At 41.1% G+C, this 72089-nt stretch overlaps 3 protein-coding genes across 3 annotated transcripts in view; 2 read left to right on the top strand and 1 right to left on the bottom strand.

Annotated features, from left to right (window-relative positions):
* CITED2 (Cbp/p300 interacting transactivator with Glu/Asp rich carboxy-terminal domain 2) overlaps window positions 1-579 on the top strand; it is a 2283-nt gene extending 1704 nt beyond the window's left edge. Inside the window, exon 2 of the mRNA XM_042819447.1 lies at window positions 1-579. This exon is cut by the window's left edge and continues 966 nt beyond it. The gene's annotated coding sequence lies outside the window, so the exon portion shown is untranslated.
* A 21692-nt stretch (window positions 580-22271) lies between these two features.
* TXLNB (taxilin beta) lies at window positions 22272-48459 on the top strand. The gene is made up of 9 exons (XM_042815098.1): window positions 22272-22689; window positions 24490-24581; window positions 29202-29372; window positions 35742-35936; window positions 37522-37641; window positions 41878-41952; window positions 46113-46205; window positions 46415-46510; window positions 47663-48459. The coding sequence occupies exons 1-9, from the start codon at window positions 22272-22274 to the stop codon at window positions 48431-48433; spliced, it is 2031 nt and encodes a 676-aa protein (XP_042671032.1). The 3' UTR covers window positions 48434-48459.
* Window positions 48460-66289: 17830 nt separating this feature from the next.
* HECA (hdc homolog, cell cycle regulator) overlaps window positions 66290-72089 on the bottom strand; it is a 15768-nt gene continuing 9968 nt past the window's right edge. Inside the window, exons 3-4 of the mRNA XM_042815755.1 lie at window positions 70557-70711; window positions 66290-67674 (exon numbers count right to left, since the gene is read on the bottom strand). Coding sequence (XP_042671689.1) covers window positions 67510-67674; window positions 70557-70711 — 320 coding nt within the window. The 3' untranslated portion in view covers window positions 66290-67509. The remainder of the gene's footprint in view (window positions 67675-70556; window positions 70712-72089) is intronic.

The following is a 72089-nucleotide window of genomic DNA, read 5'->3' as shown; positions in this document are numbered from 1 at the left end:
CATCCTTCCCCCGTCCCCCCGGGGATCATTCTCATCGAACTGTGCCTTTGGGCGCTGTTTGCCCCCTTCCTCTCTCCCGGTTTCCTCGCAGGAACGTGCCCATCACTCCCACCGTGCTGAACAGATAGATGTTAATCTCGGCAAACTGCTTGATCTTGGGGATTTTGGAAACGATGGTTTCTAGTGACTCGAGCTGCATTTAAATTCTGAGGGAACAGGGAAAAAGGCATTCGTTGGTTGCATGAACTTTGAAGGGCAGATACTACTGCACAAATGCTGCCATCTTGCTTAATTTTTAACTATGCATCGCAGTGCAGGCTAATGAATACATTATTTTATTTTATTTTTCGGATATGCTAAACTGGAAGCTTAGCAGATGTGGGCCAAACCTTTCCAGATCAGAACAAGTGATACTATTACTTAGAGTCTGCTGCCCATTCCCCCTCCCCCATGTGTACAGACAATAATATGGTGTGGATGGAATGCTGACTAGTGGCAAACATTTCACAGGTCTTCTTTCCATCTCTCTTTTTTTTTTTTTTTTTTTTTTTTAATTTTTATTTTAGTTCTAATTATTTTCTATCTTCAGCATTTTGACACTGTGCTAATATAGTTTATTCCGTACATGAAAAGATACTACTGTGTTGAAAGCTTTTCAGGAAATTTTGACAGTATTTTTGTACAAAACATTTTTTTGAGAAAATATTGTTAATTTATTCTATTTTAATTTGCCAATGTCAATAAAAAGTTAAGAAATGCTTTAGTTTTTCTAGAAGTCATTTACCAGTATTTTTCTTTGAAACTCCCCCCACTGTCCCCAGTAAGTAGAGCATCTCTCTGTAGTATCATGTCGGTGTTCGAAAAGACATTCCAGGATTTAAGGTACACTGCACCCCTATATATGTCATGGTGAACTCGGTAGGTGAGCAGGATTTAAACATACTTACAGCATACAGCCTCATACGTAGCATTGTAATATGCCTGTCAGTGTGGTTTTATGAAATACAAAGTTGCCGAGATGCGACTTTTTTGTGACTTGCCAACATACTTGCTTTAAATGTAGTTGTCCAGAGTTATGATGCATAAAGTATTTATTATATTTATCTATTAAACTTGTAATTTTATAAATCCGCTTTCATTTATATAGTAGACTTTTTTTTTTTTCCTTTTTGCATATTTATTATCTCATCTGAAAGAACTACTTCGAAAGATTGTTTGACAGGTAATAACTTCTTGTAACTTGGGGAAGGAGGGTGGTGGGCTGCCTCCTCTCCCAGAGAGGGCCAACAGAGGGGAGCGAAGCCCAGATCTGCATCACGTCAGCACTGACCTCGTTCCATTCCTAGAGACTTAGGAAGAAGCTAGTGTATATTCCTAAAATATTCCTGCACGGGATATCTCTCACCCCTTTCTCCCATAGAATTGCTACCGCCCAAGCCCACTGAGTCAAATCCAAAGTATCCATAAATAATGGATTTAAATATTTGTGAGGGGGAAAAAAGGCCACTTTTTGACATCTTGCTCCCTCATTGCCAACTGTTGCAGACTTCTGCCCTCACTCCACCTTTGGCAAAGCTGACATGTAAGTTAATTGTAAGTTATTGCTTCAGAGAGGACTGTAGGACCAGGCCTTGGTAATACACATATTCCCATTAACTTCCCAAATTCAATACAGGTATGATGCCGCCATGCTTTCTCCTCGCTTAACTTTTTCAACATTTGTTCTGAGTTTATTAGAAAGAAGAGCAACGTGGCGGAGGTAGTTGAAGTCTAAACTTGGGCACATAAACAGGAGAGGATATCACAGCACCAAGGGAGTGCAAATGCAGAGTTATTAATCCAGTGGTGAAAACAAACTGATTACAATTGATAAAAACTGTCCCAGCTGGGATGTAAAGTGCTATTTGGTTTTCTTTGCCCTACATGGACAAGAAGGAGTTAATATGTTTTATGATGGCAAGGAGGAAAATAAATGAATAAATACATAAAAGCTATAATATTAACAAAAGTAAATATAAGGAAGTGAACACTTCTGGGAAAATGTGATGATAACATGGTCCCAGCAGTTGGTAACAGCTCATGTTAGAGAACCCAAGAGCTTAAAAATGACAGACCGGTTCCAGCCAGCACTTGCTCATGTTGTGCTGCAGCAGACTGAACATCAAAAGAGCATTTAAAATAACATATGAGTGTTTAGAAGAATACAGGTGTACTTTGCCCAATTTGCCACTATATAAATCCCTTTTCTGTGCTAGGGCTGTTTGATCTGCACACATTGCACTGCTTTCTTCTGTAGAGCTCTGGAGGGCATCTTCTGATTCTGATCAACTTTTTACAGAGCAGATCATCAAATTATGGGCATATCAAACAGCATCAATGTTTAAATCCCCTACATTCTCCCAAAATAAAAGGAGATATTCCCACTTATATTATAAAGTACTTTTGCTTCATAATGTTGGTTAAGCAAAAGAATTCTTCACAGTTGAGACATCACTACTTACATCATAGAATTGTTGAATGGCTTAGGTTAGAAGAAACCTTAAAGGTTATCCAGTTTCAACCCCCTTTGCCATGGGTAGGGTTGCCCCCCACCAGCTCAGCTGCCTAGGGCTCCATCCAACCAGGCCTTAAGTGCCCCCAGGGATGTGGCACTACAGCTTCTCTGGGCAGTAGCGCCAGCACCTCACCACTCTGAGTAAAGAATCTCAACATCTAATCTAAATCCTTTTCCAGGAGCAGGCAGTTTCATGGGCATACTGGCAAAGCCTATTGGTGTACGACTCTGTAAAACTCCCAAGAGCTGCTGAAGGCTCTGGTGTTGGGCTAGGCATTGCCAAGGATTTTTGCAAATTCTTAGAAGTAGACCCTGGGGAAATTTGCAAAACAATCATTTTGCCTACATTGTCCCTTAATTTCTAATGAAGAGTCACATCCCAGGGGATATTACAGTTCTGTATATTCTTATGCATAATACCATCTTCTGAGCAATATTGGGGGCCTGACCCTTGTCTTCCTGAGCTGAACCCCACAGTAATGCTCCCGGTGGCTCATGCAGCTGAAAGAGCAATGGGCCTTTGAGTTGATCCCATATTGCTTATAAAAAAGTTAAAATAATTTATATTTTGAGCACAGTAATCAGTGCAAAACACACAATGACCCAGTTTTCCAGCTACCATCAGACACTGGCCAATGACACTGCAGCCCTGTGTCCCATTAGGTTGCTTTTAGCACAGGAAACTTGACCTCTGTACTTTGGCTGTTTTTCAAGAACTTCGAACATGGTACATGAGATCTGCTCCTCTTTAAGCCACGTCCATAAATAGCCACACTGCTTTATTCGGTACGGAGATCAGCCTTAAGCCGCTCCGCTACGCAAGACACGCTGGGTGGAAAAAGAGGTGCTGATGTGTGTTATCCTCCGCCTATTCCGCCGGGTCTGAAGAAAGTACGGACAGCCGCTGGGCAGGGTGAGGAAGGACCATTCCCCAGCTGGACGTCGGGCCCTGGGATACTGGGGGCACCGAGCACGGCCCCGCCACAGCACCTGCGCGGGGCGGCGCGCCGCGGCGGCACCATGGCGCCCCCCTGTGGAAGACCGCCGGCCCTGCGGGCTCTGGCCGGCTCCGCTCTACTCAGCCCGAGGGGATGCGGGGTCTCACGAAATTTCTTACTGTGGCTTTCAGAAAAAGAGCAAACCAACCTCAAGGAAAAAAAAAAAAAAGCCTGTTGGTTGCAGGTTTTATTTAAAAACAATCAAGCAAAACCGGAAAAAAACAAAACAAAACAAAAAAATAACCAACACCGTTATATAAACAAGGATTATTCCCTGCTTATCTTGTCTTGCTAAGTGGATTGGAAAATTCCAACATCTGGATTCATAGAGTTCCTTTCATTTGTTTCTTTCTTTCTTTCTTTTTTTTTTTTTTTTTTTTTTTTTTTCTTTTCTTTTCCCTAAGAGATGTTTTCCACACACCAGATTCACCAGAGAATTTGGGCGCAAAAGCACTGTGGAACACTGGTGATGGGCCAAAGGCTGTGGCACATATCAGTGGCGCCACTTGGTAATACTTCCTGATGGTGTGAAGCATTTCTGCAGCTCCTCCTGGCTATGTGACTCAGTGGGACCTAACATGGGGCTGGTAACCAAATGGCCCACTTCCTCCTTGAACTGGAAATTCTGCAAGAGCTAGAGTGGGCAGGGGCACAGAGACAGTAGAGATGGTGCCAGAAAAAGCAGCTCTCGTCCATGACCTTACCGCTATCCTTCTTGAAGCCTTCATTTCCTCCTAAAAGCTTTACTGAGGGGCTATCATAGACAGGAGTAAGAAGTGTCTGTGTTACAGATTTGGACTACGTGTACTGACCTTAACCTGATCTATTTCTGTACCATCACTCTTAGGCATAGAAGTGTGAGCAAGGACTACGTGACATTGGCAGGAACTGTTTAAATGACAATTTTTATTTACTCATTTTTAATACTCAGGCAAATATATTAGATAAAATTGTATGTACATTAAAGCCAAGCTGAGGAACAAAAGCAATTGGGAACTCATGGCAGCAGCATTTTCTCAGGGTTTCATGGATTCTAAGTGAATCATGTCGTCAGTACAGAGGAGGTGTTTCATATCTTTTCTTCAAATATATTTACACATTTCAATATGGTGCCACTATTGTGCTCATGCACAAGAGAAAGCCGAGTCCCAGTAACTGCAACGATAATGAGATACATCAAATGACTGAACAGATGAGCCACTGTTATAGTAGGTTCTCTGTTATTTGCCTCATTTTTAGAAGGAAATTTGCAGCAGCAGGTTTTTAATAGAGAAGGATCAGGTATTTCAGTCCCAGTCCATCTGCTGTGCCCTCTCCCTCTTAAAAATTTACACAGGGGCAATCTGATCACAAACCTGAAGCAGACTTTTTCAGACACATCTTTAGCATACTTAAAACAAATAAAGTTTTTTCCAGCTGATCCCCTCTCTCACCTTTTTCTTTCAGCAGGACATTTTGTTATTTTGGTTTACTGCAATGTTCATCTGGCAACATATTCCCTATTTTATCAAGAATAAAGTAAAATAAAATAAATTTTCAGAACTGTTAAGTTCCTAAAACCCTCGTTGAAGACAATAGAGCAAATACGAAGCACCTCTTGATCACAGAAGCTAAATATTTAGCAGATGCTCGTCACAAGGAGATCCTGGAGCTGCACCTACTTATCTGCAGTTCTGACACTAAGCCTCCTAACAATTGCTCTGTGCATGCGATACCACAGCCTGCTTAGCAAACATGAGTACGCTGCCTGGGAGAGGGTGGAGTTGTTGAAAGTCTTTACAATGTCTTATCTGCTGCTATTTAAACAGAAGTAACACAGAGGATTTCAGATTTCTCACTCCCTTTACCAGAATAAGTACTTAAAGGCTTGCAACTCAAAATGTTTTTTCTTCCAGCAGCATTATTTAGTCTAGTAATCAATATTATCTCTGTCTACAAACACGTCCTCCATCAGCTTTGGATAAAGTAATGTATGCATTTTGAAGGCAGGAGTGGATTCCTGGAATTTTCCAAAGACAAATCATCGCACCAAGCCTCTGTACACACCTGTTTTTTACAGAAGCTAAATAGTGATAATTTGGGTTGCTCTTAGGTAGGGTGCTGGGCTGCTAATCTGCAGGCTGCACTAAGGCTATTGCATGATCCAGCAAGGAGGTGAAGGATAAGGCATGTGCATGGTGTGGAGATGAGTATACACATTTCTAAGCGGTAGGAAAAAAATAATTTTTTAAAAAAAAGTTACAATCACCACAAAGAAAGTTTTAGGGATTAGGTGTCAGGGGAACAGTCCCATTCCCAGCCCAACACCATTCTATAAGCTGTTTTAGCCAGAACACAGACTTGGAGCCTGTGCTTAGGCCTCCTTCAAGCCAACTTCTCCATTTTTAAAACCTCTATAATCCAATAACTTGGATTCACATTGTAGCACAGTTCTCTTGTGGCCAGGAGTTATCACAGACCCCATGTTTTCTCTTCTCCTCACCTAAGTTTAATCAGGGCAAAACCAAGTCATTGAAAGAAACCTGATCTAGCTGTGGCGTCCCTGACCACTGCAAGCGAGTTGAAAAAGATGGCCCTCATCAGTCATTCCAACTCAAAGGATTCTATGATTCTATGAAGGTGTTTTGAGGGGGTGGTGTGTTTGCCTTTGGGATGCATGCTGACCTTGTGTGGTTGCAACTGTGCAGGGGAGGGTGACAGCTGATCCCACACATCACCTCGTGTGTGACTTTACCCTACAAGGCCAAGAGAAGCCTCTGACAGGCATCTCACCCCATGCCCTGCTTTGTGGGCTGGGACCAGCTGCGCTGCACTGGAAGCCAGCAGTGCCCATGGTGGGACTGCTGCTCCTCTTCCCTCACTCTTACCTTCTGAGACAACGTCCTCTTGCCAAATCATTTAATCAAGCATTTTCTATTAAAGACAATAACACAGAGATAATCACACAGAATTTTCAAAGCCTCTGTTTAAATGGCTGAAATGTGCCTGGAGGTGTTTCAGTTCAAATCACAGTTTAAATATTGAAACAGAGCAGAAACGATTTAACATGACGAATGACTGCAGAAAGACTGCAGTACTGGGCGTTTGTCCACTAGGTGTTGCTGAAACCCTGCTTTTCTTATTGATTAAAGTCGAAAAGAGAAGCATTTACTTCGTGGCTTGCATTTAAACTGAACGGAAAGTAATCAGAATGAAAAGTGGTAAATGCTTATGGAGCAGAGCCTTCATCTAATGCAAGAACTGCACCCAAGCCCACAGCAGCACCATCACAAGAACAGATTAATTTGTACAGAGACTCTGTCCTAACTTTATAATCTAGAAGTCTTTTGGACACGATTCATTCCACATGTAAATATCACAGGTAGTGAAATGCCCTCCATAGCAAGCTATTAGTAACTTCGGTTTTGGTTACATGTTTTTTCCCCAAACATTATTACCAGAGGCTCTATTTAAACATAGAGACTGGCTCCATAAAACAAAACAGAAAACAACAGTGAAGTGAAGCACTTTTAAAACCCAGACCTAACTCTCCATTTTTATTTCAGCCTAAAGAAGAGAGGTGTGATACTTTGCTTCCTTGCTTCTCTTTCTGGCCTCTCTACCTTTTTTTACTTTTTTTTTTTTTTTTTTTTTTTTTTTTTTTTTACCTGCACATTACAGCTTAGTCCTGAATGGTATCCTCATTCCTCTGCTTAGAGAAAAGGCAAAACAAGAACAGTCCTGGTGTATAAGACAAATTCAGGAGGCTCATTCTCCATTTTGTTGATTTCTTGTCCAGTAAGTTGTCAAAAGGCAATGATCTTGACTTGTGAATTGTAAACATTACAGGAATTATCATTCCCTGCAATTTTCATCAAGACCTAGGCAGATGATGCCCTGGGTCTAGTTCTGGTTTAGATAAATGCTTGGCAAGAAGTGTCCAACTCAAAGATCCAGGCTTGACAGACAGATTACCCAGTAAAGCTACACCCTTGGGATCCCTTTAGAAGTGCAGGCATACTTCATGCCAACACTGCACTGCACATTCTAAGTCTAACACAGTTAATCTGGTGTTCCCTTAAGCCATTCACCAGTATCAGTGAGCTTGAAAGCGCTCTGAGAGCGTTATTATTTAAAGACGACGATTCACAGCTCAGCCATGGCACACTGTGTTGTGGTAAGCCACACTTCAGTCTCATGTATCCTCCTTGAAACTCTGAAATGGTAACACTAAACCAAGTTAAAACATTCCACAAGCACAGTACCATAGGTACAAACATTAACCATCTGCTGTAACTCCAGATCTCTCATTAAGATCATGATTTAAGGTTACATTAAGTCAGAGTCCACAACCACTGTGACAACCAGGGTCCAATGTTCTAATTAACTGAATTCACATATTACATATTTGAGCATACCCTTACTGTGGCATTTGGATCAGAATGGATTCATATATTTTCAATCCATGTTTGCATCACCCTGGTAGCAGTCAGCCTGTACCCACTGAAAAGGAAAGGAAGGTAGATGGAAAGCTGTTATGTCGTTTCTTGCTAAATCTGATCAACTAACTTTTTCCTAAAATGTCTGCGGCTTTGTTTATTTTTTTCCTCCTCAACAAAAGTGAAGAGCTCCAAAGTGCTTTTGGCCAGTGGCTTCTGCCAGCCTCTTTCGTTCTGAGGAAATTGCATATTACTTTTTCTGGAAACTTAAGTATACGCATGCTGACATCTTCACTTTCACACATGTCACATCTTAGGAGGAGAGGTACTTTTCCTGCTTGTTCTGCTAAAATAATGAAGTAGATATCTTATTTAATATTCCAACCAGTTCAAGCTTCCAGTAAAATATTTGTTGTTATCAAGTGGATTTCATACTCTGCTTTAGAAAGGCAAGTTGCCAGCCTATACTTCCTTATGCAGCAGTTACTGGGTTCATGAATTCCTCAGCATGTGTTGCCTGAGATGGATGATCATGCTGAAATGCTGTATTTTGCTCTTCTTCCACCTTTTAATCAAGGTTACCTGGAAAACTGATGACCTGTGCACATCCTTGACAGCTGACAGTCTAGGAAGGAACAGAATGACAGAACAGGACTGTGAGATTGATAAAGTGTTAGAAGAACCCAGCTTATCAAACATCTTGTCAGTGACATAAAAGGAAAGAAAAGAGAGAGCAAGCCAGCTGTAAAGCAACCATGCATTCTCCTTGTTTACTCACAGCTGACACAAGTATTTGGTACTTCCTCAGCAACTTCTTGCCTGACATGCCCTCCAATAGCTTTTTCCTTTTTGTAATTGTTTGGCAAATGATTTAGAAAGAAGAACAGGAGTAAAGACAGATATTTTCTTTTCCATGCTTTGTCTGATGAAACTGTCTCCAGCCTTACAAACAGTGGCTATTCTTGCTTACTCTGCTGGATGATCTTGCTGTGTTCAAAGATTGCACCATTTTTTTTCCTCTGCCATATTTAGCCTGTGTAAACACAGGGAGAACTCTCACATTCTGTGTGAATTCCCTAATACCAAGAAAATTCCCCATTTGGTACTGCTGGGTACCAGGAGACTTCATACTACTTATATTGCACAAAATTTGTCCTAAGGTCTGTGTGAAACACACCAAGGTAGAAAAACAGTCACCATTGATCTCTTTCCAAACAGAAGGACTAGACAAAATAGCTCTGGTTAAATGTATTTCTTACCTTAAGAATCTTCTTAAATGCAATGCTTATGGTGCCAGACAGGTTTGTGGAAAAAGATACTGAGATGTAAATCCAGCGTCACCCACTATGGCCAGTGTGGTCCTTCTCAGTGCACAAAACAGATCAGGAGGCATTTTGAGAGAAACAGACCTTGTCCAGGCAGCATGGAAGAAGTACTGGTGGAATGAACATAGATCCAAATGCAACTTTGTACAATTCCAATCCCTTTTCTTCATAATCTAACTGGCTTTAAGAATTTTACAGGACCCTCTTCCCTGAGAAATAGAAGATTCACAGAAGAGAGTGAGTATCTTGTATCAGTTGTTGCTATTTTATGCTGGTGTGGTAGCTTGAGGTACAAATACAGAGCAGGAGATCCATGCTAGCAGAGCACAAAGAAAAGTGTCCCTGGCATTGGGTAACTTACTCACTGGCTAACCTATAAGGCAGGTGGGAGAACAAATGATGAGGAGAAAAAAATATATATGAAAAGGTAATACTTCATAGTTATTAGAACAAAAATACTGTATGAAATAAAATAATGTATGATTTCCATTACCTTGTGCTAGATACATTTTTGTGAGGTGGAATTCCCTCCATTCTAAGCAAGCAACTCCAGTCTTCTTGTATAAAGCAAGCATATCTCAACGTAGAAAAGCATCTGAACAATTTTGTTTCCATCCACATGACCTTCAGCAAGTCTTTATTTATTGTGCATTAACGTCTAACACTGTATGTCTCAGTTTACTCTTTCAGGTAATGAGTGCAATGTGCTTTTTGCTGCTCAAGGTTGAACTTGCTTAATAGATTATATTAGATGCTTGCAGGCAAGCTACTGCACAACTGGAAACCATTGCCACAAAAGTTTGATCCTAAAATTCAATTCAAAACATTTGTTTTAAATATTTCAGTCATAGACAACCATGACCTTCGGTAAAACACATTTTAGCTTCAGAAAACAATTATTAGCAATAAAAAAAAAAAAAAAGATAAACAGGGACTACAAGTCTGTATTCTAATGCTATAGGAACACAGCTGATATTGCAGACAGCTGATAGCAATTTCAGAGTGTCAGCATGAAATAGAATTATTGTCTCTGATTCCACAAAGGGTGCTAAACAGCTGATTTTTCCCTGGTTCAGCAATTCCAATAGTCCAACTGCTATGGGAGTATCCAATTTACATAGTCACTCTGAAGTAACTGAGAGCCAAGATCTATACCATGCTACCTTTCAGAGTGCTTTAGGAGGAAAAAAAAAATAATAATAATAAATTAAAAAAGAATGCATATCAGTTGGAGCTTTGGAGATATACCTGAATGTTTCTGAGACTGAATTTTATAAATACGTCTTTCCATACCTCCCCGTTCAAGTCTATGATCTAAGTTAGGGATCAAATTTGCCTCTCATGATAAATACAACATGTATACCTGCGCTTTTTATGTACACAAAATGAAAGTTTGCTATATTCTAGCAAAGTCATTAACATTGATGTCACCTCTGTCATATTTGTCTTTCAGCTCAGAATAACATAAAAGTTACGCTCGTTCAATTATTTCTTTGTTCATCCTTCTGTCTGTTGGGATTTATTTTCCTCCTTTGTTTTTACTCATTTGGTCCCCCAAAAGATGGCATGTCTAAGAAGGAAATTCTTCCTGGACTACTTGTAAAACATTATCCACACACACAACTAGGACTGTTTTACTATTTCGATCTATTAACACCAATATACCTTTTTCACCCTTTCGCATTTCCCCTGCAGTGATTCTTTTTCCATGCATGTCTTAAAATAGGTCAGTGGTGTTTACATCAGCAGCCATTTTAGACATTGCACAGTAGTACTGCCAGCTCTGTGAGCCACTATGCAGCTCCTCCTGAACTAACAGTTCATCAGCTACTCTGTAAATAAAATTTACAGAGACCCTATAAAATTAGGGTCTCATTACAACTCATTTCACTATTGTTGCCTCCGTTATTTCTCTTTCTGTATGCCTTTAACTTCCATCACAAATATACCCATTACTTCCAAGTTTCATTTAAATATTATGCCAAACTGCGTCCTTCCCATTGTATCAATCACTGTTCTTCCAACTTGTGTTCTTAGCTAAGTTAGTCATTACCTTAACATTACTCAGCCCCTAATGCCCTCAGATTCCTTTAGATTGCCAGCACAACTTGGATCTTGTCTTTTTCAGAGAAAGATGTTTGGGTCCTATTTTGAGATGCTTTACTGCCCATGCTCAGCTCCTATAACTGAGAGAGCTTGTCTTCAATTTCTAATTCGCTTTATTCTCCATTCTGCTCACCAGCAGGTGTTCCTCATGAAATCTGCTCCACATACAGAGCAGCTGCAGGACCAAGCTCTTAATGAGGCTTTTCCTTTCCTAATTTTTTGCAAAACAGATCAAGCAACAGTCTTTTTATATATATATATATATATATATATATATATATACATATATATATTTATCAATAAAAAGCTGGTGCAAGTGAATGTTACTAGAAAATTGAAGGGGCTAGAAAAGGGAAGGAAAGAGAAAAAGCACCTTTATATAAGTCAGTTTACACTATCTTACTTATATAGTAAGCTTATACAGTAAGGGATAGTTAGCTTTCTTCTCTGTAAGTCATCCTCGACTGATGTACTCTCTGATATGTGATTTACAGCATGATTGCATCTGAATTGGGCCCAGAGATCCGGTAGGATCACAGAATGTTCATGGTAGACAATTGACTGGGCCCAACTCTACTCCCACTATCTTTTGACAGAAGGTTGCTTCTAGCTAGAGGGACATCACTTTTAGATTGCATTTAAAATAGACAGTTTTGGCATGAAGTATGCTTTAAAAGTTTCAGACTTGATTTTATCTTAGATTAAAATGATGTAATTCATCAGTAACTTCACTGCAGTACCAGTATAACTGGAATCAGATAACACTGCTCTTTTCCTTCCTAATAAGTTATCCAAATATAGTGGAGGAAGGTTATTTCCAAACTGCAGAGATGTATTCAGGTGTGACTGTATGCCTTACCTGAGGGATTCCTTTACCTCATGTGTCATTTTTCAAGTGAATCTCTTCTCCATTTTGCCAAATTCTTCAAACAGAACATAGCATAATGTATTTATGGAGAGTCTATCTCTTGGGCAAGCGAAGCAGTGGAAATTGCCTGTAGAAAATTGAAACCCTGATAATTGATTTTGCTTGCTCTTAAGATTTCAAAAGACTTGAATCTTTCCAGGAATAAATCAAAAACTGTTTAGTAGCAAACCACAGGGATTCCTCCAGTTTCTTAGACTGGAAAACTCAGAAATTATATTCTTAGTGATGTAGATTAAGAATTAAATTATTTGCTTAAATTAGTTATGTCTAATGCCTATTGGGATTTTCTGTGTCAGCCAATTTGGCTGTGTTATTAACTGCCATTTGTAGCCAGGATCTTTGAGTTGTAAAGATGAAACCTGGCAAACCTTAGATATATGACAAACCCTCAGGCCATAAAATCTTATTAGAAGGCAAATCATAACCTCTCAACCCTTTTGAGATTGATTTGGAGCTAGGAAATCTGCAGAAAATTGATGCTGTATGGAGCACCTGCTTTGTGGGTGCAAATAAATGTAAATATCTTTTTTTTTTTTTTTTTTTTTTTTTTTTAACATAGAACTCAGCAGGAGAGAAATGATTCCCAAGAGATCACCATGCAAAATGTCTGCCAGGTACAGATGTTTACAACACTTCTATAGAACTAAATTAAACCCAGTGGAGATCTGTCTTGACAGACCTGGCATTGGATCCTTATAGGATTCTTCTCACGACACTCTGTTCCCACAGCAGGGGAACGCTGCTTGACTCAGCAAGCTTCTGACTTCTAGACCACTGCATACATAACAATGTGCTTTTGTGATTCAAGACCTTTGTGAGAGTTATGTTTGAACCACATTATTCATATATGTTATACTTTTGTCATATATCTTACATATAAGCTTGTTACTATACTGTATGTTTTATTATTACAGTATAAGAGTGTTATGCAAATGTACAGAAGCACAGAGATATTATGGCACATAATGGTTTAAACAGAATTGAATTTTATTTCCAATATCATTAGGAGAAGCAGTAGCACAACAGGGTTTGATTCAGCCCAGGTATAATATAACATGAAAGACTTGCATCTGCCCAAAAATAGATTAAAAACTGCTAAGTAGGAAAACTGTGAAGAATGTCAAATTGTTAGCAAGTTTTCTATGTTAAAATCCGGAAATTACTCTCTCCCTGCTACAGACCTGGCAGTGAAGTGTCAAGGCATGGTGGATCTGCTGCAGTCCACATCCACACGAATGACACAACCAGGAGCAGTTGTCTCCAGATTTTCTTGTATTGCTGGCAAGCAGGAGCATGTGGAGCAGAGCTGCTACTATTTGCAGGGGGTTGCAGAATGCATGCTTGTTTCTACAGGCCAAAGTCCAGCAGATCCCTCACAGTCTTTGGGATCTGCATACACATGCTACTGACAGGACCAAGGATTCAGGATTTTATTTTTCCATTTCCTGACTTCCGTATTGCATTAATGAGAACAATTCAGAACATGTAACTTTGGATTTATTGTAGCTAATATTTATAAGGATAGTTCCAACTAATTTCCTGTTATCAGTACTCTCCAACGTCTCCAGCACACAAGCAAGTTGTCACTGTCCATGAATTCTTGCAAGCTACTGAGGTGCAACAACAGTTTGTGTGCATGCTATTTGTCGCAAAAATGAGTGAATACATAATAGTCTTACCATGGTGAAAGACTAGGTGATGCGGAACTTGTCTTGCCTTCTGTTTACCAAGGAGTTGGCAACTTTCCCCAACTCGGCTGTTGCTTAGCTCCTTGGTAGATCAGTTATTCACTTTGATCGCAGAAAGGAAAAAGAAGAAGGGGCTGGAGCAGAATTCTCCATTCAAAACAGAAGGAGCACAAGAAGCCGGTACACTCTTATCTTTTCTTATATTCGGTTTGCTCACTTTGTTGTATCACAAACAACCACAGTTTTATCTTCTCTCAAAACATGCCCAGCCAGTTTCCAGTCCCTCCAAAAGATTCCCAACATTTCAAGCACCTTTTCTTTGTCCTTAAATCTGTGACTTACTTAAGAGCACTGTTGAGCTACCATTAGTTTCTGAAGAAGGTTTAAAGAACCTGTTTTTTCTTTAAGCCACATAGCCCACATATCTTGAGATCATATGAGCTGCCTTTTCCAAGCAAGCAGATAACTATCTCCACAAAGGAAAACCTTTTGTCCTCTGAAGGGAAAGACCAGGATGCTCTCAACATATCAAACACCTCCAAGCCAGTACTTCTGGACATTGAGCTGCCCAGTGCTGTTCTGTCACATCCTCATGTATCAGATATTGCTACAAAACATTTCTAGATCTTCTAGTGCTACACAATGTGCCATTTAAGAAATTACTCCAAATTGTTGTAGTATATACTTATTTTTCCTCCTATTGTTGCTCTGAGCTTTATTATTTTCCACTGGAGTCAAAGTCCAATTTTTCTTCTCATAGCACTGCCTGCCACTTCCAGCACCAGCCTATTGCTTCCCAGTTGTTTGCATTTTTATGCATTAAACTGACCTACATCTCTCCCTTGGGAGTAAGCAGCAGATGGTCCTTAGGCCATCTGGCATCTCAAGATGCTGCCTGAGTGACTTGTGGGCCACAGCAGTGGGAGATGCTGGTTGCTGAATAAACAGCATGCAGCTGAACTCCCTGGGGAGTGCTTGGCTGTTTATACAAACAACTTCAGGCCAGAGCGAGCCTGCACGGTAACACGAAGAAAGTAGGTCAGGCAGGTTACCTTGGCAGCAACAAAAATATTTGAGAGCTCCTGGATTCAAAGGGAGGACTACACCAGCCATCTCTCCTAGCATTCCAATCGCTGAAATGTGGTGGCTGGGGTTGGATTATTTGCCCCATGAGGTGGCTGGAGAAGGTGAGATGTTCAGCGTGGAGAAGGGAGAGCTTTTAGAGCTCCAAACTGCAGCCCCAAAGAACCTATGAGATTGACAAGATGACAGATAGAGGTTCTCCATAGGGGTGTAGGTGGAAGGACAGGAACCTGAAACAAGAAGGTTCAACCTAGGATATGCGGAGAAACCTTTTCACCCTGAGGACAGTCAAGCAGCAGGACAGGTTCCCCAGAGAGGTCACGCAGTCTCTAAATACTAAAACTTGATACAGGCCTTGAGAGACCTGGTCTGAATTCATAGCTAAGCTTGCTTTGAGCAAGAGGTTGGATGAGAGACCTCCAGTTGTCCTCCTGTGAGTCTATGACCATGAATAAGTCAGGTTTATAACAAATCCAGCCCGGACCTCAGGTTGCAAAGGCCGGTCACAAGTGTGAGCTCACACTGTTGAAAGCCACCCCAGTCTTCCTGGTGTAGACAAAAGACTTAGAGTCTGACCAGACCATGTTTAATAAATTTCACAGAGCACAACACATCAAATCCTTGACAGACTAAGACTTAGCTTTCAAGAGTAGCAGGTGTATTTGAATCCTTCCTGTATCTCTTCTTTCTAAGGGCCCGAGTTTCTGACCTCTCGTGCTATCTCTGTCAGAGAAGGGAATAGCCAACATAGCTGGGTTATGCTGCCAACTAGCAGGCAGCCTCCCTGCTCGCCTATCACAGCCAGTCCCCTGCACAGTGTGCAGTTGGGCTCTGCAGTGCTTGTTCCTGCTGTGTCACTCTGTCCTTCCCCCTTGCTTGGTCTTCTTGGTGGCAGGATTATAATCCAGTGCCCTGCTGCTGTCGTGCCCCTGGTTTGAGCTTTCTGCCTGACTTCTGCCCGCACTTCTCTTTGCTCTGGTAAGTCTGACAATCAGCTTCCCTGCTGTTACTGCTGGTGGCATGGCACAAGGACATTAATCTAAGTGCTTACCTTTGAGACAGTCAGCCCAATTTCCTTGGAATAGCCTTAAAAGCCTGAGCACTGTGTGGCATGTGAGGAAAAAAGGCGAGCATGGGAGCCCATTGGTGAAAGGACGAAACGCTTCTCTAAGGAGCGACCAAAAAAAATGTAAACTGGCTTGGGAGAGCTGGCTTTTGGGTGCAAATAGAGGCTATGGCTGTGACAACAAAAACTGATGAAGACTCAGATGCCACATGAAACACAAGACAGGCAACATCAGAAAGTCTTTGGGTCCAGGGTTTCTTCATGCCTGTAAGAAAACATGCCACCAAACGACCAGTTTTGTTTGATTTTGTACTAGAAAATCATGCATAAATCACAATGCTATTCAACTGCAGCACAGAGTTGATAAAGCTGATTTTGTCATAGTGTTCTGAAGTAATATATAGAACAGCCTTTAGGCTATAAGAAGGCACTTCTGTATTTCTGGAAGGTAATTGGAGCTAACCACTGCTGGCCATTTCAGGGTTTACTGTTTGCTGCTTTGAGGTGTTATGTAGTTCAGTCTGGTCATACGCTGAAGTAAAGCTTTAGGTTTTATTGGCATATGCTGCCTGGTGTAATTATATGGAACACTGTTTTAGGGAACTTACATGTGTGAGTATGTGAATTTTGAGCAAAAAGTGCGAAATACTATGCCCCATTTTAGAAGTGCTTAAAATAACTCCTGGCTGCAGAGCAGGTGCCATGTGTCTTTCTGTTGGATACATGGGGAGGCAGGTGCTAAATATAGGCGAATTAGAAAACCCTCCAGAAGTTCAGATTGCAAGAAGGGAAGGACAAAGAAATTCCTGTAAGAAGGAAGGGTAAAAGTTCTGTTCTAAATAATAATAATAATAATAAAAAAATTGTGACAGTGTGCGAGCCCAAGCTCAAGACCCGTGTTTTATGCTCAGTTTGAGCTGGGCTAAAGCCTCCAGTTACAGCAGCAGCTTCACCCCAGCAGAACAAGGAGTGCTGGTACGGGGCACTGTGTGGGGTGGTTTGTCCAGCAGCAGCAACACAGCTCGTGCATCTCTGTTAAATCAGGCCTGGGCTTTTGCTTCTCAAGCCTTTTGCTTTGGAAGCATTGACGGATGTCTAAGCACAATGAATGCGGATTGTGCCATACATGTGAAATACTAAGGGATACAGTCAGATCTAAACCAACTCCAGCACATTACCTAACTGAACTTGCACACTTTTTTTCTGTTGCCTCTGGTTATGCTGCGTGTTTGCCCCATTTGTGCATCATCTCGCCCAACATGCTGACAGCGTCAGCCCCAGGCACCAGTCTCACTACAGGACAACAGGTCTGGCCAGGAGTCCTCCTACAGAAAGGCATCAGCCTGTGCCTGACATCTGTCACCTCCCACCCAAGGCTGGGGCAGTGTTCCAAGGAGGTCTGTCCTTCTCTTTGGTTATGCTGAATGTCTACTGAGGGAGGAGAGGAATGGAGAAGAGGCTCTACCACAGTCAGCACGGGGAGGCACTAGGCTCTCAGGCTGCTTCCTAGAGGAGGAAGACCATCTCTACAGCTAGGCCTTGGGTCTTCCTGGCTAGGCAGCCAAGTGCTCCATTGACAAAATGTCCTCTCAGCTGTAACTTCCAATGCTGTCCCCACAGACTCCAGCCTGGTTTTCTCTAACTTTGCTGATGACGAGGACAAGCTTAAGGTTTCATACTTAAACTCAGAATCAAAATGAAACACACACACACACCTAGAGTCTGAGCTTTAAAGTTAGACTGGCTATCTCAAGCAGACACAGAGCTAAAAACTGCAAGGCTGATGTAGAAACAATATTGTGTGGTTGTATTATTTTCTCAATCAAAGGAATATCTGTAGGGAGCAACTATGATTGGAATTAAACTTGCATGCAAAATGTCAGGGCTGAGAAAGATACTGATCTCAGGGTTGTGAAATGAGTCCGGGGTTTGGAAGTGCAAGAGGAAAAGAGTAAACAAGACCAAACACTCAGAGTCAATCAAATGACTGGTCAGTCCTACCCCTCACCATAAAATTAGCCAAGGCCTCGCATGTGTGGAAACAAGATAGATGGAGTCACAGAAGCCAAGAGGCAGAGTCAAAAACTGGGCTCTGTCTCCTTTGCCTCAGTCTGTTGGAAGTTAAGGAACTTAAGAATTTCTCTGCTGGAATCCGTCACCTAATTTTTAGACATTACCTTGTCTGAGACAGCAGTAATGTAAATACTTTGGGATTTCGTTAGATTGGCGTTGTAAATCTTTCATGGTCTGATAAGACAGAACTCCTGATGCATATCAAGGTTAAACAGGTTGGAGCAAGAGCAGGACTGGGGATTACTGCAGTAAAATTTCCCACTGCCAAAGGCTGTTTTCAGAAGATGAGAGCTGCTCTGTCTTCCTGAATATAAACTCTCTTACACTGTGGAATCCATTACACAAAACAAGGTGCTTGTCTTAACAGACATTGTGTGCGTGCTGAAAGCAGTTATCAGATCTCTGATTTAGTCTATAGGAGAATGAAAGAAAATGCTAAAATATTTGCTTGTCTGTGTAAACGTGCTCCTCAGTATGTTACAGCAAGTGACAACTCTTGAGTCACTGGGTATTTCTGTGGTTCCTGTCTGCTTACCATTTCAGGCTGGTGGCCTTAACCTCAGCACATGTAAATTGCTGTGGTTTCAGAAACTTATAACTAATGCCCTTGTAATCAGGAATGATATGGATTATACCAGGGAAGATTTCCTGTGAGGTCGACTTTTGTTCTGTTTGTTTCCAAACATTCAGTTTCTCTTCAGTTCACCCACATGTTTCACTTATAACTGAGAAACACTGTTTATAACTCAATCATTGTTGCTGATTTAAAGCCTACTGTGTTTGTAGGCAGACTTAGTGATTCACTTAGGAGGAAAACCTTAGCCAGATGGCGCTGCTTCATGAGTGACGCTGTTAAGACTTGGAAGAGATCCACGAGCCAGCATGATGACATGGCTGATGGGAGTAGGGACTTCACTCCAAGGAGCCATGATATGTTTAGGGTCAGGACTAGGTCTGTGGTGCATTCAGGGATAGATATAGCCTGCAAATCTACCAGCACTTTTCCAGTGATGAGGCAGGTCCATAGGCAAGCAGAAAAGCCTTGCTGATGCATTCAGGTCTGGGACAAAGCGAATGGAGGCTGAAGATGTGCATGGATGTGTCTGGGATCTTTCTGTGATGGAGGGGGCTAGTGCCATACCCCTAGCTGAAAAGCAGCTCCCAGGGAAAAGCAGGACCAGGTTTTGGCTTCCAGCACTCTTCACCAGAGTTCCTAGTGGAGAAGAGCTGACAGCAGGAACATCAACATGTGCCTTCTTACAGAGAGAAGGAGCTAGGCAGAAGAGAAATTCGTGTTTGGGAGTGAAGCATCTGTGATCTGATTATCCTTCTGTGTTGAACATATTACAAAACAACTTGGCTTAAATTGGGGATATATTTCACAAAAAAATTTTTTTCTGTTTAGACAAGAGCTGATGATCCTGGATTTTCTGGCTGATCGATTGCCAATTGCCAATTATCTCAAATTAATGAACACAATTGTAAATACTAGTCTGAAATACCATGTAAATACTATGTCAGAAACAAAAACATATTTTGCAGAGCTTCTAGTTTAGCATTTACAATAATATTACTGAAGCTTATTTATGATATTACTGGAATTAATTGGCTGTCAATTAATGCTAGTTAAAACAAGATCACAAACTTCTACCTAATTTGAAATTGCACATGTAATGCACATGCACATTCTTTCAATATAAATTAAAGTCAGTAGGACACCAAAACTGACTGTTATAAGTCAGTTTTCAGACCATGCCAAATGTAGGAAGGAAAGAATCAGATGTATCTACCTGATGAAGGTCCATGAGACCACGTCCAACTGTCTTTCCAAGTCATTGCTATTAGTGAGTTGTGGTTGGAGGACTGCTGGGGCATGGTTTTGTAGATACCAGTTTTAAGGCACATCCTGAGCCCCACTCAAAGCTTTCAAATATAGGTCTCACAGTGAATTGCTTTAGAGATGATTAAATGTAATACTTGAGTACCGTATCCATAAGCCTGATCAAATAGCTCACCAATCAAATCTTGAAAAATATCAGCCTTTGTAGTGAGTCACTGCAGTACTGAGAGCCACTTTAACTGGGGAGATTTTAACAACAAATACAATGTTATATATTACAATGAATTACAACTTTATTATCATATACTGCCTTTAGCCAAGTTTGTTTATGATTCTTAAAGCTTCAGAAATTTAGACACCATAGAAAATATATGTTACAGACAATTGAACAGGAAACAAAATGCTTCTCAGCTCCATATTTTCAAAACAAGTGATCTTTTCAAAAGTAAGAAAGCAGCCTCCTTAGATCTGACAAAGCAATATTCTTCCTGTCCTTTGTCCCCACTAAGTACCTGATAACATTATTGTGAATCATGTCATTACAAGAAGGAATGCTGAAATGCATCTGGATCACTGGGAGCCTCTGATGTTGTGGGGAACATGATTAAATAGAAAGCACTACTTCTAGAGCAGCCCTCGTAAAATACATAATATAGTTAGTGTATATAAAGTAACAAAACTTATTTTACTTTTTTAATGCTAATTATTAATATATATTTTAAAAAGAAAGCAACAAAGCCATAAAACTAGTGGAATATGTGACCTTGTTTTTGTGAAACTAATGCATCAGTCCACTTTGATGGCAGTGATTCCAGTCCTCGGAGAGCTCTCAAGTGTTCATCACAGATTTTTGATGAAATTTTACTCTTCCTGTGTTTCGTCCTTGAAAATAATTGTTGACAAATGTATGTACCAGCAGAAAGCAATGATATGAGCAAGGCATGACTGCAAAGTGATTTTCTCTGGTAAAAGAAGGATTATGAAAGTCTGGTAAAGAGACACGATCAAATTTTGAATTGCAACTCTGTGTTTCATTTGAAAATTCACAAGTGATATATTTACTTTGAGTGAAAACGGAGTCGCAAATGAACCAAAAAAAAATGTTGGTTTTTTTTTTCAGTTTTAAAATTCTTTTATCAAAACGAAAAGCACAGCTGCGTATTCTTGCTGTTCACAGGACTGTGTACAGCCAGTGTATCAAAATCCATAAACGTATCTGCCATCACTGTGAGCCGGCACAGCGCGGTGCCCCCGTGGGGCTGATAGCGCTCTGGTGTTCGGTTGGTGCTGAGGGGCCGGGCTGCCGCCATGATGGCGTGGGGCAGGGGGAGGCCGCAGTGCCAGCTGCACTGGGCAGCAAGCATCCTGTGGGCTGCAGGTTGGATGTGTCTGGAAAAAACTCAAAGTCTCCACTGCAAGTTGGGAGTCAGTTATGTGACATTCAAACCAGAAACCACCATCGAATATCAATTTGTGTTACACCTGGTTGATTTTACAATGCTCTGATTTATTCCATGCTTTGTACTTTCTCAAACAAGCTGTCAGCAGTGCACTGCAAGTACAAGAGAAAGGTGGTTTGTAGTTGTTTATCTTATTATGAACTGTTTGTTGCTGTTACTATGTCACTGCCAGGCAGGGCCATTCACATATCAGGCACCATGCTGGGCTCTCCAAGAGCACAATTTTCAGTTCTCCAGCTTCTTCTAAAAACTTCCTTTTTCCTGATTGTCAACTTAAGATGTGCTGGTGGGTGAGAAACAGGAAATGAAAGTGATACAAATCTGAAGTGAAGCTGCCCATGTCAGTAACCAGCGTTGCAGGTGAAACTAATCAAGAAAAACAAGCAAGTGGCAAACTGTGTTCAGGGAAGGAAGTAGTATGGATGGCTCTGGTGCAGTTTTGTGCTTTGTCACTTGCAACAAGAGCAAGAGGTCGTGTTTTGTCAGTGTTATCTTTCTGCAGGCTTCTCCTCTTGGTGGATGTAAAATTCACTTTTCTCCCAACAGGTAAATCAACTTGGTGGCTTGTTTCAGCGTGCTGAATCCATCAAGCCAAAGTTAGAGGATGACCTGTCATGCCAAATCCCACATCAGATCACTCACTTCCTGGTCAAGCCTTGTGATCATTGAGAAGACTAATCTCTCTGCTTTTAAATTAACTCTGTTATTTTGCTGTCAGGTACTGCACCAAGCATGGAGAATGACCAGTTCACTGAGAAGCAGCAGCAGGTTCCCACGTCACCTAGGCAGGACATCCAAGGGCAAAGCAAGGAGGAACCTGTCCCCAGCTCGCAGCCCCTGTCCCCCACAGACCAAACCAGCACCCATCCTGAGGTGGCCACGTGTGACATCTCGGAGGAGCTGAGCCGGCAACTGGAGGACATTATTAAAACCTATGGGTCTGCAGCCAGTTTGATGGAGAAGGAAGGCACTACAGCAGGAACTGAAAGGCCGGAGAAGGGAGATGCAGGCAGTATGGAGGATGCAGAGTATGAGGATACAAATGAAGAAAGTGAGAAAGACAAACCAGCTCCTGGAGATGCTTCAAGAGCAAAGGAGCCCAGCACCAGCAAGGAACAAAAGCTGGAGAAGAAAATACTGAAAGGACTAGGCAAGTTCTTATGTACTTACATAGTTGCTCTGCTAACAGAGGTAAAACCTCCTTGGACTTCACTCTTTCCCTTGTTAGGCCACTGCTATGGCTGATAGGGACCACTAAAAACTACAGTGACTGTTATAACTTTTCTAATTGATAAAAATTGTCAGCAGTTACCCAAAAGATACAGTAGGCTTTATCAGACATTAATCCTTGTACAGGGATGAAAGCTTAGGATTTTATCACATGGCTGATAGACTAATGGTCCACCCAAACTAGTGGCCAAAGCTGCAAGTCTGAAGACACGCTGAACAGTACTGCTTCTTAGACAAAGGGACATCTGATCTCTTGTTTATGCCCCTGTACATTCATTTATTTTCCTACTTCCTCAGGTATGATTTCTTACCGGTCATAACTGTGCTAATGGTGCTACTACGTGGAGTGGCCAAGAGGGAAATTGTAGAACAAATTCAATGTGTTATATTTTATTCAGCAGACTCATCACAGACTGTTTGCAATAAATCAGTAAGCTTGTTCTCCCTAAGCATAGCCATTGGTCCTCTTGGCCACTGCAGGATCCTCTTAGCTGAGCTTAAAATCCTTTCTACTGGACAGCCACTAGAGAGCAATGTAGCTGCATCCCAGCCTAGCAAACGTGCAGTTTGTTTCCACTTATACATAACTTCCACTCTTTTGACTCTTTTCTGCATGAGAACTCAAACCCAACAGTATTCTAATCCTACAGAAAAATCACTGCAGAGTGCACTTAGAGAAACAGGGCTCTTTTTCCAGATTCCTTGGACGTCCGTGTAAAGTACAGTTCCCCTGTTCCAATATCCTTGGCTGTGGTTCGCTTGTTGGTACGTCTCCAAGATGAGTGGAAACACTACTAAAGTACAGTTCTCCAGCTGCACTTGCAACAGTTTTTACTCCATGATCGATTATAGCTCCTTTGAATTTATTTGTACCAGTGCTATAGGGATAATTTAGTCTGAAATAGTGGATTTTCTCCACAAGTAGTACTTCTGGGCTGCACTATACTTGAAGTAGAAAGAATCTGTCCTAAAGATGAAGGTGAATTTTCCCTCCCAGGCTTTTGGGAAGAGGTACATATGGAAAAATATGTCCAAGCCATCCTCATGTACCACAGCCATCCTCAGCTCCAGGGAAGCCAGGGACATTTTTATTCTAAGAACAAGCAGTACTCAAGCTCTAGCTCAAACTGAGGGCTGAAATGAATACCAATAAGTATCAGCATGGAAGCAATACATGACTGTCTACACAGCCTATCATCACAGATTTAGTGATGTATGCCAAGATAATTATTAGACTGTCTCTGGTATCAGTATTCGTTACACCAACTCAGGGAAATGTTTTACACCACTCTCAAACCTGGCTATCCGAGTAGGGGTTGAGCAGCACAAGAGTATCCCAGTTTCTGTCAGTTCACTCCTGCAAAGGAGTTACATATGTGACCCAGTCACGTTACAAAAATATTAAACAAAAAAAAAAAAAAGATTATACAGGAAAAAGTGATTTCACTTGCCAATAATTTTTGCTGGAAGAAAATACATTACTGAGGTACGAAATGGGAGCAAATTCAAGCGTGCTTGTTCTTACTGGCAGAAAATAAACAAGAGGAATTCACAGTAAAGATGGTCCCCTTCCTTCAAAAAAGCACCCCTCTCCTCCCTGAGTTCATTTGTAAAAAATGAATATACTAATTCATGCATAAAAACAAACACACACAACAATTTCGTAACAGTATGTCAGCTACAAACTATCTCTACCATCAAATCTCTGCTTCTTTTCAAGGAAAGGAAGCCACCCTACTGATGCAAAGCTTGAACAAGCTGAATACTCCAGAAGAGAAACTGGACCTGTTATTTAAGAAGTATGCTGAGCTGGTGAGTGCAGCACAGGTTCTCTCCTAACTGTTTAGAGAGGAACCCATAAACACACACCATTCAGCACAGCCCAACCTCACCTAGTAGAAGCATCTGTCCTGTTAACTTATATAGAAAAGTAATTGTCGGGGTTAAAAAATGTCTTATGAGTGAGAGAAGGGGAGGAGTAAAAAGTCAGGAAAACAATCTGGAATTTGAGTTAGATTTGGAAAGGGCTAAAAAACTGATAAGACAATAGTTGTACTTAAAGATAAATCTGTGTAAATATTTATGGCATAAGGAGGTATAACTGAAAGCATGGAGTCACTGGGATGCTATATAGTCACAGCATCCAAAAAATGTCTTTATTAAATCTGTTTATTCACTTTTATTCTTAACATGTCTTTCATACATTTCTACATACATTTTAATACTGTGAGCATAATTCTATTTTTCAGGGAGAAGATGATTTTATTCTAATCCTCTAAAAATCTCTCCCTTCTTCAAGGGATGTATGTTTCTTCTCTTGTTAAAACTGCATTCATTAAAAGATTATTCACAACTATTTTAAACTAAATACCCGTTTTATGCATCTCTACAGTATTCACTGGTGTTCATCAGATCTTCATGTGACAAATATTGGAATAGTGTGATTAATTTTTAATCCATAGTTACCAAATCTGTTTAGTTAGGTAAGTTAAAGAAGATGCAAAGGAAAAAAAGAAAAAGGAAAAAAAAAAAAAAAAAAAAAAAAAAAAAAAAAAAAAAAAAAAAAAAGAGCTATTATTCTAGTGGCATGTTTTGAAAAAAAACAGTCCTTTTCTTTGCACACACATCAATCCTTACAGTAAATCTGCCTTTCTTGCTCAGGCCATAGGGATGCAACAGGCTCAAGTCCTCCACAACCTTCATGCTGGCACTCAGGCACTGCCAGTATGTCCAGATAGCTAAAAAAGACGGGATAGATTCCTTCAATAGGTTAAAAAAAATGGACCTATGGAACTGTTTTACACTACCACACCAGCCCATGCACTGGAGATGAGCTCAAGCTCAAAGCACCTCAGAGTGGCAGGCACTCCTGCTTTCCTTTTCCGCAAGGAGCCCTGCATACCTCTGCATACAGGCGTTCCTTCACCTTGCATATCACTGATCTGATCAAACTGGAAACAACATGCAGTATGAAGTGTCAGAGTGTAGAAAATCAGAAAGTAGAGAATTGAAGCCAATCATCAGAGAAACCAAAGTATAGTGAAATTAACAGTAAAAGCCCCTGAACCATAATGCTACACCTGTAATGATGACCTGACTCCCCTTCTCTGTTCTCTCCACAATGAGGATGGGTTAGTTTCAGATAAAGGATTTTCTTCTCAGTAGTTAAAGGTCTCTATGTTCTTAAGCAGTGAAAATCTCACATGTGAAATGGCTGCAGCATTTTACAGTTTGCGGAGACTGAAAAACATGCCAAGCAGAACATTGACTTTGTAATTGGTTTTATGCACAGCTGTGTCCATGTCTCATCATAATGTGATGTTCAGCTTTCCTTTTTTTCCGTGTAAAATTCTCTGATTTCATAAATTGGACTCTGGCAGTTTATAATTGAGCCCTTGCCTAAAGGGACTTTGTGCCCACAAATTAACCGAAACAGGATTTCTCTGATGTACTCTCCATTGCATTCGGGCATTGTTGGAGCACTGAACACATTATGGCCCACATTGCCAATAACCCATGAAGGAGAAAGGAACTAAAGCAAAAATGCATTCAGTTTTGACATCCTGTGCAATGTCACTAGAATAAATCCTTTAATTAATACAACTCAAGGCTTGTGGGAAAAACCCTTACACTACTCACTCAGCACAACTTGTTAGCAGCTACCATTCTGTTTGCTCCCTGTTGCCCATCTCCATCACACACTTCAGGTCACTTTTTGCTTTTGCTGAGTTATCTTCCAGCTGTATCAGTTCCCTGGTCCAGTTAATCATGTAGTGATGTGAGCACTTCTGCAGCACAGCTCTGGGGAGAGCAGCACTGTGCCAGGCTGAGTGAGCTGGGTGCTGGCCATGGCTTCAGAGTATGAGGTGATGCTGCTGGCTCTGACTGAAGATGCTGCTCAAATGTAGGGACACAACATAGCACTATGTCCCCACAGTCACTCAGCTATCTGCTATTTAAGTGTTAGCACATGCTCTGGCACAGCCTATCATGAGGAGTACATGCAAAAATGGATGGCATCAGAAAACAGTGTGGGATGCATCCCTGCTGGTATGAATGAGGCCATACCTACAGGGAGGAAAGCAACTGAACTGTTTGGACATAAGCTGTGCCCTACTACTTGCCACCAGAGAGCATTTTATCTGCTCATTCTGATGCAGCCAGAGTGGTTGGAGCTGGTAGAGAAGACTGTGCTTTATTTTAGCTTTTGCCTACAAACAGTCATTATGGAATTCCACGTGAATGCTTTGTTTTCAGAAATCCTGAGTGTCTCTCAAGTTCTGGGTGCAACTATACACTGATACATAGACACGAGTATTGCCAGGATACAGTGGGGTCATAATAAAACTGCTTTTTTCTTTTTCTTAAATTGAAGTTTGTCTAACTAGGTCAGCCATCAAAAATCATAATTCCTTCTACCTGAAGTGAATTTTAGCTGATATTTCATTACCTATTTTTAAAAATTCATCTGTGGTGCTCTTTTGTCATTCCTATTTACCAGTGAATTTCCTTCTTCAGTACAAAAGTAATGCCACATCCTAGATATTTCTAAGAACTTTCAAACCTAAGTTTCTAGAGGTAGGCATTTTTAATGAAAACAACAACAACAAAAAACAAACCAAAAGATGCTTGGAAGCTTCTGGTATCGTGATTAAGAGCTATTTCACTCTGAATCCCCTACCTCAAACACAGCTTGAGCAAGTCATCTTAAATTAGGACAGAGCATTATCTGCTAAGCACGGGCTGCACATGAAAAATGTGAAGAAAAAGAACATTTTTTTGTGTTTTAAAAGGGAAGAAAAAGGGGCCAAAATCAAGCTTATGAAGGAAAACATGTCTTTAATTACAGAGAGGCTATTTTTCCCTACAATACTAGAAGAATTATTCCGACTTGATTAGATGTAGAGGCCTTTATTCCAGGGTAAAAATACACAGAACTCATGCTGAAAGTTGAGCATAAATTGTAAATGTCCTCCAAGCTGGTGATTGCTTTGGTTTGTGGTATGACTAGCAGTGATGTGATTGATAATACGCAGAGCTCCATACTATAAGCATAAATCACAGAACATCTGCAGAAAACAGATCCTTGGGCAGAGAAAGTGCTACATATTATTCCTGCCATCTGTCTTGTCTGAGCTTCACATCACTTCTCTACACTCATAAACTTTCCCAGTCATACTGGGGTTAATAATCAGTACCAGCAGTATCATATTGTTAAATAATGTGCCCTAATAGCAACTATTATTATTAAGGTTTTCATATTGTAGCTCATGAGTAACTGGAAAACATCCGGATTTTAGGAACATCTCTTAATAAATACATGCCTGTAATAGAGAGAAGGGTTGCTGCAGGTTGGGGTGGAAGAAGAAATCATCAAAAGCTTCAGAGGTGAAATGCTTCTTGGACATTTCTGTTACAGTGTTAACTTGCAGTACAGTAAGTTTGTCCAACAGCCAGTAACAGGCATGTGTTAGAGGGAATGACCGATCTTTGTGGAGCTGCTATCGGCAGTTCTGATGCTCCCTCTCCTCCCACCTCCAACATGGTGCTCCCCTCCAGCCCTTTGGGCAACACAGGTCCTACACATCTGCAGAAACAATTGCCAGGCTTTATACTCCTCAGAATTTAGGTGGAGCCAAAGAGCCAGAAAGAGGTTTGATTCCCTGTAACCCATCCCCATTGCAGGGGCCTTCAGAAACACAACTGACGGACAATCCATGAATGAGAGGAGACTGGCAAAGAGGAGGGGAGATGCCCACTGGATGTTCAGGGGAAATTCTTCCCTGAAAAGCCTTGTCCTGGTTTGGCTGGGGTTGAATAAATTTTCTTCCTAGTAGCTTGTAAAGCACTGAGTTTTAGGTTTTAGGATGAGAATAGCATTGATAACACACCGGTGTTTTCAGTTGAGCAGCACTTGCAGTAAGTAAAGGCCTTTTCAGCTTCCCAAACTGCCCTGCCAGCGAGGAGGCTATGGTGCACAAGAAACTGTCCCTGTTTCAACCCACAAGTTCTGGCACTTTTCAGTTTTCTTCTCCATCCCACTGTGGGGGTTAGTGAGTGAACAGCTGTGTGCTATGTAGCCTCCCACAGCGTTAGACCACAACAGGTCTTCTGCTTCCAACGGCAGCTAAGCTTTTGCACAAGCTCTTTCCTTGGTTTCCCATGCTTTTTCTGCTGGTTTTTTTTTTTTTTTAACAGTTTTCTGGGTTTCTAGGAAATCTGGGAGTTCTTTCTCATGAAGCTGTAAAACAGAATGAGCAGCTATTGAGTTATCTCATGATCTAGAGAAATCTCACTGTGTAAAGAGCTACCGACTGCTCCAGTTCTTAAAATTACAACAAAAATAAAATCTCACAGCTTCCCTTCAGATAAATTCACTTTCTTTTCTTTCCTTCTCCTCTCCACTTGTTTTAATTCCCATTCCCTGCCCAGCTTGAGGAGCATCGTGCTGAGCAGAAGCAGCTCAAGTACCTGCAGAAGAGGCAGGCCCAGATCACCAAGGAGAAGGATCAGCTGCAGAGTGAGCACAGCCGAGCCATCCTTGCTCGCAGCAAGCTTGAGAGCCTGTGCCGGGAGCTCCAGAGGCACAACAAAACCCTCAAGGTGAGTGTTGGCTACATCAAGGTACCCAGCAGAGATTGAAGAAGGTACCAATGCCTTCTCACCTCATGCTTCAATACCAAATTGTAAGCAAACTCTAGACAAATAACGTATGCTCAAGTCTTTATGCCTGTTTACATCAAGGCCCTTCTTTTCTTCCTTTGGAAGTGTCCAAGTGCTTCTGAATGTTGAATGTGTTGTAGTTGTTCTTCGAGCATTGAGTTCAACTGGGGCTGTTCAACCTGGGGAAGGTTCAGCAGGGATCTCATTAATATCTATAAATACCTCAATGGAAGTGCAAAGACGACAGAGCCACGCTCTTTTCAGTGGTTCCTGGTGCCAGGACAAGAATTCACGGGCACAAACCACAACACAGGTGGCTCTGTCTGAGTGGGTGGCCACAACCTGGTACAGTTTGCCCAGAGAGGCTGTGCAGTCACCTCCTTGGAGATCTTCACAAGCTACCTGGACAACCTGCTCTGGGTGGCTTGAATAGGCAAATGGGATCAGGCAGTCTCCTGAGGTCCTTTCCAACCTCAGCCAGTGATCCTGTGATTCCAGTCTCACCAATGTTAGCTGTAAGTCCTTGTCATGTTACCAGGTGGATCAGCAAAGGGAAAACTAGTAGTGCCAACAGGCCAGTTATGCCACATTTGCTGGGGCAGATCACTCTTTCCCTCCCAAAAGGGTCATTCACCCAGATCCAGGCCTGGCTGCCACACCAACTTTCAGTCCAGCTTCAACACGCTGGCATGGAGGATGGAGAAGTGGAGTGGAGAGTGGAGAAGACCACTGGAGATGGGTGTTTTTTAAGCTGCATCAGGTCTTACAGAAAGTATCTTCTCAGATTCCCAAGACTGCAAATGTGAATGCATGTGTGTCATCAGAGAAATACGAACACCAGATTTGCTACACAGGACTCATAGAAATCTGGCAGCTGTTTTTGCATTATTTGAGTACTCAGGCATTTTCAAGTGATCTGTGATATCTGTCAATCAGGACACTTGTTTCAAGACATCAGTCTTCAAGAGAGTAAGGATGCTGACACTGCTTGTGAAAGCTGCCTGGATTATGAACACCAGTTCAAAATGGAAATGTTCAGGAGTGCCAAAAGGCTAGGATCCATGTATCACACCTGCCTACCCCTTGGTGCATCATGCCATTTAAACGTGAAATTTATAATATGACTATTCTTGAAAAATTTTACGTTCAGAAAATACATTTCTGTTGTGATCTTACTTTTTTACTTTGAGTGAATGTCAGTGACAGTGGCGTCATACAAAAAGCTTCTGCTTTGGTCTATTAAAAATCCTTCTTAATGGGGATATAATCATCTGTAGTATTACACACATGAATTCTCAGCAGCAAGAATCACACCTCATATAACCTCTATCAACAGATTTCTACTCATTTTTACCAACTCAGAAGCAGGCCTTAAGGATCTAACCTCAACTTTTATTGTATGTTGATAAGAATGTATCTGTGAGAGGGAATGGCAATGTCTAAACAGATGCAGTGCATGAGTAGGTGGATGGCAGTTTAATGGATAGGCAAACTAGAAGCAAATCTGCTGGCACTCAGTCATGGTAGCTCGAAACCATCACTTAAATTTGTGCCTGCCATTCGTACAAAACCTCAGTATCAATCCACACTGATCTACCAAACCTTCTTTGGGAAAATCTCTCAGTAGAAATATAAACCTGCTTTGGAGTGATCTAAGACTTATAATTTATGACTTAAGATTTATGTCCAAGGCAGTGGAAAACTGAGGTATAGAGAAAAACTGATTATATTCAGAAAACATATTTGAAACTGGTTTTCTTGAATGACTTGTACTATCTTCCCAGCTGCCATACGCTTACTAATCACTCTATTAGAGAATATCATCTTTCATTTCAACTTGCATATAGTTTATAATGCAATTCATCTCTACATTTAGAAAAATCTCTTTCCAACACCTTCACATCTGGGGGGCTGTTTTGCTTTGTGACGGTGTCTCTGGAATAAAATCATCAATTTCTCACTCTGTTCTGTTTTTTTCCCCTGTAGCTATGCCAGGGAGGCAGGAAATGCCCAAACCAATCTTTCAGTAAGAAGTGTCCAAATTTTGGCCACTTCTCTCTATGGAGCCAGAAAACTTTTAGGAAACACTGAATATTTTTTTTCCTCTCATTCCTGCCTTTTTAGCATTTAAAAATAAAATAAAATAAAATAATAATTAAATAAGTCAGTATGACAATATATTTGCAGAATGAATTAGGATTGAATTAATAAAAGAAGACATTTGATGTTTTTCTCTGTTTTTGTCTCTAACAATTTTAAGACAGTTCATGGAATATTTGCCTTTAGGCTTTACCTTCTGGAGATCTGTCTTCTGATGAGTCTCCAGAATCTCATCTTCAGTTTATTTGAGTGTAATTTTCTTTTGCTTATGACTGTACTGAGAGGGCCTAAAACAGGAGAATCCACAGTGTGTTATTCTTAAAACTTCATGCTTAAGTAATTTTTATTTTGGCTTTGGCAGAACAGAGAAATTGATTCATAATTTTTTTTTTAGCTCTTGGGATTAGCACTTCTGATTATGTTCCAAAGACTGGAAAATAAAAATTGTCAGAGATTGTATCATTTTAATAGCAAAGGAGAAACCTGGCTTGCCCAGATCACGAACGTCCTCTGACTTGCCATGTGGCGCATTATATGCACATCACGTCATGTAAATGTCATCTTTACTCATCTGCTGTGTGGAGCTCCCATTAATTGGAGATTGGTGCAGCCAAGTGGCGATGAATATGCAATGCAGAGCTGCACTGAAAATCCACAGTGCATCAGAGATGATAATTGCTGGCTAGTGTTGGATACTGGCCTCAAAATTTCACTTACTTACAGTCCAGCTATTCAGATTATTTCTTTGCTGTTGCATTTCACAGCAGAAAGCAGATGTTTAATTCTCCCTCCAAGAAAAGCAAAATAAATGTTCAGAAAATAACAGAATATATTCCCACTGCAATGGAGAACAGCTCTGCTATGAGCAATAGCAACTCATTTCTTTGCATTGTGTTCATGTTCTGCCAATTATCTGACAGTCTGGTGGCTACTTAATGTCTTGTAGTGACATAAATCTCTCCTGTCCTTCCTGCTACAGGCATTAAGCAATGACTTTCATAGAAATGTCACAACAGTCAACAGTTTTGATTATGGGTTTGGCTCTAAACTGCAGACCTGAAGCTCAGACCGGGCTGCCTGGGAGTGAGTAGAGCTCACTGAAAATGTGGAATCTGCAGTAACATCGTTTCTGCTGATAGGGCTTCAGCAGATTAACAGTTGTCTTGATTTGTCCTAGAGAGAGATAAGGACTAGAGATGACATTGCACTTCTATTTGCAGATTATTTCACATTCCAGCACTAAATCCAAACTACAGAATACCTTTGTCTTAGTTTTACAGTTTAATTTTAGTTTAATTCAATGCATTTTTACATTTTTAGCAGTAAAACACTGGAGAGTGATAGCAGTACTGCTATAGGACACAAGAGTATACCTTGTATAGGGCAGATAGTAAGAAGATTAAGGGCAGAGGAAAGGGAACAATAGTTTAAGTCTGGATTTTAGTCTTCCACAAATGGAAATCAAAAAAGAATTTACAATGTTGTTTTTATTTGTTTTTCTCATTAGAACTGAATGCCTAATTTCAAAGTGTTTAAAGATTAAACAGAGTGTGACAGTGTGGTTCTCGCATCATTATAAATTCACCATGGTGATGCCAAGAACTCACTGCCCCAAATACACTCTTCTCTGCTCCCACAACCAAGCAAGGCAGAGGCACTGGGTTCCACACAGTTACTAGGGCTGTAACAGCAGTAAATGAGGGCAGTCTTCAGTCCTCCCAGATGGGGACAAACTTCCTTTTAAAGGAACTTCTTAACAGTGTGGAGTCTTGAAATGGGAGAGATTAAGGCACCTACTGGAAAAAAAAAGGCCACATTATGGGGCCAAGTCTAAAGAAAGAGCTGGGGCTGTAGCCTTGTGATAATAGTCTGGGTGATGCTGATGGCTTGAGGCTATCAGACTGGGCCTGCCCAAGTGAGGAGATGAAGAGGAACAAACTCTTGAGGCAGAGCCCATATTACCTTAAGGTAATAGAATCTAGAGTCATACAGGAGTGGCAGTATTGCAGGCAGCTCAGTGGTACAGCACAGCACCGGGCACAGAGAGCTCTTGTTTCCCTGGCACAGGGACTCCAAGGAGCCTTGTGGGGCACACCCTAGCTCCCACAGACAGATATCTTTTGGCTTGTTCTCCAAAGGAGAAGAGGTCAAGATAAATATTCTGCAGTGCATCAGGAGGCTTCTTGGTTTTCGGTATCCTTAACCATGAATTTTTGCATTCTGCATGTACTCTTTATAATTATTCAACTCAGAAGGAAGGATGAGCAGGATGCAATATTCTCTGTGTAACACATCCCCTTTTCTTAAAATATATATATATTTGCATGATTACTACTCTCAAGATATCTAATTTCACCTCATAACAGAGTTGTTAGTGTGACTTACGCGCAAGACACCAGTTTTTCATTTTACATTCAGCTGGATTTATTACTTCAGTTTTAAAGAGAGATTTAAACAGAGTTTTAAATCAGAGCAATGACATTATGCTATGACACTGTTTGGTCCATTAAAACAAAAAAAATATTTTTGAAGAAGGATGTTTCAAAGCCATGGAAATAAGATTCCAGACATACAAGTTTAGTTTCTCAGTCTGCCTTTGACTTCTTGAAGGGAGGGCACCTTGTTGCTTTTCTCCCTGCTCAGGGCTGCACCTACGCCATAGAGAAGAAAGAGCCATGAGCAGTTTTTAAACAGCATATGAGAGGTAAAACAAAGTTCTTATTTAACTAAATCTATGAAGGAACTCAAGTTTTTGTGTTCAATTTTGACACCAGGTTTTGAAGCACGAATCCCGTACCCCTGAGCCATTGCCCAGTTCACTCTATAATTCCACCTCTTCTGAGTGGAAGCCCTTCTGGAGTCACACTTCGCTGTATTCTGTTTGTGAGCACACACACATGTTCTTGTGTAAAGTGCAGAGCACAAACAGGATTTTGGAGTGATTTCTGCTCATTATTGTATAATTAGCAGATGGCTCCAACAGTTTTCCTCCTGTCATCCAAGGCATTGTCATCTCTATAACATCCTGGCAGCAAAAGGACAAATGTCCTCTACCTTGAGCAGCAGTTGTTCAAGATCACTCTTGTGATTTGCATGCTAAGTAGAGCTGGGGCATAGAGCTGGGGCACTTGGTATTCAACTTGCTTTAAGAATAGGACCTGAATCAACACCCTTTCTGTCACATTTACGATATAAATTATACCTCACTCGAGTCAGCAAAAGCTTTATTCAGATGTATTTACAGAAAATTTGCATATGCAGTGTTATCAGAGACTTTTATGTAAATGAATAGCTGAAATAGTCGAAACCTTATTAGAGTGTGCCATTTGCATGCTGTGGAGAGATTTCTTAAAATGGTTCTGGCATGATTTGTAACAACAGTAGATACGATACCAGCCATTTTGTATGAGGATTGCATTCTCCATCAGGGCAGGCTGCCCTGGAAGTAAACAAGCGGGAAATAAAATTGTCCATACTTTGTGATTGAAAGCAATGAATCTAAATTATTTCCCCATTCTCTTTCATAAATAAAACGAAATCCAAAACAGAATTGCAATAACTGGTGAAAACATAATCCATCAATCTTTCTCCAAGCCAGGTTCTGATTCTCTGCTTTGATTCCTGGAGAGCCAGCCCACGATCTTTCTTTGATTCTACCCATTCCAATAACTGTCAGTTAGAAGGTAAGGGAAGGAGGAGTGCAAAGGAATTCTACAGAAAATTATCCCTCTTGAAAAGTGGAAACCTCAAATTCCATAAACTTGATACGAGGATTTCTAGTTAAAAGGATGCGTTTTAAAGAGTGAATTTTAAATTAAATAAAAAAGAAATTTGATAAAAGGGCTTTCAATGACTTTCACTAAATACCTTATTCCAAAGCAAAAGCTGTGCTGCAGTTTCATGAATTAAGGCATGCATGAACATCCCCTTTTCAGGGATTGCTTTGATCTGAAACTGTACTTTACATCCATCTTTACACATGCAAATTCTTAGTTCTATAATTTTTTCAAGACCACTGTATAATTTGCTCTGTAAATTTAGCATCATGCCTAATGTTGGAGCACATGAAAGCAAGAAAATCTCTGAAGAGGAATATAAACACAGATAATCCTTCAAAGAGTAGCCTTGTGCTACTCTGAAACAGTTCCTTTTGGAACCGCTTTTATTATGCATCTTACTTACCCTGTCTTCTCTCCCATTTGACTACAGGAGGAAACAATTCAGCGGGCACGGGAGGAAGATGAGAAGAGGAAAGAAATAACAAACCATTTCCAGGGCACGCTGAGTGAAATCCAGGCTCAGATTGAGCAGCAAAGTGAGAGGAACATGAAGCTCTGCCAGGAGAACACAGAGCTGGCAGAGAAGCTGAAAAGCATTATTGACCAGTATGAGCTGCGGGAAGAGGTGAGCATTGCAATGCCCACGGGGACCAGCAGCAAACCCAGCTCCATGGAGGGAAGTGGAAAGCACTCTGAACATGTCATCCCCACTGACCATCATTTGGGCATCTCATGGGTAGCTTCTGCTGTGCTTTGCTGTCCAGTTGGGGCTCTACATGCATCAAGCCAGCAGGATGCCACATGGAAAATGTGGGTGAAAAGCTGACCCGATGGCACCCTGCATGCAGTACTCGTGGCAGCTCTAATGGTGGTGGGGAAAGGGATTGAGGTTCTCATGCAGCAAGATGGCAAGCTGCCTGCTAATCTCTACCCCCTTTCACTCATTGCTCCCCCCAAATCCCAAAGGACTCCAGAGTGCTCACTGAGCACCTCCCAGTTCTATCTTTTTGGACAGCCCAGCCCACTGCCAAATGTACTTCTGATCCCCCCAGACACAGGTTGCTGAGGGACCCTTCCCCAGAAACAAAGCTAATAACCAGGGTAAAGCAGGCCTTTTGCATTGGAATAGACTCCTCTTTGCAGGAATAACGTTTACAGTAAAATCAAGTAGATAATAGATGAATTGAAAATTACATCTCTAAATATAAACATTAGAGCAGTTCAGAAAATTCCCAAGCTCCCATTTCTGTGGTGATTTTATGACAAACACTAGCACATATTGCAGTGGGTCTTTTTATTGTTTCCAAATGTGCTTATTGTGTGGCTCAGTGCAACCAGACAACATTATCATACTGAATAAAACATGAGTAACCTGTCCTCACAATCTGGAATGCCCGATGCAATACACTAATTTCTAAATCTGTTGCATCTTGTATGAAATCTTGCACTGAATGAAGGAAACGTGCATTCCTGTCTTATTGTTTCTATGAAAGGAAAATGTAAAGCAGAAGGATGTGCTCAGAATATTGAGTTCTACCTAAACGCAGCATCAGTGAAGAGTGCAATCAGCAACACTCACCTCCTGAAAGTCACTGCGGAGAGAGAAGTTTTACAGGCCATAGGAGACCTCTGGCACATCTGTCCCACATCCCCTCTCATTTACCCAAGCACTCCAAGCCCACATTATCTATGTGAAGCCAGATCAAATGGGGTGTACTAGGCATATATATACAATAGGAGCTGCACACGCATTCCCTAAGAACTGGAGGTGCAGCCTGTCATCACACATTTACCCACACAATGGCTTAGAACCACAGGCCACTTAGCAGGTCCAAAAAAAAGTGCATCCCCAACATATTTGTAATTGATGGGCAGCTTTATAATCTACAACTATATTGGATTATACAGATGACTTTATACGCGTATTGTGGAACTGGAAAAGATGCTAAGGGTTCGTTGTTGTTTTTGTTTTTGTTTTGTTACCCATCAAAATAGATGATGTAAACACATTTCCTTTCCTATGCAAATTCTGGCACAGTTTGTTCTTATCAGCACCATGGCTTTTTTGTAACTGCAGTGGGTTGGGAAACTTCCTGCTTTGCAATATTTTTGTCTTCTATGTGTCCCAGTAGATAGCTATGCATGCATGAGCATGAAGGTCTGTGTACACAATTAAACCTGCACATTCAGCAGAATTTATTCTCTTGCAGCACCTTGACAAAATATTTAAGCACAGAGAACTTCAACAGAAATTGGTGGATGCCAAGTTGGAGCAGTCTCAGGAAATGATGAAGGAAGCAGAGGAGCGACATCAGAAGGAAAAGGAATATGTACTTATCGTGCTAATCTATCTGTCTTTTACCTAACTGAAGGTCAAGATGAGAGCTGCATAATATTTCAGTAATATATTGGTTATTCTGGTCCAAGCCATGACACAGGAGCAGGGTAGCATAAGACAAGGATTTATTACTTCTGATAGTGCTTGATGCAAAGCAGTAGCATCTGAAAGGCTATTTTCAGGAGCATTTATAGATTTTGAAGATTGTGAGCAGTAGGTTATAGCACAGACTTCTCCAGCAAACTCACCACTACTGCTCTGCTGATTTGTCACGATGTGTCAAATGATGCCATCAGTTTTTTTCAAAGGCTCTGATATTTGATACTCCATCTCTTCACATGGTAAATGATCACATTTAAACAAGCAGGGTTTGTGCTTGTGATTGAATCAGTTGAAGGCCAATATCCCACCAGGCTCAGAGTCTCCCCAGTCAACCTTCTGTGTGTCCAGTTTTATAAATGGAGGTGACCAGGAGCTGATGCAGTCAAGTCCACCTTTTGGGCAGTCCTGTGTGAAACCAGGAGTTGGACACAATGATCCTTGTGGGTCTCTTCCAATTCTAGATATATATTATACGTAATATATAATATTATATATTATATATATCTATATAATATATATAGATATATATTCTGTGATTCTCTTCTGCAGAGCCTCCCTCTCCATGTTGGTTCAAAATGTACTTCCTCAGGCTGCCTAGCATTTTCACAACTACCTAACATCTACCAACATTCTTCACTGGCACACAGATCCTTTTCTCAGCAGTGGCTGCAGCCAAGGCTATGCATAGGGAAGTTCCAGGCTCTCAACAGCTGAAAGAAAGCTGTAGTCCCTAGCAATCCTCTGACTAGCTCAGGAGTTGCATCAGAGAACTCTGAGAGGATTTTTATTCCATCCCCATGTCTGGAAAGAGATGTCATCTCCATCTACATACATACAGGAGTGGGAGATTTCCTTTCTGGCTTTGCTGAACATATGACTGGCATCTATGAAACAGCAGATTCAAAAACAAGCTACAAAGCCTTTAAGCTGTGGGTGTATAATGAGATGCATTGTGTTCAAAGACTTTTTTCACACTATTGAAGCTAATGCTCAAAAAGACTTGCCTTAGAGGGAGTCAGGTGATATATTAGTAACATCACTTTGGAGCAAGGTAGCTTTAGCTGGAGAATATAAGTGATTAGCCAAAAGCCATGCAATGAGTCAAGGCATAATCAGCACATCCTAATTCATCAGTCAGCCCAGCACCCAGATAGCTGGCCTACACTAGTCTCCCACCTCACTCATAATGCCAAGCTCTTACTCCCACCCACTCAGCTATTGTGTGAGAGTATGTATATATATATATATATATATATATATATATATATGTATGTATGTATGTATGAAATCAAGATGTTTTTGACTGAGTCCTTTCATTCAGGGTTACCTCTCATTAGCTCAGTTGCACAGAGTCAGAGCCCTTTCTTCAGCATCCTGTCCATACCAATTCTCTGCATACAAATTTTGTACATCCTTGTGCATGAGTTTTGCTGCAGGACTTTTCAGATGTCTTTAAATGAAAATTTCTGTATTCTTTATCTATTTGATTACTCCTTGGAGGCTCACTTTGATGTTTTCCTACACAGTTCTTCCACACAGGAATCTTTGCTCCTATACAAAATTTCTTTATCTCATTTAGGGAGAGATGTCCTCTCCTGCAGAGCATGCAAACCACAGCTCAGTAGGCAGAATCTCTTACAAAATTGTCTTATTGCTTGCACAATTCATTCTACACATACAGCAAGAATACGGTCCCCTATGTAAGTAGCAATCATCCACACTGCGTAGCAGCATGATGGCCCCCAAAGGGTTAGCCTGATCTAAGGACGCAGTTTTACCATCATCCCAGAACTGCTCAGCACTATTTGTGACTCTCACAACATACCATATGTTTTTAGCACTCATAAAGCAAACTCTGAACTGTAGTTAATTGCAGTTTAAAGCCTCTGTGACTTTCGAGTGTGTGACTGAAAGGTAATGATCAGATGTCTACATAATTGGAATATGCAAAGTATGGCAGCAAAAAAGAGAGAAACAATTTTCACAAAGCCATTCCCTAGATCTATGTCATTAAATGGGAATGAGTGTTCTTGTTCCTTTAGCCACGAGCATGATATGACTGCCTGGGCCTTCAGCAGCTATCATAGCTCTAATTATATTGTATAACATCACCACACTTCACTGAATGCTGTTTTGTAAACACCACATTCAGTATTTATTCGTTTCGTTATACAGGCTCCTTGTTACTTCTTCATAGCCGATTAATACCTGTATCGGTTCTCCTGATGCAGTTTCTCTCAGCTTGGTGTTTGCAGATGACCCCAGGCTGCACGTTAATTTGGGCAAACCTCTCTGAGGCTTGCTTCCCTTACAGAATAGTTTATTAACTCTTAGATTTTCAATGGCTACAGAAGTGATATGGGTCAATAGTACAGAACAATCTCATTAGCAGGCAAAACAAGTGGCTTTTCGTTGCCTTCTCTGCCCATCTTACATCTTTCGTACTGTAGCAGAAGACATGGCAGTGCAGGTGTGACCTCTTCATTACCTCAGATGTCCTGGAAAAGAAGGTAACCCTAGACAAGATTTAAGGAGTACAGATAAAAGCCCAGTTCTTGGAAGTAATGACTGGCCTGGGGTTGAGTAGCTCTGGATGTTTTCAAAGCACTTTTCATTAAATCATTTGATCCAGATACCCTTCAAATCCTGGAAACAAAATAAATCACCAAGTAGAAATCAAATCATTCCTGTCCAGGAAAGGGTAGATGTGAATAATTCGGTGGATTTGCATCAGAGGGCCAAATGGATGGGAGAAATGTTTTTCTAGTTTATATATAAATATATATATGCATAAGTATATATATTTATATACAATAAATCTTATTCACTCTCTTTGCCACAAATAGCTGGAGATGGAGAGAATTCATTATACTGTTCAACCAGCATTCGTAAGGTGTGTCCTCTTCCCTTTTGCCAGGTGGCATTAAGTAGTTTGAATGTGTTATTTCTAACTAAATGTTTAGAATCAAAGTTTTTACTATAATCAAATACTTTTTCTACATGGAATTCTACTCACCTTTCACTTCCAATACAAGTGGGTTCTACTGACTTAAACAGTACTTTTCTGAAAATGCTTCAGAGTCCAGCTTTGCCATTTCAAATGGTACAATTAAGTCCAACAGAAGAAATTCTGTGGCAGACTAAATTATTTATATCCTATGTCATCATTTCTCAAGTTACCACTTGCATTTTTTTCCTGAAATACATTTGGCCTAGCCAGTAAAAGTAACACTTGATACATGTTTGGCAGACAATAGACATTTCTTTAACGCTTCAATAAATATTTCATTTATTTATCAATATTCATCAATATTTCATACTTTCAGATCAAACCAATTGCTAGACTATTACTAAGCACTTTGAAAGTGCTGATTTCAAACTGCACTCTGTAGCAGTCTGTGTATCTCTTTCCTACAATTTCCTACCCTCAGCTGATCTTCCAGTGTGCAGTCCACATGTCCAAATGTCGTTTTGCTAATACCCTGAAAAAGGGATAACATCTTCCCAGGAGCAGCCAGGGATGAAACTGCAATCAAGCTGTTCCTGGGCTGCCTTCTTGATCTAAGTGAGGCATTTATCATCCTGAGCTGGGTGTCTCCTCTGAAGGCACGTCAGTGAAAAAGAGCTCTAAAACAACAAGACACCAGAGCTTGTTTTTGTCTGACACTATGCATTCCCTTCCTGGAAGCTTGCAGATTTTTTTACACAAGTCTGACTGTGAACACATCTGTAGGCTAAGTACTGATCATTAATGCAAAAGAAAACATACCGTTCACAGGAAATCAGGAATTTAATCTAAGCTGCACTGAAATGACAGTACCAGAAGGTGCTGTAACCATTCTCCACAAGTCACACGAAGATATGGTTAAACATCATACTTCTTAGAGCATATGATACTGCACTTCTCATACTAAACAGGTTTTGGGCTAATATTCAAGTATCCTTCTTCTTAGGATAGCAATAAATATTCTATCTATCTTGCCTAATTTCTCCAGCTACATTTATATGAGAGTTAAATCACTACTTACTAAGTCAGCAGTAACAAAAGCATATGAAGCTGTAGATTGAGGGTTTCCGGCTGATAAAACAGGATCTAACAATTTTCTCTCTGTTGCTCAAAACACAGCTCCTCAATCAAGCTGCAGAATGGAAGCTACAGGCCAAAATGTTAAAGGAACAGGAGACAGTCCTGCAGGCACAGGTGACGTAGGAGAGGTGATTGCATGGTGTGTCTTTGTTTGCCCATTTTTAGCCCATTACACATATTTTAGGTATTCAAATTATTTTTCGTGAATCCTTTCTAGCTTCGTTCTTCATCACACAAACTGCTGTGAAGCCAACACAGCGTCCCATACTGCATATCACACTATGGCATTTATGAGTGTCTGCAGTGCTAAACCACAAAACAGCATGAGTATCTTGGCTTGATTAATTAGCAGAAATATCCTGCATGCATGCCTCTAATCCAGCACAATGCTGAGGTACAAACATGAAACACATACACCAAATTTGAACTGATGTGCTATGCAGTTTTCTAGTCTGGGGTGTAACAACAGAGCTTTTATCAATTTTATCTTGATTTTTGCCAACTGAGGGCTTATACAAGGGACCTCTAGGATTCCAGTGTTTAGATTCTGAAATATTCTATAAAATAAAATGATTTCCCCAAATTATATTAAAAGTCAGGCTGTAGCAAAAGACAGTAAAACAAGAAACAGGCAATGGATAAAAAAGTTACCTCCTACGCTTTGAACGCAATGCAATAATCGACCTTAAATGCAAGTGAGAAATCTAAATGATATGACAGACTTTCATATCAAAAAGAGACAGCATCAGTAGATTTTCCTACACTTAAAAAACTAGCCATGTAAACTTATCTTCTTCCACTCGTCTGTGAGAATGGTCCCTCCCCACAGAATTTTAGGGCACTTGGTCCTGCAGCCATTCAGCTCCTCACCCATCAGCAGGGATATTCAGTGCCCTTGCTTATGGCTTGGCACACTACTAAGTTGTTCCAGTTCTGCTCTTGCAGACGATCCAACTCCTATCTGTTGAGCAGTCAAGAAGGGCTAGAGTTAAAATGACAACCTGGAGACATGGTAAGAGAGCTGCTGTCCTTCATAAGTTTTTTCCAAAGACTGAGATAAGCAGGTAGCACACTAAAGAACATCACCTGAACTGCTGTGGATACTTGTTTGACAGGTTCTGTGATCAAACCTCAAAGGCCTCCAGCTGAGTTAGTCCCAAATGCAGGTCAATTTTCTGAGTGGTTTTAGTTACACTTTTATGTTCAGCTAGCAAGAGTTTTGCATGCAGGCAGACCTCTATAGCCAGCGTAATGAAAGTGAAGGTACTGATAAGAACCAGAATATATTAAGCACACATTTGAAATGGAAAAAAATGGTTTTAGAGAAAATCCAGTCAAACAAGCCTGCAAAGGCACTGATAATACATATGCCCCTTGCAGACTTGCTTATATTAAAATTAAGGGGTTCACGTGCTGAAGTGAAACATGCAGTTAGTTGTTCTTCTGAAGTATGTGAGCTCTGGCACCTACACAGCAGCCTCCACTTGGAATTACTGAGAATAATAATAATAATTAGCACTGTTTCCAGTATGGTAGCATTGATGGATCTCCCTCATGGACCAGATGCCACCGTACAAGCACAAAACAGAAAGAGCATAAAAGCTCCCTGATGCATGAAATAACCAATAAATAATTGCAGGACAACTGCATGGACATTATGAGAACACACTGGTCAGTGAGACAAGGAGGAGCCATAATATAGTTCTTAACCAGAGGGCAGTTGGCATGTGGGCACAGCATACTGCTGGAGTTCAAGGAGTATTTGGACAGCACTCTCAGACATAGGGTTTGGATTTTGGGTGGTGCTGTGTGGAGCCAGGGGTTGGGCTCCGTGATTCTTACGGGACCCTTCCTACCCAGGATATTTTATGATTGTAAGAGAAGGTCTCAACCCAGGCTCTTGTGCCAGTCTCCTCACCTCGCAGCAGATGGCTCTATAGAGCCATCAGGTTGACTGAAAAAGCGCACTTGGCATCAGGGTCCCATCTATATGGTGGCACTTGGGCTGCTAAAGTAAAGCTTTCCAAGTTTCTGTTTGTGTATGAGTCACAGCCCTGGCTGCAGTCTAACATAAATACACAGGCGTATGCTGTTTGTCAACGAGCTCCAACATCAGCAGCCCAGAGCTCTGCAGGGATTAACCTGCCATGCATTTACCAGCTTGGCAGGGAAGGGCTGCAACCAGAGGTGCGTTCACAGCCACCAAGGCCCTAACTGCCTCATTTAAACTTAGCTTGGGCAAATCCACACTACACTGCAATTATGGCAATGACATATTCCCAGAGGCACCGTAACAGCTAATCAGAATGAAAATAAATCATAATATAACTATATCCAATTTGAAAATCAGGACTAAACCTACCCCATTATTAGTGACATTTTCTATATCCTCTTTCCCTCAGTGCAGCGTCAAGGGAAATGTGCACTGGCAGGCACCAGGGGAAATAAAAGCTCCTGGTTAATCATTTTTTCAGCTCCACACAGGTGTGGGAGAGGGCAGCTGGTCTCGTCAGCTGCTCAGAGCCTCTAACTCTTCTGCACCCACCATACAGCCTTCCAATTGCTCTAACAAGAGCTATCAGGCTGGGCTGATGAACTGTCAAACCATCTCAGCATTGTTGGGGTGCCCAGGGACCAAAAAACATCTGAGATTATTTCAGAACAGCTGATATCTGTACTTTATAGAGAGAGCATCCTTCATGGTTTTGGAAGCACTTTTCCCACCTGGTATGAGGGGAGGAAAAATAAATAAATAGATAAATAAAAGGAAAAGGAGAAACTGAGGGAATTTGATATAAAAACCAAACCTCGGATCTTTAGAACAGAGATTTTAAAAACATTCACAGATTTTATGTGGAAAAACAGGGAAATATGGCTTACAACAAAGTGCAGCCACAGATGAACATTCATGTGACTACCAGAGGTAAACTGATAGCAAAATACAAACCCTGCCTAGTCTTAAATTCTGGCATACTGCTAAAGATCTTTTTTCTGTTCTTCATGAAATGAAGTGAAGCTGGCAGAAGAGGATGACAGGAGATTATTTTCACTGTCCTTGCTGGCCTTGCCTCCAGCTGTAGAACACACAGGCTGCAAAATAGAGCTGACAGAGAGCCTACTCAACTCTCCTAAGCTACAGAACAGGGATGGATGCAGGTTGGCCTCATGCAGAGGCTGGGCTTTGCTCAGAAGCAGGGTGCTCCCATGTCAAATAACACAGGGAAAGAGTAGAGATGCTCCTATTCAGTGGTGGCATAAAGTGAAGCATGGAGTGTTGCCTGATGCTATGGACCCGAGCCACAGGGATGGGATTGCAATGATAGGAGAGGTGAAGTGGTTACAGTATGATGTGGTGATTGTAGAGTCATAGAATCAGTAAGATTGGAAAAGACTTCTAAGATCATCTAGACCGACTGTCAACTCATCACCACCATGCCCACTAAGCCATGTCTCTTAGTGCCACACCCACACGCCTCTTGAACACCTCCAGGGTTTTCACTATGCCTTTTCCCCAGGTCTCTCAGACTTCAGAAGCAAGGTAATGAGGAAAACACCTAGCTCTTATCCTGGCTTGCTGGGTATCTGATAAGCCAGGTGAACAGCTAGATGAATCAAGGCTTAGTGCTAGCTCAGACACAGTTCTGAATCTTACCTAGAGCTGACCCCATTGCCCAGTCCTACCCCACATCAGTGGTCATGCCAACTCAGGATAGTCCCTGCCACGCTCCAGTAGCCCAGTGCACTAACAGAGATGGCTCACTTAACCCATTACCACTTTCTGTTCCATAGGTTACCCTAAAGAAGTCAGCCTCTATTGTATACAGAGCTTGTGAAGAAAACAGGGGGCTGGAAATCTAGGCAGATTTTAATTCCGTCCTCCTGAAGCCTCTATGGAGTTACTTAGGGAGATGTTTCCACTAATCTTCCACTTCTAGAGAATTCTTTCATTTCTGGGCAACCAACACAGAGACATCCTAGCTGCAGCATTCATGAACTCAGCATCCATAATTCCCAGATCTTTTTAAAGGTCACCAGCCCAGGTCTTCCTATTCTTCATTTTATCTTTCTGCAACAAACAAATGATAATAGTTTGCAATCTTAAAAATATACACAGAATTTTAGGTCACTTATGTTGGTGCTTCATTAGTATCTGAACACATGTCCAAAAAAACCCCAACCTATTGTATTATCTTCTACTTAAGCAAGGTATTATCATTCAGTTCACTGCTCTGGAAACTCTGAAATCATTGTTTTTCTTTTTCTTGTTAATGTAGATCACTCTCTACTCTGAGAGATTTGAAGAATTTCAGAAAACATTGACAAAAAGCAATGAAGTGTTTGCTACCTTCAAACAGGAGATGGAGAAAGTAAGTAGCAGCTAACATCTGAACTCTGTTCTTGACACTTCCATTTTGATATGTCACAGTGCAGTAATTTTAACTGGGATTAGGACATTTCTGCATATTTTGGAGAACAGTTATGACTACAGACAGAGACCTGAGTGAAAGGGCTGTCCTAATTCCATCTGCAGTGTGGGACTGCTGTTGTGATTCAGCTTTTCTTCTTGATTTTATAGATGACAAAGAAAATGAAGAAGTTGGAAAAGGATACTGCTACATGGAAATCCAGGTTTGAGAACTGTAACAGAGCATTACTGGATATGATTGAAGAGGTGAGCGGGCTTTTTGATGCACCCCTTCCACCACATAAGAGTTTAAGTGGGAAATGCAATGAACTGTCAAAAGTAAAAAAAATATATACGTTGAATCTAAGGGTCATTTTTTTCAAGTTACCTTGGTTATTGGATCTTTTAAAAGAAAAAAAAAGACAAACATCACAAACATCACAACTACTGGGACTTTTAGACTATGCTGAAATATTCATTATGTCCACAACAAACTGAACTATGTAACTGTGAATTTGAAGTGCTCTAAAAATGCATGACAGTGAATGCTCTCACAGAGAAGCAAATTGGCATTAGTTCACTTTAAGATACTTTCTTTCTGCATAAGAGCATTCACTCAGAGTGTAAATGTGCTGTAGCAAATGAATTTTAAATTCACTCCTTTCGTTAACTTCTTGTGCAGGCAAACTCTAAGAGCCAAAAGCAAGCATTGTGTCTCACTATAGTTTTAACCACGATGTCAGAGAAACAGTGCAGAGGAAATTAGTAAGCATGTTGGAACTCATTCAGATAAGATAAGAGCCTGCCTGAAGTTTCAGCCCAGACTTACAATGAACTTGGACTGGGTCTTTCTGGCTAGTTTTGTAGTTCTGTCCATTTCTATGGATTTTGATATTTCTTGATTCCTCACTGGGTGTAGAAGCAAGAAAATGTTCAAAGTCAGGCAACTCTCACAGAATCTAGAAGGAAAGTTAAAAAAAAAAAAAAAGTAACAGAGATTTCCCCCCCCCCCCCCAAAAAAAAAACAAAACAAAAAACCCACACACAAAACAAACAAACAACCCACACACTCAGCCTCATTGAAACTGAGGTTGAGGTAGGATTTTGGATCCATTTCTGTATGAAGATACAGTATGTTCTTCTATCTCTACAGATTGTTGACAGGTGTTCCTGCAAATATTTCTTGGTGAAATCTTTATGGCCAATGTTAATGTAGTACAGAAACAAGGGCAAATTTCCTCTTGCAGCCTTGGTACCAAAGGTCATGGTAATCGCAGAGCAGTTTGAGAAAGCCAGACACCTTGCAGAGTCCTGTGAGGACTGCCTAGATCTCAAATTGTTTCCTAATTGCTAATTCCACAAATGAACTGCATGCACACAAACTCAGCCTGTGCCTTTGTCTAATGTCTCTGACCACAGAAAGCCATGAGGACCAAGGAATATGAGTGCTTTGTGTTGAAAATCCAGAGGCTAGAGAACCTTTGCCGAGCTCTGCAGGAAGAGAGGAATGAACTGTACAGAAAAATAAAACAAGCACAGCTCCCTGAAGAGGTGAATGGAAATGATATCTTAGAAGAAGACGACGATGACAATACAAACCCTTCCTCCAGTGAGCAGGCAAGCATTGAGCTGTGTGCTGCTGACAAGAACATGCTGCAGGAGCTAGCTGAAGCTTTCAGGGTGTCCCACTCAGCAGAGGAGAACTTTCCAAGCAACAGCAGCAATCCAGAGACATGCGATGTTCAAATGTGTAAAGCCATCTCTGTACCAGAACTCCCCTGTCATCTCACCTCACAGTCAGAGGCCGGGAACCACTGTGAGCAGTTCAGCATGAGCACATCAGGACCCCCTGAACACATGCCAGCATCCTCTGAAAATACAACAACACCCATCGAGAACATGCCAAAGCCCACCAAAAGCATGCCCATGCCCACAGAAATGGTGCCAACACCTACAGAAAGCGTGCCAATACCTACAGAAGGTGTGCCAACATCTCCCAAAATCATGCCAGCAACCCCTGAAGGTGTGCCAACACCTATGCAAAACACATCTGCTCCCGTTGGAAATATACCAGCATCCACCAACAGCACACCAAAAGCTGTAGAACACGTGGATGATATAGCAGAGCTGTTTGTCCAGGATCAGCCTGCAGAGCAAAAAGGGGATACAGATATGGAAGCAGTAGACTGAAGACAAAGAAGAGTTCAGGCTCATATTAAACAAACCACAGTTCTACTTCGTTTCTCAAATTCGTTTGTTTAAAAAAAAAGTGAGTGCTAAAACATATATAAAAATACATACTTGTAGACAAATATAATGCACTTCTCTTTGATACCACTATCCAGTTTTACTTGGTCTGCATGTTTTGCTGTCCTTCATGATTAAAGCATAATATTTTCTTAATGATAGGAAAATTCAACAAAATTACAGTATCTTTTTTCCCAGTCATGAGTCATCTCCTTCAACAAAATAATTTTGAAATGCTGAAGTTACATGTTTCAAAAATCATTGCTATTTTCATACATATACTTAAAGTCTCATAATTAATTATATCTGTTTGATATATTGCAATAAAGGATGGCCTACTTGGAAATGCAGAGATCTCAATAAATGAGAAAGGAGTGTGTGATTATAAAGTAAAATAGTGAAATAATCAGTGTGGTCAGCCATATCCAAAGTGAGCTGTAATAACAAAAGGTGATGTTGAATGAGTAGAGTAAACTACCACGGAGCACTATGTGGACTGAATACCCACCAACTTTTAGTCTTACTCTGAATTTGTCTTTTCTGCTTTGTACTTGACAAGAGGTTTTGTTTTCAACAGAACAATGGGAGAAGGGAGATCTTTTCTAGATTCCTCATAAAATGACTGAAAAGAACACTAATTCCTAAGCTGATGGTAATTCCCAAGGTAGGGATTACAAACTTCTTTCTGCATCTAAAATAAGCCCAATTGTTTGTCATACGATTTGGAAACATGATACCAATAGAGGGACTCCTGCCTGCTGTCAGCCAGCAAATGAGCTCAGAAGCCTGGAAGTTCAGAAGCTGGGTGCAGACTCCAGCACTTAAGCCAAGGCAAAAGGCAGAGACTACACCAGGAGATATCCCTGTGATGATGCTTCAGGATGCTGTGATCCCTCCCGGGCACAGCCACATAAACCTCTGTTCACTGAAGGTTCCTTCTGACTCTGTTGTACATGCTGAATCAACCAGGAGAAAGGCATGCACTTATCTGTCACCCTGTTCAAGTCAGCAGCCCAGAAGCAAATGCGCATCAGGAAAGCAGGAATCTCTGTTCTTTCTGGGGACCAGATGTATTTCTACTTCTCTTCTAAACAACTCTCCTATCTGCTTGTCAATACACCATTGCCTAGTAATTTCTCCCCCGTGTCGGAATTGCCAAACCAGAAGTACTGATTTTGACATCAAGAACAAGGATGAGGAAGGAAGCAGGTAAGGGTGTAGCTACCAAGACAGCTGTCAGGTCTCAAGCAAGGCGAGTAAGATGGCCCTAGGGAAGAACGCTGAAAAAAATCCTGTTGGCACATCTCCTGTTTTTCATCTTCTTCCTCTGAATGCAGTCTAAGTCTTCTGCATTGTGATCTGAATAGCGTAATAATCTGAAAAGGGCAGTAACAGGAGATATACAGATGCTGGAAAGCTAAATATTACAATCAAACAAACCCACGGCTAGAGAAAACTCGCAAGCAGCCCTGAAGGAGAATCTGATCATTTAAGCCAAAACTGAAATACAGTTGAATTAAGAGAAAAGATGCCAGCTTTGGCAGAATGTGGGCAACAGTGGTCACACATTCTTTCCTGCACGTCACCCTCCAAAAGTGAGGTTTGAATCTTTGCTTCCTGCTAGCATGTCAGCAACCTGGCTGAGTACATCTGCATCTGCACTGCTCATTCAGCCACTGAGAGCTAACTCAAATATACAGAGCACAATTTGCAAATGTTGGTTATTCAAATATAGATCAACAAGTAGCTATTAGAGCTACAGATTCCAAAGGTAGATGTCTTATATTAAGCTGACAGGACTTATTTCATGCCTTTAATCACCTGAAAGTGGATCATTTAAGTCTTAAGCTCTTTTTATAAGTAATAGAGATAATAGGCGTTTCTTGAGGACAAGTCATCCCCTGGTAAAACAGACATCCCAGACTGAAGAAGTCTTTCTCTTCTCTGATTCTGAATCAGCCCAAAATAACCATCTTAAATTTAAAATGACAAATATTAGGTGCCTATATTAGTTACGTAAGAGGAATCCCACCACACACTCAGAATCAAGGTCCTAAGCAAGTCAACCAAGGCACTCTGAAAACCAAGACACTTATGTGCCTGTGAAAACGTTAGCTTATAACAAAATTTTATCCTAAGAAAACAAGTTGTATTCACTGATTTACTTTTAGTTTATATTGCCTTGAGTCTGTAGAAATCTGGTTTCCATAACACGCTCTGTTTTTTTGTTTTTTTTTTTTAAGAGTGGTTTTAAAATTAATGTAATTTATATACCTTTTCTTCTCTTTCTTGATCTCATTTGATTCTGTTGTCAGTTTTGGAATTTCCTGCATGTAACCAACTCTTATTTTTTTAAAGTAGGCCTTTAGAATACCTTTAATTGTTGTGGTTGTCTCATACAGTCAAATATTCAATTACATAATGACAATGATTGACATGTCCTTGTAACTTGGTTCCATTTTGCATAAGCATTATGGTCACGTTTTCAGTTACATAACAGTTGCCTCATACCTTCCAACTTCAACAGGGAGACAAGGATCCTACAGATAAAAAGTTTCTACATAGTTATGATTGATTCCTACAGCCTCGTTCCTCATGAATAATTACACAACCTCCAGGGAAAGATCACTCCCACTCTATTTCTCCTTCCTCATTTTGGCCTTCTTTCATTTTCGCATCTAAAACTGCACTCACATTCTTGCAATTCTCATTACTCTAAGAACTTCTACCCACATGCCAGTTCCTTCTGCTCTTCCATGCTCTCTACCAACTTGCACTTCGTCCCAGCAGTTTCTTCCTCATTCTCAATGCTTACGTACAATGCTGAAAGCTTTTACTACGGACTTGGCCTCATGTGTTTGCAAGAGATGGAAGAACAAAAGCTTAGGGAAGATTCTGGCTGGCCCCAGACTGGATGGAGCATTTACAATCACACCATAGGGGTGACTTGCATGTAACCTCATGGTCTGTAGGAGGCAGCACCCTCAACAGAGGCAGAAAATCTAGAAAATTTAGTTGTGTACCCATTCACCATCCATAATGTCAGACTGGCAATTTAAGCTGACATTACCATTCCTGTGTTATTTAGTTTTCCCTCATTCATTTCACCATAAGCTGCTGGCCTCCTCTTGCTGTCTTCCAGTACTGGTGCCCTATGCAAAACTGCCCCTTCACATAGCAGTATCCTCATGAAAAGCCTTTGGGATTGCAATCCGCACAATTCAAGGCACTTGCCTCAGTTACCACTCAAGAGGCAGAAATCCAGCACCCTTCTGTGGTCACTGAAATGCAGTAAGCAGCAGAGATGCATGCTACTTCCCTGCAGTTCATCCTTACAACCAATCTGTTCCTGACATTGCCAGTCTCATCAGTCCATCTGCTATGGTTGCTCCTTCAGCCTTGCTTATATTTCATATACTTTTTTCCCATACCATAAGGCACAGATCTGGGGCGAGGAAAGGTGGCAATGGTAGCTGTATCCTTCTGTACTCTTATTAAAACCAATTCATTGCTGTATTGCTTCCAAACCAGCAACAGCCTTTGATTTGCAAAAGCTGCAAAAGAAGAAAACAAAATATGTGTTTTCCTGTTCTGCATGTCTGATCTTAGTCAACTCAAATATTTAACAACTCCCCTGCTGAACATGTAAAACAATCTTTTTCAGCAACCCATAATTTATCCACATCTGAGAGGATTTTCAGGATGACAGCTAAAATCACATCCATGACACTATCATGACACTCTCACCTAATTGCTGTGGCAAAACAAAGATATTTTTGCCATCTTGATACATCTTATCACAGAATCACAGAATCACCAAGGTTGGAGAAGACCTAAAAGATCACCCAGTCCAACCCTTCACCTATTCCCAATAGCTCCCACTAAACCATGTCCCTCAACACAACATCCAGCCTTTCCTTGAACACCCCCAGGGTCGGTGACTCCACCACCTCCCTGGGCAGTCCATTTCAGTGCCTGACCACCCTTTCTGAAAAGTAATACTTCCAAATGTCCAGATATTGGTGAGAGATTGGAAGGAAATGTTAAAGCCCACAAAAAAAGAGATTTTAGCTGTGGTCAGTGGAAAAGCTGATCTGTTTCAGCTTAACTTTTCCCACAAAAACAGAAAAGAGGTAGAAACAGGCACAGAAATACATAATCCAGGTGACACAACTTCAGCAACAGAACAGCACAAAAGAAGGACACCTATAATATGGTGAAGCATTTTTATAAGCTTTACTGCTAAAGTCAGCTTTAAGTCTCTTTATCAATCAGACTGTAACCAACCATGGATGATACTCTCACCAGCTCTCTTTGCTATGACCAGAGTTGTACTCATCAGTATGGAACCGAGACTTCTTTATTGGGGAATTACAATAGGACTTGCTTCGCTCTTGGGCCCACAAGATATCCCTGCATTGCCATTCCCTTCAACCATCAGCTGTGCTTAGCCAAAGGGCAATCACAAAGAGCAGACAAAGCATGAAGGAAGGCAAGGAAAAGGTGTGAGAAATGGCATTTGCAGTGTTTGTGAACTCCCCATCAACTGCTGGCACTAACACGGTTCACCACTCTGCAATGCTGTCTTTCCTATTGAGAAAAGGCTTTCCACATCCCTTTCAAAGATGAAGCAGGAGACATTGGTTGCGACCCCGCTGGCTCACAGCTTCACTTGAATGACAGCTGTGGCTGCCCAGCAGCCCCAGCCACTCATGGCACTCGACCCAACATGATGTGCCAAATTGTCATTGCTGGTAGGCTGCAGATGATCAAGCATGGCATAGGTCAGCTTGTTTCACAGGCACTGTGAAACAAGGCAGCAGGTCTTGCACTTCAGGACCTTGGGGGAGAAACAGCAGCAAAAGGGATAAAAAAAGAAAAGAGACAAGGAGGGAGAGGCTTAATTGCATGTCTGTCTCTGACAAAATTACTAGGATTCACCTTTGAGGTGCAGGTGAAGCACTTGCAATCCAGTCTAAAAGAAGGGCAGCTTTGTCAAAACATGCTAGTCAGCACACACAAAAAAAGATACTGAAGTCGGACTTAGATGTCACACCTTGCAGCCATGAGTTACAAGACAAGAAAGAGATGAAGAAAAATATCTCACATTTGCTGAAAATTAAAACACAAATTTAAATTCAACAAAATAAACTCAGAATTAGCAAAATATCCTCTTTCTCGTGACAGAAAGCAAAAACATGTTCAAGAAGCCCTCTTACTTGCATGAATGTTCTATGCATTGATTAGCAGAGGATCAGAGGATCCTAAAATGCTTTTCAAGCTGTAAGTGTTGAGGAATGACTTCACTCCAGACTGGTGGGCCACCGCTTTGCTGTAAGGCAGAAGCAATGCACAGCAGAAATACAGAGATGAGCAGAGGCTTTCACCAGATACAAATCCTCAGAGCAGAACCGAACCTCTACACGTCTGGTAATAAAAAGAAAAAAACCTTTTCAATGACTAGTTTATTGCCTATTTTCTGTATTTTGCCCTGATAATTCTGGCACTGCCATCAGCAGAAAATAAAGGTCAAACTCTCTGTGGGTGTAAATCAGAGGAGGTCCCCCCGGAGCCAGTTGAGCTACACATATTAACATCAAATGAGAATCCACTCTAAGGGGCTGAGTTACTGTGCCATTAGCAAGTTCTCTCTTCCTGTGTAACAAACATTATACCCAGCCGATACTTCAGGAGTCCTGAGAGAGGCAGAATGGATTTACTCAATTAGAATTTGGCCAACACATTTCACTTAATAAACCTACTTCTAGGAAGAGTGCCAAGAAGCAATTTTTACTGACCACAAATGGCCACAGCCTCAGCCTTGCAGCTTATCCAGCACCAAGTGCTGCCATGTTCCTACTAACATCCTCTCCTCAAAGATGATCAAGGACACGGCACAATTTCTTGAACCACTTTACCCACTTCCTACAGCTCTTTGCTCTTTCTCACACTTCTCCCATCTGATGACTACACTAAAGCCATTCAGTTCACTGCAGCTTGCTGGAGATGCCTTGTTAAAAATAGAACAAAATATGATGAGTTTTAAGTTTAATTTCGCACCAAATCTGTCTGACAAGATGGTTGGAGCTTGCAGTTGTCACAGTACACATCACCATGAAAAGGGAAGTCCTGTCCCAGCACTGTGTTACAGCTCCACATTACTGAAACAAAAACAACCACATTTTCTTTCCCAGTGCAGTTGCCATACTGGCTTACAATAGGGCTAGAGTGCTAGCACTTCACACAGTTAGGAAACTGAGAGGAACCAAGAGCTTTTGAGCATCCATATGCCCCTGCACAGAAGCTGTTCATGAATCGCTCACCTGCAAATCACTTCCAGCTTGGGAAGCCAGCACTTTTCTAGACCGAAAAGAGTTACCTCAAATGAAAGGCTGCAGCAATGACTGCCTTCATAGCCCATAGGAAAAGGTTGTCCAATAGCTTTTTCAAAAATCAGCTGAGATTCATCAGTTTTCTGGAATTTCTCTTTTCTCTGTCAGCATGGTCCCTGTGTCCTACAGCAAACACCAGAAAGTTTCATCCGACTGCCAGGTAGTTCCGTTTCTGAGAAAGCTGCAAGCTGAACACCTACAATGTCACAGCAATCGTACAGAGAAAAAAACCTTAAGCAAGTCCCAGTGGGAGAGTCAAGTTGTGCTAGTCATGTTTCACAGCTGCTATCTCTTCTCTGGGGTTGCCATCCCCTTCCACAGAGCTTAAAATGCAATGTTAGCAATAGCAGCAGCATGACATGTGGCTTGCTGCCCCATTCAAGGCATCACTCCTGCCAATGCTCTGCACTCCCTGCCCTCCCCAGTGTGGGGCTGTGCTATAACTAGGTCACTCAAAAAATCGGGGAAAAGAAAAATCACCCTCCATATAAAAAACAAATATTTTTTTTTTTTTTTTTTTTTTTTTTTTTTAAACTCAGACCATTGCAATGATCCTTTAAATAACTAAATAAAGTATCTCATGAAACTACAACCTTAATTCTAGTCACAGTAAGAGCTAATTGAACTTCATAAATCATTTGCTTGTAAAGCAAAGGAGGCAAATGCGCACAGATACACATTCTTTGGCTGCTAACTCCGGAGCATAATGCTGTTCTCAGAGTTAACACTAGCATTTCCACAGATTATTTTGCAGAGATCTCCTCTACTTGGGGACTGAAAACTGAACTTGAAGAGGGAAATTTGTATTTCAAGTACTGATCTCAATTTGTACAGAAACAAGGAAGATGCAATAAGCATTTCACTATGATAACAACCAACTCCACAGTTTGGATTACACTGTGCATTACATCTGCTGGTAAAGGAAATAAAAGCTTTGATATAGAAACCTTTAGTTCTCATACCTGGGAACAGATCACATGCCAGCAGCATGGTGATTGCTTCATGGATCTTCTCTGTATACCTAATCATTCTGGTAGATCCTAACTGGCAGATTACCCCAGCAGAATGTACTGAGTTTCTTCCTTTCTTTATCACACTACAAATGTTATTTAATCAACATCTGTAGACTACAGAATACAAAAGACTCACCTTCCTCTTGCTTCAGAGGCTGAATGAAATGAAAAGGAAGCATTTGTTTCAAGGAAAGAGACAAACACACACAAAGAGAAAAAAAAACACCAGAACCAATGTGATTCATGAAATCTTTATTAGAAAAAGTCTTTTACTGTGGGTTGGTAGTGCAGTGTTAGCTCCTGAAACCAGGATTATACCTGAATTACCTCAAATGGAGACCATTTTGGCCTTAAACTTTCGTTGCCAAACTACTGGTAGACCATCAGCAATTCCACTAAATGTTCCAATAAAACATGCTATTCCAAAGAGCCTGGATAGTAATGTCCTGACAACAGGGATAGCAGCATGATGTTGGGTTGGGAAGAGAAGCACCTGCCAGCACAAGAGATGTCTTAGCAGCAGCATGCCTAGGCCGACTCACTTTTCTTCACCTATCACTTTCAGTATTACTTAACACATTCACATCACTTTAAATTATAAATCAAAATAATCCCAACTCACAAGTGTGGTACACACTGGCATAGCATGTTCAGATATCTCCCGCAAAGAGGAGATTAAAGAGATTTTCCTCTTATGAAGGACTTCATTTACTTTGTGTGTGCATGAAACAGTGGCTTCTGTTAACCCACCCAGGTCCTCCACACCTACAGTTTATCTGCCATTATGTATCTTCAACCTGATAAAACTGCATCAGGTGGCTCTAGATTTAGTAGGAAAATGCTCAAGCAAAGCAGATCATTTTCATCTGGCTTTGCTTGAGAAGGATGGGGAGCAGCCTTTGGAAAATGAATGGGTTTGTCCAGATACACTGGGAGTGCAAAATCTTCACCTCCTGCAACTGCACCAGGACATGTGACACAGCACCATTTGAGTTCTGTTTCCACAAGTTCAGGTTCCTACTGAGAATCATAGAATAATTATGGTTGCAAAAAAACACTAAGATCATGTGGTTCAACTATCAACCTATCCCCACCATGCCCACTAACTACCATATCTACCCTTTTCTTGAAAACCTGCACAATCAGTGACTCCACCACCTCCTTGGACAGCCTGTTCTGTTTTGCAGAACTAAAATTGCCTGACCATGGAGACTTGGGGGCACACAATGCACATTAGGTGTTCAGCATTGCAATGCTGGAAAAAAGAAGAAAAAGAAAAGACTGCCTTGTCACACCCACCTAGCACAAAGAAGCCATTTTTAGAAGTGCTCTCTACTGGGCATTTGCCAGGGCTATTACAACCAGCCAAGTTTGAACAGTAAACATGCAGTGGCCTTTTTGAAGTTCACAGGTACACATTTCTGTTTTGAAAACTTCCGCTGAAATAACTTAGCTAAAAAAGCACCAGTCACAGCTGAAGAATAACAAATGATTAACTAATACTTAGCTTGAAGATTTGGTGAGATGTCTATGACTTGTTCCCAAAAGCCAAGGGCAAGACACTGGGTAAGTTCATACACTTTGTGCCCTTGCATTACTGATTTCAGGAGTCAAAACCTGCCCAAAGTACCTTCCCCTGTGCCAGTGCAGTGTGTACCACATCAGACAGAGGGAGTCCTGGTGCTATGGAGGAAAGTCAGGCTTCCTTTGAGGTCCTTGCTGCCACACTACAGGTTTCAAAAGTGCAACAGAGGCTTCTGGGTCTTGTTCATGATGCAGCTAAACGATGCGACTTCAGGCACACAGGTTTATCATTAGATAAACTGAAGAAAATGAGAGTTTGCAGTTGCACGCCCACTTTCTCTGGCCTGGCTCCCAAAGCAGTGTTTCCACTAATAAGCTGCTGAGTGCAGGAGGGAAAGGATCCAGCAGGAGTCCAGCTGCTCCAGGGGTAGGTGTGTTTGCAGACTTGGCGGCTGTGTGGAGAGCAGCACAGCAGTCATGCCATCAACCTGTGAGCACAGCAGGGCTGGGCTATCCACCACTCCTCACTTGCCAGTACATTTTCATTGGAAAAAGTCAGGCTCAGAACGTGCCAAAATCCACACAAATAACAAACTTCCAGCAAGGCTTTCACAAAAGAGAGAGGAGAGAGATGGAAAGCAGTCATCTTCCTGTGCAATATGGGAGTGAAACCCAGAGGCTCTCCTCCCTTCTTGAGGCACTTGTGCAATGGGCTGTGTCAAGTACTGTGATATTAATCCATGCTGGCTCTAATGATAATGACAGGAAGGAGAGATCAAAGCTCTTTGTACTTGAAAAGATTTTCTCCTAAGCCAAATTTTATATCGCACGAAAACTAAACTAGACGTCAAACACCTTGTTTGAACATCTCCTAGTCTTCCAAAAAATCCTAATTCCATCATTTTTTCCCAATCTGTTACATTAGGACACCCATTCCTCTCACTATGCTCTGCTGCACACTGCCCAGAAGGGCGACTGAAATGTTAATTCTCCCATCACCTCTTTCATTCAGCATGCCTTCAGCCAAATGTCTTCACCTGGCTTTATGAAAGAGACTTCTGATTATCTCATTACCACGAAAGGGATTTATGAGTGTAGGTCCTCATTAATAACATTATAGTTCTTATTAAGAATTCTTTGTTAATAAGAAATCTCCCAAACACGACTAATTTATTCAGTGCTCTTTCTCTGCAATAGCTACACTCTGAATTATTGATGCCCAGCAGCTAGAATGTCCAGCACTGCTTGAAACTCTCCTCTGGCATTAGCAGTCATCCAATCACTTCCACAGAATTCAGAAGATGGAGAGCAGCTCCCTTGCCAAAATCCTGGCTTGGCTTCCTGGCACTGCTGCAAGCTACACCTTTTTCATTTTCTTCAGCCAAAAATGGGCAATCTGTGAAAATTACATCTGTCCAGTGCACGACTAAGAAAGCAAGAAACCTCATGAGAAAGCTTTGTTGTTCAGGGAATGCTTTGTGCACCCCTGGGCAATAGGCATGTGGCAGCATGGGCCAGCGAGTTCTTATCTTCCTTCATTTTCCACACAAACTTTAAGATAAATAGTCCTCAGAAGGAAGTCACTGGTAAGGGAGAGAAAACACAGAAGCAAAATAATCCAGCTCAGTCCCATCCATGCTAATGCTCACCAGTGCCAGCTTTCATGCCTCCGCACTGCATCCAGGAGCTGCAAGCACAGATGCTGGATCAGTGCAGTTGGTCTGGAGGACAACATCCTTCCGCCCCACCTGTGAGCATCACTGCAGCCCTGCAGAGCTGGGCATGAGCCATCCCCAGTGGGAGGGAAGAGGTGCAGCAGGGGAACAGATAACCTTCCAGATGCACCCAGAGGTGCAGACGCTACCAATGGGAAGTTGAATCCAACAAGATACAAACAGTACCCATTTTTAAGTGAGGACTGCTTACCAAAACATTAGGAACAGAGCTTGATTTGCTCTTCCAACAAATCTGGCTGCCACGCTGACTTGAGCAGCAAATGACAGCTGAAGCAATACATTGCTACTGGCCATTAGCTTCTCGCATCCTTCATAAAGATACAAGGTCTTCAGCCCACTCCTATTCTGCTGGCAGCCAACACCATGCACTGAGCAGAAAGGCTGCCTGATGTTGAGAAGACTCCCACACAGTTCAATATATTCTTTGGCAGAAATCTGAGATTAAAGGCAAGCTAAACTCAATTACTATTTGTGCAAGTAGAGTATCCTAGTTACAAGGCTTGTAACCATAGCAATCATTTAAACAAAGCTTGAAAGAAAAAAAAAATTCTCTTGTTATTAAAATGCTGATCTTTGATTCTGATTCAGCTCCTTGATCTTATTGTCCCAACTCTCAGAGGTGCTGTCTGCTTTTAGGTTTTATAGCTCAGCTCAGAGCCACTGAATGCCTCAGCTAGTATTTATGCCACGTGCTAATAGAATTATGCTTCCTAAACATATGAATACAAAGGATCAGATTGTCACATGGGGATTCAGAGGTTTGTGAACATCACACAAGTAATCATCTAGCAGTGATATTTCTTACAAGGCTCAGGCGATTAAACTAGCCTAATATTAATCGCATTCCAAAGTAGCTATTAGTCTGGAGCCAAATTCATTCAAAACCTTAGGGACTGAAAATAAAATAAGAAGATGGAAGCATTTGGAAACTCTGTATCATTATTTAAGTCTTCTTGATTTTACAGTCAGATTACCTTCCATCTCCAAAAACTCCATTCCACAGTCATGACTCTCGTATTAGTAAGAGTCATGCAGGCATTACACAAAGCACAGCACTGATTTGTTATTCTCTATCTGGATAACCAGGGAGATTTTTATTTTGAAAAGATCCTGCTGGAGCTTTTCATTTTTTTCTTCCAAATGCTTGTTAAATGCATATGCAATCAGGAAAACGGGACACTGAAGCAGTAAGATAGCTGTGATCTGCACACGTGTTTTTCTCACAAGAAAATAAGTGCAGTGCATATTATCAAAAGGGAGTAGCTTCAGGGTTACATTACATAATGGAGCCAGATGTGAACTCTTGAATATATAGCTCTCCAGGCAGGTCCACTAGAAAAAGGAAACCTTTTTGTTCATGGGAGGAAGGAACAAATTTATTTTTGAAGCATAGCTTGATGGCTGCTCCTGAATGCCACCACAGCTGGCTTAGCCCCACAAGATTTGCTCATGTGAGCAGTGCATCAGGCTGTCGCTGGGTCACTGAGCTGTGCCACCAGCTGTAATTTCTCTGCATAACCCACTGATGTTAGTTGGACATCACTGAACGAAAAGAGAATATTCAGCAAACCCAATGACTAACACATGTATTTAATGCCAAAATAATACTACTGTATCAACTCAATGACAACACAGCAGCTGCAGCTGTAACAGGTTTTGTTTTATATGACCAGGTTTCAGAAGCATCAGAATGAACAAAAGTTGTTTCAGAGAATTGTGTCAGATTAGAAAACAAATGTGAACACAGCTGTGAGAAACCTGAACATACATTTTTAGGTACACACACCCACACACACATGCAGTCTGAATAGCTCCTTCCCCATCTCAGATACAATTAGGGATGCCTCCAGAAGGAACATGAGCCCAGGCATGCTTCTGATCCAACTTGCCTGCACCTCCCTATTTAAGTACATGCTGTATCATGTAACAGCTTGAAAAGTTTGGGGTTTTTTGAGTCTTTTTTTTTCTTCATGTTCTCCAGTGAAATTCAGTTTCTTTTAGCAACACAGTAATTACCATACCAGATCAAACCTGAGGTTCTGCAATTTAATGTTCAATACCATATGTCTCTCTCAAAGACTGCAGCAATTAATCTAGGGATAGTGTCCCCTTTATGTTACTTCCCATTTTGTTTTATCAGTCAAGGTTAACCACGACCTAAGATCCCCATAGGAAAGTACCAACATGGAAACACTGCTTTCATTTGCACTTTCTTGTGATTTATTTACATTTCCACCTCATAAATAGGCTTTTGTGTAGATATCCATAACACTTTCCACCAACACAACACACAGTTATTCAACCTGAATGCTGTTCAAGTCAGTCACAGCACCCACTTCCAAAATTAAACAAGAACAGCTAGGGCTGGCTCTTTACAGAGCACTTCCAGCCTCCTCATCACACACATCATCTCATCTGAGCTTCGACACTCCTTCACCCATGGCAGTATCTGCTTTACCTTTTCTAAGTCTGAACTGCCTCCATCCTTCATATCTCTGCAGTAGAATGCAAAGGTTGGAAAAATCTTGCTGTAAGCATATGTAGAAAGCTCTGCTAAAACACATGACAATTAGTCAGACTGCTGAGAAGTTCACTCAGGCAGCAGGGATGTGAGGCTCTCTCCCCTGCAACAGGGCTTCAGAGATGAAAAGCTCACTTGTAACACGGAAAGCCTCTCTGCCAAGTACTGCTGTACTGTACTCACCCTCTCTGAATCCCTTGAGATGTCTCAGGCACCAGAGGGCACATTTCCATGAAGGGGATTCAACAACACACAGGATTCAGCACTCTGCCCTCTCTATTCATCCCTCCTGACAGCACGCAGGCGCTCTGGGGACACAGCTCCCGGACCACACTGGGCTGCAAGAAGAGCATTTCAAATGCCAACAGAGTGAACAGACTGCCGCTGTGCCGAGGGACACGTCACACATTACAGCTTCATTTCAAATGACACCAAAAAACTGTTTTCTTTTACTATCTGAGATGAATGTATTACGTCTCTCGGTACAGGGCGCATGTAAGAAAGCAGCTGACAGAAGAGCGGGGAAAGAAGAACCCACACTATTAGCTGTCTGGTATTTATTACTTTTTTAATACAGAGAAGTCACAACAAAATATTCTCTAACAACACACGCAAATGATATCATAACCAATTATTTTAATTTCATCAACATTCATTTGCTATGTACATATTCTTCCATCTGCAAAAGTGCAATCCAAGAATGTCTCAACAAGAAACCTTTACGGACAAGTGTATTTTTGAGGGGTTTTCTCACCAGTGGCCTTACAACAACATTTGTGTCCTCAGTTACCTGGTACAGCGAAATGAAGAGTACATGAAAACAAAACAAAACTGTGTTAGATGCCTCCCTTGTAGGAATATTCCCTATTTTCCCAATTAAATTCATTATGAATACACTGCTCACTACTGGACACATTAATGCAAATAGACTGTAGAATAGTCTATGGGCTACAGAACACTGTAGTTTTCATGACTGCGGCATTAGATAGAACAAGAATTTCAGCCTGTTCACCTTGGTAGATGTCAAATTACGTGTCAGCATGTAAAAGACGTCCATTTTGTTAGTTACGGTTATCAAAATTTACTTTAAAATGTACTACTGATGGATGAATTCATTTACACATCCAAAATATTAAGTCTAGCTAAATGCAAGCCTCTCCTATGGAAAACATTGTTAACTACTGGAAAGAAAAGCATTTGCACATGCAACTCCTATTACTATCACAAGGAGTATCGTGCATTTCAAAAGAGTAGAATGTACCTCCAAATCCAGAGGACTGTATTCTCATTTACAAAGCATACTTCAGGCACAGTTTAATCTGACCACAGGCCAGACTAAAAAGAACACACAGCATCAGAAAAATGAAAGGTAGTGAAGAGTAAACTTCAGCCAAACAAGCAAAGCAAGCAGCTCCTTCCCTAGACAAATCATTTTCCTTTTGATACATTTAAAATCTCATGGTCATCACGATAGATAGCAAACCAAGTGCTGCCCAGTTCAATCTTCAGTAGCTATTAAGTCTCAAAGAAGTTAGCTTTGCCCTTGTGCTTATGCAACGCCCAGCCAAAAGGGTAGGCCTAACTGCTTGATTAGAATCTGATGCAAAACAAAATCTTACTGACATTTTGCAGTAACCCATGATCAGATTTCTGTATTAGCAAGAAGCAGAGAAAGCATTCTCTACAAACTGGTACAATTTACTTTTGAGGAAAACCTCAGAGAATCTTTGTTGCTCAGCTAGTTTCCACCGAGAATCACTTCTGCTGTTCTACGTCTGCTGCTAACCTCCAGTTGAGAGAGATGCTTTGCAAGAAAACAGGCATTTATTTCCACTATTGGCAGCAAAGACTCACTTAATAGCAAAATTAAAAGATCACGGAAAAAAAAATTGTCTTCTTTGATAGATTTGTACATAACTTCTCAATGTTAAGAATTTAAATAGGCATTTCCATTCCCACTTTCTCAGTCTGCTGCATTCTTGGTTTTGACTTGAATATACTGTATAACCTTTCATACGCTTGTGTTTTTAAAAATTAGCCAAATTCCCTTTTTTCCGCTTCTACTCTTACCTCGATTGTCATACATACATGTCTGGAGAAGCATCTAAGTACTTAAAGAATAAAATTATAAATTAAGCTACTATAAGGAAAGTAAATGAGAAAGTATTTAGAAGATCTCCAGATCCCACTTCTGCCCTACAGTGTGCATTGCACAGTGACACCTCTCATCACCAAATGTTTGAAAAAAATGGGTACAGAATGCTACTATTTTGCTATCTATGTAGTGCATGTGGTGATTAATACCCCAGGCTCAAAGCTTGAATGACTAGCACTCAAGATCAACACTTACACGTGTATCTTTTAATTTTTCTCATTACAGGACTTTTGTCTTTGCTGTGTGATTTTAGATTGCTGGAATCAGCCAGTACTTGCACTTTTAATCTGGTTCTCACAGTACTGCCAGATAAGGTGACTCCAAACCATCCTAAGTCCATTAGGTTTTGGGAACACACCATTGAAGCTGAACGGCCCAAGTTGTTAATTCAAACTATAACTTGCTTGTTCTGTACAAGGGAAGTCTGTAACGCACAGCTAATAATAATTTATCTGCTCGCCACCTCCTTTCAGCCCAGGTATGCCTGGGCCAGATCCTGTTCCTGTGGGCAACAATTACAGTGCTGGTACCACTGCAAATGGTGTAGATGTAACTGGGGTTTGTGTTAACCACACTAGAATGGTGTTAAAAGTCTCTGATTTTTTTCCCCACAATTTGTCTTCGAAAGGAAACAGGATTTCCCAAAACCTTAAAAACACACTCCTAGGGAGTGCACAACAAATGCACAAAACCCCAAGGATGTGCTCCAGATACAAACACATGGACAAGAAGTGAGGACAGGGCGAAGGGAGAGCTGTCAATGTAAGACAGCACAGCCTGCTAACATTGCTGTTCTGGCTCACCAGTGTTACTGCATGAGACAGCCCAGCCCTATCCAGATGTGTAAATTATTAGCTTGATTTGGCTTGCTTCTAAGGATATTACCACTCAAGTTAGGAGTAAGTGATCTTTGCCAACATAAGCCCTCTGTGCAGCTTGAGTACTATCTGAAGCGTCTAATACTAAAAAAAAAAGCTAATTCTGCAGAGAAGACAGGATAAAACTGTGAAAACATTTTTTATGCACAAAGAAACGTGGGTATTCAGTTCAAGTTTTATGTGCACATTATTTTCTTCACAGAATCACAGAATTGTAGGGGTTGGAAGGGACCTCCAGAGATCATCGAGTCCAACCCCCCTGCCAAAGCAGGTTCCCTACACCAGGTCGCACAGGTAGGCATCCAGGCAGGTCTTGAACATCTTCAGAGAAGGAGACTCCACCACCTCCCTGGGCAGCCTGTGCCAGTGCTCCGTCACCTCACCGTAAAGAAGTTCTTGCACACATTTGTGTGGAACTTCCTGTGCTGCAATTTCTGGCTGTTTCCCCTTGTCCTGTCTCCACTCACCCCTGAAAAGAATCCGGCCTCACCATTCTGCCCCCCCACACCTTAGATATTTATGAATCTGGATCAGGTCCCCTCTCAGTCGTCTTTTCTCAAGGCTGAACAGACCCAGTTCACTCAGCCTTTCTTCATAGGAGAGATGCTCCAGGCCCTTCACCATCTTTGTGGCCCTCCGCTGAACTCTTTCCAAGAGATCCCTGTCTTTCTTGTACTGGGGAGCCCAGAACTGGACGCAGTACTCCAGATGAGGCCTTACCAGGGCAGAGTAGAGGGGGAGGATCACCTCCCTCGACCTGCTGGCCACGCTCTTTTTAATGCACCCCAGGATGCCATTGGCCCTCTTGGCCACAAGGGCACACTGCTGGCTCATGGCCAACCTGTCATCCACCAGGACACCCAGGTCCCTCTCTGCAGAGCTCCTCTCCAGCAGCTCATCCCCCAGCCTGTACTGGTGCATGCAATTATTCCTCCCCAGATGCAAGACTCTACACTTGCTTTTGTTAAACCTCATCCGTTTTTTTTCTGCCCAGCTCTCCAGCCTGTCCAGGTCTCGCTGAATGGCAGCACAGCCTTCAGGCGTGTCAGCCAATCCTCCCAACTTCGTATCATCAGCAAACTTGCTGAGGGTGGCCACTATCCCCTCATCAAGGTCACTGATGAAGATGTTGAACAAGACCAGACCCAGCACCGGCCCCTGAGGAACACCGCTAGTTACAGGTCTCCAGCCAGACTCTGCATCACCAACGACGACCCTCTGCACTCTGCCAGTCAGCCAGTTGATTCTTAATTTAGCAGAAAGCATAGTTCTCTGCCCAGCGCATGCAATGCTTTTTTGGCTTCTGACTTTTTTGTTTTCTTTCTCCCTTTCTGACTTTTTTCTTTTCTTCTGAGGATGTGCAGTTATCAGGGTCATTTTCAAGATAGTGATTTCTACAGATACACTAAGACAGCAATTTGGGGAAAGTCGAAAAACCTCAGAAGAAACAAAACGTAATCCCATCTCATGGAGAATCAAAACCCACACCTCTTGAGTGACCATTCCACAAATACACTGTGAACAAAGAAAGCTCTTGCAAGCATCTCTGCCAGCCTGAATAACCAAGTAAAATATCAGTGACCTATTAAAACTTTTATTGAACCTATTTAAAAACTTTTATTTATGGAAGGAAAAAGCGGGGAGTGAAAAACAAAATTTGCAGATTCTACAGGGCCAACCACTATAACACAAATTCACTGCCTAATGCACAGACCACTATATACAGCACAGAGGCGTGTAGAAAGTAAATACACTAAGTCTGCTTTCTAAAAAGTCTTCAAGATTTTAGATCCTGGTCTTTCTGAACTTTTGAAAGACAATGGTGCAGCAATTCATTGACTTAAAAACCAATGCCATGTGTCATATTAGGTGCCTTTCAGCTCTTACAGGTCTGATAGCCCAGATCCCACTTCGCGGTCTTCTTTCCGAATCAGTCAAACTAGTCAGCAGTGGGAAGCAATGCCCCAGCCCCAGCAGACACACACAAGCATCCCCATTCAGTTCAGCCTGTTCCTTCCACTTATCATGAGGTTCTAAAACATCTGTGAAGAAATACCTTTAAATAAAGCGTTTTAAGATATTCAGCTTGTTTTGGTATAAACAAATGACCCAACTGGTAACATTACAACACTGGTGGAAGCAGCCCTATTGCCATACGATCAGTCAGTGTGGGTAACACACACCAAACATACATGGCAGGAAGACACTATGCCAAAAAATAATTCAAGATTACCTTTTCTGGCACAGATTTACATTCACTTGTCACAGTATCTTATTGGGAAACTTGAACAAAAGCCCACAGAAACGATCACACGTCTGGGATACGTATGCACCTGCCCCCATTGGGATGCAAGAGACTTGATGAATTTAACACTAATGGGACAACTTCTTTCCAAGGATTTCCCTTTTCCACCATGCTAGAGGGACAACAAACCTACACAATTACCCACCTGCCACCAGCATATATTTCTGCATCCTGTACTCTCCACGCCCTTCTATCAACTGTATTACAATAATACAAAAAACACAACCAAATAATTATAGCTGAACATTTTATCCCCACACCTGGGATATATTCAAAGGCCATTAAAATTGGCTTGCCTCCAGCCTTGACAGAGATCTCATCAGGAGGATTCTGATTTAACAACATGTATATATACATATTCATATGTACACAGACAAAGAAGCTGCTCTTTCAGTTAGAAAAGAAAGTAATTTCATCACAGAATGAATTCTATAAAAAGATATGTAATAAAGTTGAAATACCCATAAAATAACTATTACTAAAGCAAAGCTTTCGTCAATAAGCCTCCAAAACTTTAAATGAAGAAAATGGCTTCACGAAGTGGTAGTCTAGGTTTCCACAGTGCGGACACTGCTGGACGTTGCTGTATTCGGAGAAATACTGCATGCCAATCCGTACATCTATTACTGGCTTCCCACAGTGCTTACAGTTCAGTCGAGCCTTAAGAAAAAAAAAAAAAAAAAAAGAAAAAAAAGAAAGAAAAAACAAGAAAAACATTTTTGAAATAACCAGATTCACTTCCATTCCTCACCTCAGCAAGAAACACACTGCCCTGGCCTCTGGTAGTTAACAGCTTCAGTCAGGAAACCTGCAGCCATGGCACCTGCCAGTAAGGACATAGTTCACCCAGACCAGTAAATTACAGGCATGCAGATTTTTTTCCACATGAAATAACATCTATAGCCCATAGAGTCTACAACTCAATATCATCCACTGTGACTGACAGGTGGTTTAGAGTTTCAAAGCTCATATATGCACAGAGCTGCTTAGTGTTGGTTCACCTCAGAACAAATTCATGCCCTTGGCATATGAAGTGCTGTCTCAATAAATCACAAAAGCAGCCCTTAAGTGAGGAGGGAAACTTCACATGCGTGCCATGCAATCCTTACCCTAGAGCTCTCACTGTGTCTTTTTAGGTTTACATTCTGATCTCTCCACGAGATGTATCAGCACTTTAATCTTTTAGTTTAACAATCTAATCTTTTCGGCTTGACAAACGTATAACTCAATTTACTTTATCAGTATGGCACAGTATTTTATCTCTTTAAATATCTACTTAAACATTTATAATACACACCAGGTTACATAAACTGTAGGTCACTTAAAGCTTTTGTCACTTTTAAAACTATTTTACAAAACCCAACTGAGGCAGGACCAACATTAACTGAGTAGATAGGAGAAACAATTAAAATTGAAGGGTAAGGGCTGGCAGAGCTATTCATGATCAGCATGAAAAACAACAAAAAAAAGTTTTCAGGAGACATCTAGCTGAGAAAATAAGCTCATTTCCTGTACAGAAAGCTCAGCAGGCAATACAAAAACACTCAGGAGAAATGGAGACTTAAGAATCACAAAGGAGGTTAAGAGTAAAGATGACAAAACAAGCAGCGAGGGCCTGATACATACCACAGCTTAACCCCATAGACCTACATGCCAGTGAGAGCATGAGAGCATTTCTTCACTGAAAAGAACAAATGATTTTTTCTGTATCATCTTTGACTTAATGTATTTTCTTGGGAGGAGGAAGAAATTATTGAAGTACTACTGCTGTTGAGACAAGACTCAAGAAGAAAGAAAACAAAGTCCTCAGATATCTGCCCTGCTTGAAATGCAGAAACTGTAAGAAATACAGTCTAATAGGGAATGGATTTACAGTATTTTCTTTTAAGAAGTGTGCTTTTTCCTCTTGTTACAGTTCAGCCCATCAGCCAGCTGCAAGCAACCTGACAGTGGCTGTAGTTCATTATCTTACAAGCACATTCATGGAGTACAATTAAATATTTTGAAATAAGGTACGCAATTATTCAAAACAGAAATCAGAAAGGCAATTCAGAGTTATATTATACACAATATTTAAATGTCATTCCTCTGTATGCCCCAAATCATCTGTAACAATTGTGGTGAAACAATAATATGTATCAGCCAGCAATCACACACACTGAAGCTAATGGTTTTATATTCAGTTCTATTACTTACCTTGTACTGTCACACTGTCCATTAATCATACAATTAAGATTCATGTATAATGAGACCTTAATTCTTGTCTTGCACATTCAATAGAAGCAATTCAGATTTAAATTTCCTCTATTTTACTGAACTAGCAAGTAGCATCAATGTTTTATAACTGAAAATCCCCATTTTAAAGTAGCTAAAATCTCAAGAAGCACAAAAAATGAGGTAATGTCTTAAGTTATAATCAATATATATAACTGATATAATATATATTACACCAATATAATCAATGTCATTTTTTTCCAGTTCCAGGAACTCCTCTTGTCTTCTCAGCATCAGTAGAAATGTTAAATTTAAAATTAAATTCAGTTCCACATACTGGAAAAACTACATTGCAGTTGTCTCTTGTACTGCCACATCTTTAAGGCCAGGGGTAGTCTTCCTTTTGAGCCTCCCTCAGAAACTGCCTGGAACTCCGCAGTAGTAAGAAACAAAGACACTGCAAAGCTCTGTGGAAAACATCCACAACACCATGAAGTGGTGGAATGCAAATATCTTGGCAAGCACCTGCTCTAAGTCAGTGACAAATCCTGCCTGTTTGAAGGCAATGGCTGATTTTGGTTTCATGGGTATGGCCACTAAGCAATCATTACATTAGCTTTTGTCTGGCTCTACAACTACCTCCACAACAAAACTGCTGAGTTTCCACTCCTCAGAAAGGAAGATATCTTGGATGCTGATGGTCCTGCTGCTTCAGGTACGTGTCTACTTTGGACTAACCTGAAGCCTTGACTCCTTCCTACCAAAAGCATAAATTAGGTGAGCATTTAATGAAAGTTAAGCTTCTTCAGGCTGTGGCAGGATACCATCAACACAGTCAGTCACAGAAAAGATTAAGGAGAGATGGGTATCTCTATGCACAAAGACCCTTTATACCTTTCTGTTTTCCTGGCTTTTTTACTACATTCATCTTAGGATAAAACAACCCTCAAGCAACTAGAAACTTGAATCCACAGATCACCTGCTAAACAATGTTCAAGTATTATTAGAATTGTATATGATACCACAGATACCACTTCCTAGTGATCATCCCAAGCATCAGCTTTGATTGTGAATGCATTTTATGGGGATTTATATGAAACAAACAAAATATAACAAGCACTGTCCACTGACCATTACATTAGCTTTTGTCTAGCTATAGGCCTTTGTACTCCGTAAGTTAAGATCAAGGGACAGAGACTCAGTCAGCTTTCTTGTACTGCACTCATAGGCTGCAAAAGAAGGGTGAAGGAAGGGATGGAAAAGAGAAACACAAACCTTTATTATCGTTAGTGGAATTTCACCTTAGGAGTCTTACGTATGATACTGACCTGACAACAAGGAGATGCTGCCAGAATATCATAGGTATACATAGTTCCCAGTTGATGCCAGCTTCCATCCCATCGGGACTTGCACTTAATGCAGATAATTTTGTGAACCCCTTCTAAGCAGTCTACACAAACAGCATAGAGATGCATAAGCCTTCCTGTGGACAGGAAACACACTTCTTAAGGAGACTGTAACAGAAGATTAAAACAGACATTTCCCACAATGTGTTATTTGCCCTTTAGTGACACAAATCATACCTTATTAAAATCTTAATTTCAAAAAGAGTGAAAGATAAGCAAAAAAAAGTGTTTCTCTATGGAAAATACATAAGACTTGACTGAAGATATTTACCATAGGCGTGAAATTCAGGAAAAAGTCAACACTGCCCATTTCTGATCCCCTTGTTCCTCTATGTGCTATAGACTTTAGCAAAATACTTTATAAAAGTTGCCTAAACCAAATGAGCAGATGCCAGGTTATTAAGCTATATGATCAGTTGCAGTTTTTCCAACAAGAAGACTGTGCCTTAGCTACATCCCCACCTGACACAGAAAGCGTAGAAGTGTTGAAGCTTTTTAGCAAGCTGGGTAAAGGCTCATTTAACAGCTTGCCAAAATCTTCCAGCAAGCAGAGAACTAAGGAACTAATCTTCCTTGTGGGAAAAAAAGCAACAACTAGATGAGCAACTTTCTTTTCCGTACATTTTCCTAACAATTCATTGATAGTAAACATTACATATTACACAGATTTTAACATGCCATACAAACCTATGTTTCAAGCTCTATCACAAACTTAAGCTCCATATACACAATAACTTTCAAAAACTGATTTATACTGCCTTCCAAAAAAATCAACAGATTCAGATTTTAAAACAAAGTATCTTCTCCGCACAAATGTCACTGAACACAACAATGCAAAATCCAAGATGTGAGCTTCACTACAAAAAAGACATTGAGGCCCTGGAACATGTCCACAGAAGAGCAATGAAACTGGTGAGGGGTCTGGAGCACGAGTCTTATGAGGAGCAGCTGAGGGAGCTGGGATTGTTCAGTTTGGAGAAGAGGAGGCTCAGGGGAGACCTCACTGCACTCAACAACTTCCTGAAGGAGGTTGTGGTGAGGAGGGGTTTGGCCTCTTCTCCCAGGCAACAAACAGGACCCGAGAAAATGGCCACAAGTTGTGCCAGAGGAGGTTTAGGTTAGACATGAGGAAGAACTTTTTCTCTCAGCGGTCAGGCACTGCAATGGCTGCCCAGGGAGGTGGTGGAGTCGCCATCCCTGGCAGTGTGTTCAACAGTGGATGAGGAGCAATGAGATGTGGTTTAGTGCTTATGGTAGCAATAGTAGTGAGAGGGCGGTTGGACTAAATTATCTTGCAGGTTGTTTCCAACCCTGCGATTCTACAATCCTTCCCACAAAACAAAAAGCCTTACGCAAATTACAAAGATCTCAAATCTACATAGGTCTGATTTGCAGGGACTGATTCCATCCGCAGTTTAGTAGTGGACTTACACAGGGTATTAATTCTGTAATATA

Source organism: Centrocercus urophasianus, unplaced genomic scaffold, assembly GCF_019232065.1.
Source record: "Centrocercus urophasianus isolate 14NV4802_14NV808 unplaced genomic scaffold, USGS_Curo_1.0 seq_10, whole genome shotgun sequence".
Taxonomy (NCBI): domain Eukaryota; kingdom Metazoa; phylum Chordata; class Aves; order Galliformes; family Phasianidae; genus Centrocercus; species Centrocercus urophasianus.
This window is presented reverse-complemented; position numbering and strand designations above follow the sequence as displayed.

Excerpts from the sequence above, each read along its gene's own strand:
- TXLNB (XM_042815098.1), top strand. The coding sequence starts at position 22,272 with ATGGAGAATGACCAGTTCACTGAGAAGCAGCAGCAGGTTCCCACGTCA. Across the intron at positions 22,690-24,489 it reads GAAAATACTGAAAGGACTAG|GAAAGGAAGCCACCCTACTG; the intron begins GCAAGTTCTTAT and ends CTTCTTTTCAAG. Across the intron at positions 41,953-46,112 it reads AGACAGTCCTGCAGGCACAG|ATCACTCTCTACTCTGAGAG; the intron begins GTGACGTAGGAG and ends TTGTTAATGTAG.